The 72,089-nt window shown below is 47.1% G+C and overlaps 1 protein-coding gene across 2 annotated transcripts; it reads left to right on the forward strand.

Moving 5' to 3' along the window:
* Window positions 1–2,283: 2,283 nt before the first annotated feature.
* On the forward strand, window positions 2,284–36,553 carry PI16 (peptidase inhibitor 16). 2 transcript variants are annotated; one of them, XM_030221360.1, is made up of 6 exons: window positions 2,284–2,533; window positions 20,066–20,287; window positions 25,115–25,221; window positions 33,666–33,754; window positions 34,838–35,380; window positions 35,762–36,553. In XM_030221360.1, the coding sequence occupies exons 1-6, from the start codon at window positions 2,384–2,386 to the stop codon at window positions 35,854–35,856; spliced, it is 1,206 nt and encodes a 401-aa protein (XP_030077220.1). In that variant the 5' UTR covers window positions 2,284–2,383; the 3' UTR covers window positions 35,857–36,553. The 2 variants fall into 2 exon arrangements, with proteins under 2 accessions (XP_030077220.1, XP_030077221.1); XM_030221361.1 differs by lacking the exon at window positions 34,838–35,380 and adding an exon at window positions 34,219–34,323 and having other exon boundaries at window positions 2,291–2,533.
* Window positions 36,554–72,089: the final 35,536 nt, after the last annotated feature.

Below are 72,089 nucleotides of genomic sequence, written 5' to 3' on the forward strand. Positions count from 1 at the left end.
ATTTTTTAGTGCAGAGGGGGTATGCCTGGGGCAGAGGGTGGGCATTTGTGCCAACTGATTAGTGCAGGATTAGTGTGTGAGACCTTATCGCTTACAAAATAGCTGTCAGAACGTGCTGGTGCACTAACATTTTTTAATGGCCATGTGCTAACGCCAAAACCACGTGCTAATAAAGGCTATTGCAATAGAATCTATGCGGGATGCAAAGAACAAACCTTAAAGAAACTTCAGACCGCGCAAAACACAGCAGCAAGACTCATCTTCAGAAAAACGCGATTTGAAAGCGCAAAACCCCTCCGCGAACAACTGCACTGGCTTCCAATCAAAGAATGCATTGCCTTCAAAATCTGTACTGTGGTTCACAAAATTATCTACGGCGAAGCACCGGGATACATGACAGACCTGATCGACCTACCAACCAGAAATACATCCGAATCAACACGAACGTACCTAAATCTACACTACCCACGAAGCAAAAGACTCAAATATAAATCAACCTGCAAATAGGTGGGAAAATGTGGGATACAAATGCAATAAATAAAAAACCTACGCATCCAGTTTTTCCTACATCAGCGCACAGCTGTGAAACGCACTTGAAAACCAGGTACGACCACTTACACTTCAGAAAAACACTAAAAACTCACCTGGTTAAAAAGGCATACCCTACCGATCCAACATAAATGACTGATCCCTGCGACACAACATCACTAAAGATCGTAATGGACATTACACAACTCTTCCGCTGAACGAGACTTTTATGTGGTCCTACCACATGAACCTATCCTAACACAACATCACCTTGTATTTGTTTACCCCGGAGCCTGTAACACCTCTCCGGCTCTATGGCACATTGTGCCTGCAAATAGGTGGGAAAATGTGGGATACAAATGTAATAAAATAAAAAAAAAATAAAAAAAGAAAGAAAAACAATAGACAATTGGCCATTTTCTGTCAGTGTGTGCTTTCTAGCAAAAAAAGGTGCCGGTACTCAAATGCCAGGCCACCCTTCTGGGATGGAGTGATCACTGAGGGACCCACCCCACAATAACCAGGCCCCCTGCAACCAGTCACAGAGTCTATGAAAAGGCAGAATTGGTGTGTAGAGCCTGAGCTCTTTCATCAAAACTTGGGGACCATGAGTCAAGTTTAGCAGACAATGAAAAAGGTGCCGGTACTCAGTACCCCCAAGTACCCCCCTCAAAAAATGCCCTGAGTAAAAGTAAGGGTGTGCTGAGGCCACTTTTTACCACAGCTTAGTAGAGGAGTGTGGTAGCCGTGTTAGTCCACTCTTAAGGTTATCAATAGAAATCAAACAAAATAAAACATGGAAAAGAAAATAAGATGATACCTTTTTTATTGGACATAACTTAATACATTTCTTGATTAGCTTTCGAAGGTTGCCCTTCTTCGTCAGATCGGAAATAAGCAAATGTGCTAGCTGACAGTGTATATAAGTGAAAACATTCAAGCATTACTATGACAGGGTGGGAGGATGGGGGTGGGTCGGAGGTATGCATGGGGACATCAAAGCATATCATTGATATTCTAACAGGATGGGTGTGGATAGGTGAGGGGTGGGGTGATCAACAGAGAAATACAGCTTTATGGTTTATAATGGGCTAGGAACCCCAGATCCTTGTTAAGTCCTTTCTGTTGGGTGTTAAAATATTCAATCATTCTGACTTCAAAGGTCTTACGTTCTTGTATGGTTTTAAAGCTACCTTTCAGGATTCTCACTGTGAAATCACTGGTACAGTGTCCTGGTCCTGTAAAATGTTGACCAACAGGCGTGGGAACCCTGCTGGCACCAGTATTGTTCATATGATGTCTATGTAAATTGAATCTTGTCTTAAGCATCTGGCCTGTTTCTCCAATATAGCATCCTTCGTTACATTTTTTACACTGAATGATATATACCACATTGGAAGATGAGCAAGTGAAAGATCCCTTTATGTTGAATATCTTTCCTTTGTGAAAGGATCCCTTTGTGATTTAAATTGATGGCTTGAATATAATTTTGCTAACACGATTTTTATTTCACTTACTGTGTTGCTTTTCTGTCCATGGGGTGATGTGGGGAGGGGAGGAGTCTCTGAGTTACCTATATTAAACAAGGGACAATGAAAACAAACATGGCTAATTCTCCCCCCCCCCCCCCCCCCCCCCCGAAGCTCCGGGCTTTATGATAAACGAATCTAGCACTGTGCTTCACAGATGGGTGTGGTGTCTAAAAAGCAGAACAAGAGAGAATAACCCCCCCACCCCCCCGGGGAGGACATTTCCTGTGTCTCTAGCTGGGTGTTTCTTGCCTGAGCAGGTTTAAAAGGCAGCTGCCTGGTCCCCACAGCCGAGCAACTTCGTTGGCAGAGGAGATCCAGCAAAGATGCAGCTTTCCCAAGTCATCCCTCTGCTGCTCTTCCTGGCCATCGGGTCGAGCCAGGCTCTGAGCGAGGAGGAGAAGAAGACCCTGCTACAGCTGCACAACGACTACCGCTCCAAGGTCACTCCACCCGCCGCCGACATGCTGAAAATGGTGAGTGTGCGTCCCCGGCACGGGGGCACTTGCGCGCGTAAACTGGGAACCTGCCCGGCGAACACGCGGCGGTGGCGGCGGCGACTCACCTCAAAACGCCAAGTTTCCTGGGGTGAAGTGGAAGGTCCTGCTCGCCTGCACCGATCCACCGCAGACCCTGATCTTGAAAACCCCCTTTTTCACGCCGCGGTTTCGGTCTAGTTCTTCCGAGGTGGGTGACAGAGCTCATTAACTCTTCCGTGCCCGTGATTATTAGGAGTTTTGCAACCTGCATTGGCGGTGGCAGCTGTGTAGGTGCTTAAGCCCCCCCCCCCCCCCCATATTGAACAAACTCCTTCACTTTGTCGAAAAAAGACAATTTGTTCTCTCTCTCTCTCTCTCTCTCTCTCTCTCTATATATATATATATATATATAAGGTGCGAATATTCCCACTTCTTAAAAATCTGTTGTTTTCTAAAGTAACACTGAATAGACTCGCTTGGCTATTTCAAGCTTTCAATTTGTTTCAGTAGGAACACTTTAAACCATATTAACTATGTCATAAAGGTAACGGACACACCTGTTACTTTGTAGACGACATTCCTAAGTGACCCCCAATAGTGTGAGTTTAGCTCCAAAGAAGGTGTCAATTTGCTTGTGTATTCGATGAACGAAACATGCATTTATATTGCATTCTGCCCCTGCTTTGCCCAAACTATTACCTCCCGAAGTGCCCCATCTTGTTGCACTTTATTTATTTATTAGGATTTTTTGAAGGAATTCACACAAGGCGGTGTACAGCAAGAATAGATCAAACATGAGCAATAGGCAATTTACAGCAGTAAAAATATTCAAATAATACAAAATATGGCATAGTGTACTACTTCACACAATCTAAATTACGGGAACCACTGGTTTCAATCTAATTCCTTATTCTGTTTCCCAGTTGGTACTTGAGTATTGCTATCCCAACAGATGTCTGAATTACTACTTTTATCTAATTGGACCTCAATGCTTCCAAGCTTGACTGGAAGCATTGTCAACACAATATGTAATAGAACATTTTAGAAACATAGAAACGTGACGGCAGATAAAGGTAGCATGACCCATCCAGTCTGCCCATCCTCTGTAACCCTTAATTCTTCCTGTTCCTAAGCGATCCCACATGCTTATCCCATGCCTTTTTAAATTCTGGAACAGTCCTAGACTCCACCACCTCCACCGGGAGGCCATTCCACGCCTCCACCACCCTTTCTGTGAAATAATACTTCCTTAGGTTACTCCTAAGCCTATTCCCTCTTAACCTTGTCATATGCCCCCTCATTCCAGAGCTCTCCTTCATTTGAAAAAGGCTCTCTTCCTGTACATAAATGCCCTTGAGATATTTAAACGTTTCTATCATGTCTCCTCTCTCCCTCCTCTCTTCCATATATGTTGAGGTTCATAAGCCTGTCCCTATCATTTTTGCATTCAAGACCGCTTACTAATTTTGTAGAATTGATAGTGAAGGGTATAAGCAAAGATGGAACACATAGGTAAGAAAGTAAGGCACCTAATTTAATTTAAAGAAAGTTGAACATGAGGTCAGAGAGATGGTTAAATATTCTCAGCTATCACTTCTACATGTTTACATACTACTACTATTTAGCATTTCTATAGCGCTACAAGGCGTACGCAGTGCTGCACAAACATAGAAGAAAGACAGTCCCTGCTCAAAGAGCTTACAATCTAATAGACAAAAAATAAAGTAAGCAAATCAAATCAATTAATGTGTACAGGAAGGAGGAGAGGAGGGTAGGTGGAGGCGAGTGGTTACAAGTGGTTATGAGTCAAAAGCAATGTTAAAGAGGTGGGCTTTCAGTCTAGATTTAAAGGTGGCCAAGGATGGGGCAAGACGTAGGGGCTCAGGAAGTTTATTCCAGGCGTAGGGTGCAGCGAGACAGAAGGCGCGAAGTCTGGAGTTGGCAGTAGTGGAGAAGGGAACAGATAAGAAGGATTTATCCATGGAGCGGAGTGCACGGGAAGGGGTGTAGGGAAGGACGAGTGTGGAGAGATACTGGGGAGCAGCAGAGTGAGTACATTTATAGGTTAGTAGAAGAAGTTTGAACAGGATGCGAAAACGGATAGGGAGCCAGTGAAGCGACTTGAGGAGAGGGGTAGTATGAGTAACACCTCAGTCATTACATAGTCACCCATTAACACCTGTTAACTGCTTAACACCTCAGTCACTATATTGTCACCTGTTACACCTCAGTCACCACCTATGGCCCCTGTCCATGTTCTCTTCCTTGCCCTGTCCCTTCCTAATCTCCTTTCCCCCCCACTCCCACTGTCTACCATTAGAACTACTCGCTGCCCTCCCACCCTGCCCGCCACCGCAATACCCTATTCACCTCCATCCCTCACCTTACCATCCCTCTTGTCCCCCTCCTTCCTGGCTCTCAACCTTCGGCACTTCCTTCCTGCCATTAACCCATCCCCTTTCCTCCTCAGTACACCCCGTCTTCGTCGCCTTCGTCGCCCAACCTCCCCCACCCTCCTCCGCACTCTCTTGCTCCTCCTCCTGCTATCCGCGGGAGACATTAACCCTAATCCAGGTCCCCCTCACCTGTCCCCGTCCTATCCTTGCGAACGATCCCGGGATGTCTCCAATCTCGTCTCTATTCCCCTCCTTCCCCCCTCCTCCCTCCCCTTCTCATGCGCCTTGTGGAATGCCCACTCAGTCTGCAACAAACTGCCTCTCACCCACGATCTCTTTATCTCTCGCTCCCTTCAACTGCTCGCCCTAACCGAAACCTGGCTCTCCCCGGAAGACTCTGCCTCCGTTGCAGCCCTCTGCCATGGAGGCTATCTCTTCTCCCACACGCCCCGCCCAATTGGCCGCGGCGGAGGCGTTGGGCTACTACTCTCACCCTCCTGTAGTTTCCAACCCCTCCACCTACCGCAGTCTCACTGCTTCTCATCCTTTGAAGCCCATTCCATCCGGCTATTCTACCCGCTACCACTCAGAGTGGCAGTCATTTACCGCCCCCCTGATAAATCCTTCCCTTCCTTCCTTACCGACTTTGATGCTTGGCTCTCTGTCTTTCTTGACCCCTCATCTCCGTCCCTCATTCTCGGAGACTTTAACGTACATGCTGATGACCTATCCGACCCCCATGCTTCTAAGTTCCTCACCCTAACATCCTCCTTCAACCTCCAGCTGTGCTCCACCACCCCTACTCATCGTGACGGCCATTGTCTTGACCTCGTCCTCTCCTCCTCCAGCTCACCCTCCAATTTCCACGTCTCAGCTCTTCCTCTCTCCGACCATCACCTGATCACATTCACACTTCTTCACCCCCCCCCCTCCACCCCGTCCAACTTTAACCACCACCTCCAGGAACCTCCAGGCTATTGACCCCTCCACCTTATCATCTACTATCTCTAATCTCCTCCCCTCCATCATGTCCTCCGAAACTGTCGACAAAGCGGTCTCCGCCTACAATACCGCTCTCTCCTCTGCTTTGAACACCCTTGCGCCATCCATCTCCCGTCCCACAAAGCGCACCAATCCCCAGCCCTGGCTGACTCCTTGCATCCGTTACCTTCGCTCCTGCACCCGATCCGCTGAGCGCCTCTGGAGGAAATCTCGTACCCTTCCAGACTTCCTCCACTACAAATTCATGCTATCCTCCCTCCACTCCTCCCTATTCCGTGCAAAACAGGACTATTACACCCAATTGACCAATTCTCTCAGCTCCAACCCTCGTCGTCTCTTCACCACCCTTAACTCCCTCCTAAAAGTGCCCCCCGCTCCTACTCCCCCTTCTCTCTCTCCTCAATCACTGGCCGACTATTTCCGCGACAAAGTGCAAAAGATCAACCTTGAGTTCACGACCAAGCCACCACCTCCTCTTCACCCTTTAACCCTCTCCATCAACCAACCTACCCAGGTCTCTTTCTCCTCTTTTCCTGAGATCACCGAGGATGAAACTTCCCGCCTTCTTTCCTCCTCGAAATGCACCACCTGTTCCTCTGATCCCATCCCCACCAACCTACTCAACACCATCTCCCATACTGTCACCCCCGCCATCTGTCGCATCCTCAACCTCTTTCTCCACTGCAACTGTCCCTGACACCTTCAAGCACGCCGTTGTCACACCTCTCCTCAAAAAACCTTCACTTGACCCTACCTGCCCCTCCAACTACCGCCCCATCTCTCTTTTACCCTTCCTTTCCAAAATACTTGAGCGCGCTGTTCACAGCCGCTGCCTTGACTTTCTCTCCTCTCATGCCATCCTCGATCCACTTCAATCCGGCTTTCGCCCTCTGCACTCGACAGAAACAGCACTCTCTAAAGTTTGCAACGACCTGCTCCTGGCCAAATCCAGAGGTCACTACTCCATCCTCATCCTCCTCGATCTTTCCGCCGCGTTTGACACTGTCAACCATGATTTACTTCTTGCCATGCTGTCCTCTTTTGGGTTCCAAGGCCCTGTCCTCTCCTGGTTCTCCTCTTATCTCTCCCACCGCACCTTCAGGGTACACTCCCATGGATCTTCCTCCACTCCCATCCCACTATCTGTTGGAGTTCCCCAGGGATCTGTCCTTGGACCCCTTCTCTTCTCAATCTACACCTCTTCCCTGGGCTCGCTGATCTCGTCTCATGGTTTTCAGTATCATCTTTATGCTGATGACACCCAGCTATACCTCTCCACACCTGACATCACCGTGGAGACCCAGGCCAAGGTATCGGCCTGTTTATCCGACATTGCGGCATGGATGTCCAACCGCCACCTGAAGCTGAACATGTCCAAGACCGAGCTCCTCGTCTTTCCTCCTAAACCCACCTCTCCTCTTCCTCCACTCTCTATCTCTGTTGATAACACCCCTATCCTCCCTGTCCCATCTGCCCGCAACCTCGGAGTCATTTTCGACTCCTCCCTCTCCTTCTCTGCGCATATCCAACAGACTGCCAAGACCTGTCGCTTCTTCCTCTTCAACATCAGCAAAATTCGCCCTTTCCTCTCTGAGCACACCACCAGAACTCTCGTCCACGCTCTCATTACCTCTCGCCTTGATTACTGCAACTTACTCCTCACCGGCCTCCCACTCAGCCATCTATCCCCCCTTCATTCAGTTCAGAACGCTGCTGCACGTCTTATATTCCGCCAAAACCGATATACTCATATCACCCCTCTCCTCAAATCACTTCACTGGCTTCCGATCAGTTATCGCATACAATTCAAGCTCCTCCTCCTTACCTACAAATGCACTCAGTCCGCGGCTCCTCACTACCTCTCCACCCTCATCTCCCCCTATGTTCCCGCCCGTAACCTCCGCTCACAGGACAAAGCCCTTCTCTCAGTACCCTTCTCCACCACTGCCAACTCCAGACTCCGCCCATTCTGCCTTGCCTCACCCCATGCCTGGAACAATCTTCCTTCACCCATACGCCATGCCCCTTCCCTACCCATCTTCAAATCTCTGCTTAAAGCTCACCTCTTCAATGCTGCCTTCGGCGCCTAACCACTCGAGATATATAAAATACCCCAATCTATCCACCCTATCAGACTAACTGTTCACTCGTCCTCTAGATTGTTCACTTGTCTTTAGATTGTTTTCTTGTCTTTTAGATTGTAAGCTCTTTGAGCAGGGACTGTCCTATGTTTAAATTGTACAGCGCTGCGTAACCCTAGTAGCGCTTTAGAAATGCTAGTTAGTAGTAGTAGTAGTAGTAAAGCGACCCTGGCGGAAGATGAGACGGGCAGCAGAGTTTTGAACCGACTGGAGAGGGGAGAGGTGACTAAGTGGGAGGCCAGCAAGAAGCAGATTGCAGTAGTCTAAACGAGAGATGACAAGGGTGTGGATGAGGGTTTTGGTAGAGTGCTCGGAAAGAAAGGGGCGGATTTTACGGATGTTGTAAAGAAAGAAACGACAGGTCTTGGCGGTCTGCTGGATGTGAGCAGAGAAGGAGAGAGAAGAGTCAAAGATGACCCCAAGGTCATTGCCTATTTGGCAATGCAGTTTTTATAAAAGCCTTTTCCATGTGTAAAACCCAGGGGCCTGGGCCCCCGTAGATTTGGCCCTGGACCCCCCCCTGCCGATGACCCAATCAAACCCCCCTCCCGCCGCCAACCCGCTGTCGCCGTCTGCTGTCTTTGCTGGTGGGGGACCCCAACCCCCTCCAGCTGAATTCTTCTTCCTTCGTTTTGTTTCTGAGTCTGACGTCCTGCACGTTGTACGTGCAGAACATCAGACTCAGAAACAGAACGAAGGAAGAAGAGGACCTCGGCTGGTGGGGGTTGGGGTCCCCCACCAGCAAAGGTAGGCGACAGCGGGGGGGGGGGGGGGGTCGAGAGGGTCAAAGTTGTTGGCGGTGACGGCAATGGCAGCGGGGGGGGGGGGGGTCGGCGATGCCGGGGGAGCTAAAATGTGCCCCCTCACCTCGGGATCTGGACTCCCCTCCTGCCGAAGTCTGGCTACACCCCTGGTATAACCTGCTTCGCCCTCCACCTCTGAAATAGCATGGGATTTTTAAAATGGAAATAAAGGGGGGGGGGGGGGGTTTACAAAGCTGTGGCAAAAATGTTGCCCGTGGTAGTGTTGGCATGTATTTTTGGTGTGCGCTGGGCCACCTTTTACCGTGGCTGAGAGGCCATTATTTAATGGGCCTGGGTGTGGGTGTGCGCAAAAATTAAAACTAGCTTGCGCCTGTTTACGGCCTGAGCCCTTACCGCCAGCCATGGACTTAGCGGTAAGGGCTCACAACATGGTTGTGCTGCCGATTACCGCCAAGAACGCCCCTCGTGGTAGAAAATAGAAAAAATATTATCTACTGCGGGATTCGGCACGCACCAAACTCGGAATTAATTAGCACCCAGCGGTAGTGCCGCTTTGGCGCACGCTACCCACACGGTAGCCCCCCCCTGCAGCATTGTGAAAGGACCCCTAAATGCGTAGGTCAATAGCGTACCAGAGGGGGCGATACATATTTAGAGAGAGTAAAATATGTATTGTCCCCTCCACCTATGAATATGGGTGATCTGAGAAGCTTTTTGACTCTTTGGCAGTGAAAACTGCAAAGACGTTTCGGTATTTTCTGATGTGGGAAGTGGAGTATTAGCTCCCAAAACTAGTGAAGAAAAGTGTAAATTTAATGCAATAAAAGTGTCTCACCTTATACTTTTGGCTTCTTGTTTTTATTTCTTAACTAGTAAAAGAAGCCCGTTTCAGAGCAAATGAAACGGGCACTAGCAAGGTTTTCGTCGCCAACACCCCCCTCCCTCCCTGGCCAGCACAGTCCTCTGGGGAACCCCACTATCTACCCTTCTCCATTAAGAATACTGGCCATTTAACCCTACTCTCTGTTTTCTATCTTTTAACCAGTTTTTAGTCCGCAATAGGACATTACCTCCCATCCCATGAATTTCTAATTTCCTCAGGAGTCTTTCATGAGGTCCTTTGTCAACTGCTTTTTGAAAATCCAGATACACAGTAAAGGGATAGGAAGTATTGAGATGGGGTGGGACTGGGACCTATCCACCTACACTCCCTCCCTCTCCTCCTCGGAGGCTGGAACTGTGCCTTTAAAAGTCTTGTTTTCTGATTTCTGTTTTTTTATTGGGCACCTTGCTGCAAAATGTGTGACTGAGACAGGAAGTGTTGTACCTCCTCACCAGATCAGCTTAGCGCTTGCAAGTGTTTTCACTACTGTAGCTAAGTCTGTTAGTCATAAACGGAATATCTTGTTAGGCACTTTCTCTATTACGTTGGTTTCTGAACCTTGATAGTGAAATACGCATTATTCCCTTGAGATACAGGGCTTCCCAAAGCACAGGCAATTCATAATAAATATGCCAGTATGTTAAAATTCACCTAAGGATTTTCTAACAAGAGAATATAGCATTAACATGTCTAAACAGCACAGTAACACAGAAAAGGACTGCAGATAAAGACCTGCACAGCCCAACAAGTCAGCCACAACAACACCCATAAAGTAACATAGTAGATGACCAGAAAAAGACCTGCACGGTCCATCCAGTCTGCCCAACAAGATAAACTCATATGTGCTACTTTTTGTGTATACCTTAGCTTTTCAGAGCACAGACCGTATAAGTCTGCCCAGCACCATCCCTGCCTCCCGCCACCGGCTCTGCCACCCAATCTCGGCTAAGCTCCTTAGGATCCATTCCTTCTGAACAGGATTCCTTTGTTTATCCCACGCATGTTTAAATTCCGTTACTGTTTTCGTTTCCACCACCTTCCGCGGGAGGGCATTCCAAGCATCCACCACTCTCTCCATGAAAAAATACTTCCTTACATTTTTGAGTCTGCCCCCCTTCAATCTCATTTCACATCCTCTCGTTCTACCGCCTTCACATCTCTGGAAAAGGTTTGTTTGCAGATTAATACCTTTCAAATATTTGAACGTCTGTATCATATCACCCCTGTTTCTCCTTTCCTCCAGAGTATACATGTTCAGGTCAGCAAGTCTCTCCTCATACGTCTTGTAACGCAAATCCCATACCATTCTCGTAGCTTTTCTTTGCACCGCTTCAATTCTTTTTACATTCTTAACAAGATACAGCCTCCAAAACTGAACACAATACTCCAGGAGGGGCCTCACCAACGACTTATACAGGGGCATCAACACCCCCTTTCTTCTGCTGGTCACACCTCTCTCTATACAGCCTAACAACCTTCTAGCTACGGCCACCGCCTTGTCACACTGTTTCGTCGCCTTCAGATCCTCAGATACTTTTACCCCAAGATCCCTGTCCCCGTCCGTACTTATCAGACTCTCCCCGCCTAACACATACGTCTCCCGTGGATTTCTATTCCCTAAGTGCATCACTTTGCATTTCTTCGCATTGAATTTTAATTGCCAAACCTTAGACCAGTGGCGTTCCTGGGGGGGGTTGGCACCCGGGGCGGATCGCCGATGCGCCCCGCCCCCCCGGGTGCAGCGCCCCCCCCCCCCCGATGCAGCACGGACCCCCCCGCCGGGTGCATGCCGCTGGGGGGGGGGGGTACAGCGCGTGCCTTTCCTCCATTTTTCCATGCTTCTTCTCTGCCCCGGAACAGGCTATTTCCTGTTCCGGGCAGAGAAGAAGCATGGAACAATGGAGGACAGGCGCGCGTGGCACCCGGGGCGGACTGCACCCACCGCCCCCCCCCCCCCCCCCAGGAACGCCACTGCCTTAGATCATTCTTCTAGCTTCCGTAGGTCCTTTTTCATGTTTTCCACTCCCTCCGGGGTGTCCACTTTGTTACAGATCTTAGTATCCACTCTGTGCAGATCATAATCATTCAAGATCAAACGCTGGTTAATAATTTGCCATCATGCCAGCCAGATCTAGGCAGTTAAATATGATGGAACAATATATTCTACTAGTGGAACCCAGCCTGTTTTCTCAACAATGAAACGGGCTCTAGAAAGGATCTCTTGTAAGCGATATTTTTTTTCTCTCCTCTGCCCTCCCTCCCCCCATGTCCAGCGCTTCTCCTCTTCCCTGCCCTCCCATCCGTGTTCCGCGATTCTCTCCTCTACTGTCCTCCCGTCCCATCCATGTCCATCAATTCTCCTCTGCCCTCCCTCCCCTTGATTTGTACCTGAACGTTCTCTGGCTGGCTGGCGCTGGCTTCCGTTCTGTTCGTAACATCCCTCCTGACGTCAGCTCACCTCCAGCGTTCCCTTCCCTCTCACTGTTCTGCCCTCTGATGTCATTATGTTTTGACGCGAGGGCGGGGCAGGGGCAGAGGGGGAATGCAACGCTGGAGGCTGGCTGGCGTCATCAGATGTTACAAACCCAGGCAGCCAGACAGCGATGGAATGTTGGAGGTGCAAATTATTATATAGGATAACAAAAGTACTGCAAACAGTATTTAACTTGCTAATTTCAACATTAAGGGGCCCTTTTACTAAGCCATGGTAAAAAGTGGCCTGCTCTCGTTTAGGTGCATGAAATTGGCATGTGCTGGGCTATTTTTTTTTTTTACTACGGCGGGGGAAAAAGGCCTTTTTTTAAAAATGGGACAGTAAATGGCTGTGCACTAATATTAAAATGAGCACACTGCTATTTACTGCCTGAGTCCTTATGGCGGTAGATCAGGCAGCAAGTGGCAATGTGGCCGTGGGGAATGCCCCCCCCCCCCATGGTAGAAAATAGAAAACTGCATTAAACTGCATTAAACTGGTGTAATCTCCGTCGGTAATTGGCCCCTAAAGCATGCGCAAAGCAGCCAAGCGTTATGCTGGCTGCTCTGCGCATGTCACAAACGTCAAAACAACAACAAAAAACACACACACATTGCAGGAGCATCCTGTATGGACGGCCTTGCGCTTCCCCCTGCATGAAAAATCAAAATTTTAGCAGCCCCGACCCCCCCCCCTCCCTTCTTCTCTTCCTTTCTCTCTACTCATTCTCCCACTGCCCCGCCCCCCCCTGAGGTCATCGCCGCCACTCTCCCCCCCCCCCCCCCCCCGTGTGAAGGTGCTGCATGGGCAAGAAGAACATCTGATCACCGCCGAGTCTTCAGGACGTCTCTCCTTTCCTGACCTGGGCCCGCCCTCGTCTGACGTAAGTAACCTCCATAGCGATTTTAACATGTGCTAACACTGTAGATGCCCATAATATTCCAATGGGTGTCCACATGGTCAGCGCGTGCTAATTTTTAGCGCACTCTAAAAATGCCCACCTTTATAAACGGGCTCTTTAAATTTTATAATTCTCTGGGGAAGGGAACCCCTGTTGTACCCGACTTTGTAACTCACCGGGACCTCAGATTTGGAAAGATGCGTAATTAAATCCAGATTCAAGGAACAGGCAGTCTGGACAGCGAGAGTGTTTCCCTCTAAGTCTGATTGTGTTCAAAATACAATTAGCAAAGCTCCTCTTTTTATAGACAAACCATAAATGGCTTGCAAAAAAATACAAACATTAGGAAAACAAGATTCAGATGTTCTCGTATCAAGATATCCTAACCTTAAAGATATGATTGACATCATAAGGCACAAAAAAAAAGCACAGCAAATTGTTTATATACAGTAAATGTTCAAAAATCTAAGCTAAGCAAAATAACATCTGGTCATTGCTACGTCTCATACCTAGAGCTATAGGGCTTTTGAAATGTTGCCAAATTATAATGATGATTACACTTGAGAAATAATAACTAAGGGACAGGTGGGGATTCCCTGGTTGTTTCTGGAGGAACATCTTTGTCCTTGAAACAAGCCTTGCTTATCTGCAATTATGAGCACTGCAGCTTTGAGAAGCTTCTTTTCAAAGAATATTATTTTCTAACTGAAGACATATGGGACTAGATTCTATATATCACGCCTAAAAAAAAAATTTGCACTGAAAAAGAAACGCCTAAAATTTCTGCATGGATTATAGAATACACAGAGCACCCATCCACGTCACTAAACTTAGTCATGGGCCGTTACGCCAAGTACAGCTTGACAAGGGCATAATCGAAAGGGACGCCCAAGTTTTGCTGAGGACGTCCTCGCAAAAACGTCCCGATGGAGGGGGTGGTATTATCGAAACAAGATCGATAATAAATAAATCTTGAAATTTAGGTCGTCCTTAGAGATGGTCGTCCCTAGACTTGGTCGTTTCTGATTTTCGGCGATAATGGAAACCAAGGACGCCCATCTCAGAAATGACCAAATGCAAGCCCTTTGGTCGTGGGAGGAGCCAACATTCGTAGTGCACTGGTCCCCCTGACATGCCAGGACAGCAACCAGGCACCCTAGGGGGCACTGCAGTGGACTTCATAAATTGTTCCCAGGTACATAGCTCCCTTACCTTGTGTACTGAGCCCCCCCAAAACCCACTACCCCCAACTGTACACCATTACCATAGCCCTTACGGGGAAGGGAGGACACCTAGATGTGGGTACAGTGGGTTCTGGAAGCCTCACATTTACTCAGTGCGTTTTTTCTAGCAAAAAAAGGGCAAGTACTCAAATGCCTGGCCACCCTTCAGAAGTGAGGTGATCACCGAGGAACCCACCCCACAATAGCCAGGTCCCCTGCAACCAGCCACAGAATCTGACAAGGCAGAATTGGTGTGTAGAGTCTCAGCTCTTTCATTAAAACTTGGGGACTATAGGTCAATTTTAGCAGACAATGGAAAAGGTGCCGGTACTCAGTACCCCCTTTAAAAAGCCCTGCATTTACCACCACAAGTGTAATTGGGGGGGGATGGGCCTGGGTCCGCCTGCCTGAAGTGCACTGTACCCACTAAAACTGCTCCAGGGACCTGCATACTTCTGTGATGGACCTGAGTATGATATTTGAGGCTGGCACAAAATATTTTTAAAGATATATTTTAGGGTGGGAGGGGGTTAGTGACCACTGGGGGAGTAAGGGGAGGTCAGCCCCGATTCCCTCTGGTGGTCATTTAGGGCACCTTTTTGTGCCTTGGTCGTAAGAAAAACAGGACCAGGTAAAGTCGTCCAAGTGCTCGTCAGGGACGCCCTTTTTTTTTTTTTTTTCCATTATGGGTCGAGGACGCCCATGAGTTAGGCACACCCAAGTCCCGCCTTCGCTACGCCTCCGACACGCCCCTGTGAACTTTGGTCATCCCCGCGATGGAAAGCAGTTGAGGACGGCCAAAATCAGCTTTCGATTATACCGATTTGGGCGTCCATCTCTTTCGAAAATGAGCCTGTTGGTGTAAATGCTGATGCCTAAATTAGGTGCCGACCAGGTGCATTCTATAACGATGCACATAGCAGTGGGGCCCCCTTAGATTTGGCCCTGGACCCCCCGCCGTCGCCTGCCTTTGCTGGTGGGGTCCCCAATCCCCGCCAGCCAAGGTCCTCTTGCGGGTTGGCGGCGGGGGGGGGGCTAAAATGTGCCCCATCACCTCGGGCTCTGGACCCCCCTCCCGCTGAAGTCTGGCTACGCCCCTGGCAAATAGGGCTCCTTTCCAGCGTGGGCTAACCGTTCGCTATAACGGAAGTACCGCCAGGCTACCTCAGCAGCCCAGTGGTATTTCCCACCCCTACCATGTCGTCATTTCCAGCACTACAAAAATTCATTTATTTTTGCAGCGCCAGACTGTCCCACTGAGTTAGCGTGGGAGCCCTTACCGCCACTTCAGTGGGTGGCAGTAAGGGCTCCTCCCTGAAATGGCTGCACGGCAAGTGCTTTACTTGCCGCCCAGCCATTTCCTGCAGGAAAGTGAGTCCTTCCCTTTTTACCAACTGCAGTAAAAGGGGGCCTCGGCGCACGTGTAAAACACGCACCAATGCCAGTGCCGGCCCCCTTTTTGCTGCAGCTTGGTAAAAGGGCCCCATAGATTTTAGAATGCCCACAAGCCACCCGGTCTATGCCCATGGCCACACCCCCTTTTCCAAGTATGCAACTTAGAATTTATGTACATCACGTTACAGAATACGCTTAGACAAATGTGCACATAAATTCTAATTAATGCCTATTAGCATCAATAATTTGTTTGTAAACTGCCAATTTGCGCTGATTGGCTTGTTGTTTACTAATTAAGTTGTGCACGCATATCCAGAACAAGACCAGATCTGTGCACACAACTTAAAGTCACGCTATACAGAATCTGGGGGCTGATTTTTAACCCTGTCATCTCCACAGATTCCTCCTTTCACGTCCCCAAACCTTCTTTCAGTTCCACATAACGGTTAGAGCAGGGGACTGAGAACCAGCCTTCAAATCCCACTGCTACTTCTTGGGATCTTGGGCATGTCATGTAACCAGTGGCGTTTGGACGCTGGCTGACACCCGGGGCGGATCGCTGATGTGCCCCCCCAGGTGCAGCGCGGCGCCCCCCCCCCCCCGGGTGCATTCCGGGGGGTGCTGCGGCGCGTGCCTGTCACCCTGTCAGTTCTGAGTTCGCATGTGTTCACTGCTCCCTCTGCCCCGGAACAGGAAGTAACCTGTTTCGGGGCAGAGGGAGCAGTGAACACATGCGAACTCGGAGACAGGGTGACAGGCGCGGACCGCCCCCCCCCCCCCCCCCCCCCCCCGCCGGCTTGGTACGCCACTGCATGTAACCCTCAGATGCCTTACTGTAAGCTCTGCAGGGACAGGAAAATACCTACAGTACCTCAATACAATTCGCCTTGCACTACTGAGAAAGACAAGAGCTTAATTCAAATCCTTAATCCACTGTATGCCTTTGGGAAGTAGTACATTGCTCCAGCTGGACCATGAAGATTGGGGGATGGGAGAGCCCTGGTAGCAGAGTGTGAGGCTAGTAATGTATCACTATGGAAGCCACTCTATTTAGGTTTCTACTATTCAGCCTCTGGGATCACAATTCTTCGGAGGGTTTCTTGTCCCCGATTGCACTGTGGGAGGTGCAGTCTCCAAGTGTGTCAGGTGTGTTTTCCTCTTGGCTCTGGTTGGTGCCTGTCTCATTGTCACTGTTCCTGCTGTTTATGGTTTTCAGTATGGCCACCTGCTGTTCCTAAAGCCCCATTTTGAAAGCAACATTTTTCATCCCATTAAAAACGCGAAGTTTTATGGACAATAAATTGGAATGGTGCTTTTTTTTTTTTTCTTGACTGTGTGAGATAGGTCTTCTTTCTTCAAAACAAAAGTGTTTTTCCAATGAAAATATAGTGGATGAGGTCATGGGGGGGGGGGGGGGATTTGGATGGAGGGAGAAGAGACGGGAGGGGTCATCAAGGGCATTAAAGTCTGTGGCTTTTTTTTTTGCCAACATTCACAAGTTTAAGATTCCAAGTATCTAATGAGAGAAACTGAAGATGTTTATGGGAAGGAGGGGCACTAAAATCCTCCCTTTCGCCTCCCCACCCTTGGCAAAGGTTTCCCAGTTCATCCACTTAGAGGGGATTAGAAACAGAAAAAGCATTCTGTTGGTGGTTTTACCCGCACCCATCCCTGAAGTCTTCTCAGAGTATCGTTTTATGAAACACAGGTTTCCAATTACAGAGCAGCTGTCTTAAAACGCGGTGAAACGCACTGATGAGACAGGGTTAATCCCCTCACCTTTCTTACCTTCATCAATATCACCAAGCTGGAAATGAAGCCAGAGCATCGGGCCTGGATAGACCAACACTACTACTATTACGTAACATTTCTAGAGCGCTACTAGGGTTACGCAGCGCTGTAACAAGTAGTACCTGCTGCCTAGAGAGAAAGGGGGGTGGGGGGGGGGGGGGAAAGCAGAGGAGTAGCCCAAGAGCCAGTGTATGCGGCCTACTGCAACTCCTTGCGACTCTGGGTAAATCACTTGACCCTCCATTGCCCCAGGTAGAAAAAAAAAAAAGTACCTGTATATAATACGTAAACTGCTTTGATTGTAACCACAGAAAGGTGGTATATCAAATCCCATCTCCCCTCCCCCCTCACAATCACAGTCTCCTCCACCACACCTCACACACACACACAGCATAGATCAGGGTTTTTCAACCAGTGTGCCACAGCTGCTTCCCAGGTGGGCCCAGGAATCCTCTCCGGGCTATAGGCCTGGCTACAGAGTGGCAAGTGACACCCAAACAGAGTGTGATTTGCCTCGCTATCTTCCTCCTCCCATCCCACAGGTCCCTATTCTCTCTGCTGCAATTCTATAAACTTTGTGGTTGCTGGTAGCTATTAGAACAGGCCTTCTTTTGGCGAGCCCTGCGCGGTCCTTGTTTCTGATGTGACTTCCTTTTGCCGCGCAGGAAGGATGTGGCAGAGGGAAAGATTTGGGATGGCCAGACGAAGGCATGTTCTAATAGCTGCCAGCAACTGCAAAGTTTGTAGAATCAGAAAAGTGAGGAGGGAGAGGCCTGAGGGGTGGGAGGAGGAAGTTAGGGAATGCTATTAGACTTTGGGAGAGAGGAGCCATGCTGAAGGGAAGAGGGTGAGGCAGGCTACAAATGATGGGAAGGGAAGAGGGGAGACAGGTTATACATAAAGGGAAGGGGAGAGGCAGGCTACCCATGAAAGGTGCACATGAAGGGGAGAGGAGAGACAGGCTACACATGAAGGGAAGGGAAGAGGGGAGACAGGCTGAACATGAAGAGAAGGGGAGAGGGGAGGCAGGCTACACATGAAGGGAAGGGGACAGACAGGCTACACATGAAAGGAAGGGGAGACAGGCTGGAAGGGAAGAGGGGAGAGAAACTGAAGAAAGCTGAAGGATCAGTACCAAACAGACAATGAGAGACAAGAACTAAAAAGATATTTGTTCAGCTATGGTTTCTACTGTAAAGAAGGATTTGTATATTAAGGCGACCATGCCTCCTTTCTTTTTAGACCTCAATCATATCCCCCCCTCAGCAGTCTCTTTTTCCAAGCTGAGGAGCCATAACCTCGTTAACCTTTCCTCATATTGGAAGGAGTTTCATCTCCTTTATCATTTTGATCGCTCTTCTTTGAACCTTTTCTAATTCCGCTATATTTTTTTGAGATATAGCGACCAGAATTGAACACAATACTCAAGGTGAGGTTGCACCATGGAGCGATACAGAGGTATTATAATATTCTTGTCCACCGAGATTCAAAAACATTTAACTGGCCAGGATCAGCACCTGGCCGGTTAAATGCCCCATAAATGGCTATCCATAAATTTTCAGTGGGACATGGCCATGACCCACTGAAAATTTGCCATTAGCGGCTAGCAGTTATATCACCCAATATAACTGGTTCTCCACTGATTTTCAGCCAGAGGCGTAGCCAGGCCTTATATTTTGGATGGGCCACTAGGAAAACTGGGTGGACACATGCACTGTAGTCTTCACAACCCCCCTCCCCTGTGCCAAGTCAAAACGTTTACAGTAAATACCTGTATTGGTGGGGATCCCTGAGCCCCACCAGCTGCAGGGGTCCTCCAGCAGCAAGAACAGCTTCCCCTCCTCCTTGCTCCAACTGGCAGCACTGTCCACACACTGCCCTGCCTCTTTGCGCATGCTCAGTTCTCACGCATACGTGAAAACCAAGCATGTGTGGCAGAGGGAGGCCTGCGCAACGACAGTGTTGTCGACTGGAACAAGTAGGGAAAGAAGCTGTTCTTGCCGCTGAAAGACCCCTGCAGCTGGTGGAGCTTGGGGATCCCACCAGCCAATAACAAGTGCGCAAAAAGTTTGAGTGGGCCCAGGCCCACCCATGGCTACGCCACTGTTTTCAGCGTGTCTGGATTATCTTTGGCTGGTTCAAATTTAATTTTTAGCATGCGCATTGTGTGCCTGGCTTAGTAAACAGGGCCCTAAGTTTGAACTGTCCAAAAGTAAACCAGATAGTCAATGCCGGCCACCGGAAATGACCCTGATTGAATATCTGGGCTCAGCACTGACCGCAGTTAGCCGGGCTAACTCCTGTGGTCTGAATATTGGGCCCTTGGTCTTATTTTGCTTCACTTTTTCCTAATAATTCCCAGCACCCTGTATTTTTTTTTTTCCTGCTGTTATCTAATCATTGTCATCCAACATCAACCGGTAACAGCGTTAACTTGAAGCCTCCAACCTCACAGAATTTCTTAGATCACCAGTTCTAATACCTGGAGAAAGATAAGGAGGGGGGATATCCAAGCTCGTGTCTTCTCAAAATGATTGAGGTCTCCTCTTTTGCATTTCAGTACTGGGATACCGATCTGGAGAAGCTGGCGAAGTCCTATGCAGCGGAGTGCAAATGGGATCATAACCCAAAGCGTGGCAGCACGGGAGAGAATTTGTACTTGACCAGCTCAAAGACAGTGAGCATGCAGGGCGCAATGAATATGTGGCATGGAGAACAGAAAGACTACAATTTTTCTACTATGGCTTGCACGGAAAACAAAATGTGCGGTCACTATACCCAGGTATTGGTCCACTAATGATGGCCTATTTCAACAAAGCCATTGTTTTACTGATCTTTTCTAGTTGTGATATTCAGTTTAATGTGACTTCTTCAGACTACTACTATTTAGCATTTCTATAGCACTACAAGGCGTACGCAGCGCTGCACAAACATAGAAGAAAGACAGTCCCTGCTCAAAGAGCTATGTAATAAAAGTGAGCCAAGTATAGGACAATCAAGCCATTGTGACATCACTGATGAGGTTGGCTCTTATTGGTGGCCTGAGGCATTATGACATCACAATATTAGCTCTGGTTACAAGAGACTACTACTACTACTATTTATCACTTCTATAGCACTACAAGGCATACGCAGCGCTGTACACCATACATGAAAAGACAGTCCCTGCTCAAAGAGCTTACAATCTAATAGACAAAAAATAAAGTGATCAATTAATGTGTACAGGAAGGAGGAGAGGGAGGGTAGGTGGAGGCGAGTGGTTACCAGTCAAAAGCAATGTTAAAGAGGTGGGCTTTCAGTCTAGATTTAAAGGTGGCCAAGGATGAGGCAAGACGTAGGGGCTCAGGAAGTCTATTCCAGGCGTAGGGTGCAGCGAGACAGAAGGAGCGAAGTCTGGAGTTGGCAGTAGTGGAGAAGGGAACAGATAAGAAGGAATTATCCAGGGAGCGGAGCGCACGGGAAGGGGTGTAGTGAAGGACGAATGTGGAGAGGTACTGGGGAGCAGCAGAGTGAGTACATTTATAGGTTAGTAGAAGAAGTTTGAACAGGATGCGAAAACGGATAGGGAGCCAGTGATATCGCAAATGTACACAGAGGATCGTCCTTGACCTTTGAAGAAAACTGGTTTAAAAATACCCTAGAAAGCAGGAAATCACAGTCCAGACTCCGAGTTTAGCATCTTAGAATCTCTAGAAAGGACACTGGAGGCCTGGCAAGGGTGGAAGGGGGCCTGAGATGGGAGAAAGTACATAGATTTCAGTATGGGCTGGTGATTACAGCACAGAACCATGAATCAGGCGACCTTCTAGAGCATAAGCCCTAATCCCAATTCTGCCCTTCACTCTTGGGCAAGTCACTTCTGTTTGTTAAGACTGCATGTGTTAGAGCAAAATGGCCAGTTTTGGGGTCAAGGAAAAATTAATACGGAAGGCAAAAAATGTAAGTACACAAAATCCCCCCCCCCCCCCCCCAAAAAAAAAAAATAGTTTTCGCCTTTAAGATTAAGAAAGAGGACACTCACCATTGAATTCATTTAATAATGAGAAGTTTTGGGGCCACCCAAATTACGTTCCAACCTCTCCTCTAAACTGTACTAGATTTCCCAGTGAATAGGGATATAGATGTGTGATAGAGAGCTATGAGTGTCAGATCTCATGCTTGAATGTTTTTAGTATAGTGGACCTGAATATTTGGAATGATTTCAACTTCATTTGATGGATTTTAGAAAGCAAGTGAAATCGTATTTTTTGTACTTATGCATTTGCAGTAGTGAATGGTTCCATGACCTAATATAGTAACATAACATAGTAGATGACGGCAGAAAAAGGCCTGCATGGTCCATCCAATCTGCCCAACAAGATAAACTCATACATGCTACTTTTTGTGTATACCTGACCTTGATTTGTATCTGCCATTTTCAGGGCACAGACCGTAGAAGTCTTGCCCAGCACTAGCCCCGCCTCCAATATGTTATTTAATATTTCTTCCTTACCACCCTGGACACAGAATGGGCATTATCCCCAAAATTCTATAATTGGCACCTGCACACGCTAATTAATTGAATAACGAGTTAATAACGAGCACCGATATTGGAATTTTAAACAAGCAATTATTGGGGTTAAATTGAATTTAATTAAAATGTATGCACCTAAATTTAGTCATGGGACCCACGCATGAATTTTATGCGCAGGTTCATAAAGGGGGTGTGGCAGTGGGAGGGTCGGGGGCAAAACTTTATTTTATGTACATTGTTATAGAATTCAGGGTGTAAATGGCTGTACCTAAAGGTAGTCGCATTTCCCAGTGTTAAGCGTTATTCTATAAACGGTGCCTAACTTTGAGCCATGTGTATAGAATAGGGCTTTAGTGTTTTGTTTTGTTTTTTGTGCTGATTTTTTTAGTTGCCATTTATAGAATTTAGTCCTATATAAATATATTTTTTAAAATAAAATTGGAGTGATGGCCTGAGGGTATGTGAGGGTGGACATTGGCAGCTACAAGGGTGACTTTCCTCTCCTGTGCAGGAACACAAGTCCTTCCTTTTCAGCCTGTGACCACCTGAAATTTATTTTTTTATTATTTATCAGGGATTTATTTTCTGTCTTTCTTAAGACATTCACCCAAGTTGGTGTACAACAGTTTTGCGTGGAATGGGGGAGAGTCAGGGGAGGCCCAAGACAATCTGCCACCTGAGGCATAAAATGAGCTGCTGCCCTGGCTTCTCTGCCACCGCCCTTCCCTCCCCAACCCCCTTCCTCGAAATTACCTCGTCTATTCTTGCCTTGTTTTTGAGAAGAAGGTGGCAGCAGTGACTCAGTTCGTCAATCTGGCTTCTTCTCTCGACTGCGGGCGGTCTGCCTCTCTGATGTAATTTCCTGTTTTCTCAGAGGCAGGCTGCCCACAGTAGACAGAAGGGTCTGGGACCAGCGGCAGGGTAGCCTATGGGAGTCGCTGCTGCCTTCTTTTGAAAATCAAGAAAAGAAAAAGGTAATTTCATGGAAGGGGGTTGGGGAGAGAAAGGTGGAGGGTAATGCCACTACTGTTACTTGTTTCTATAATGCTACTGGACATGCACAGCGCTGTACACGTTATATGCAGATACTTTCTTGGTACCTAGAGGGCTCAGAATCTAAGTTTTCATACCTGAGCAATGGAGGGTTAAGTAAGTTGCCCAAGATCACAAAGAGCTGCAGTGGGAGTTGAACCCAGGTTGCCAGGATTAAAGCTTGCTGCACTAACCATTAGTCTACTCCTCCACATTGCAAGAGTGCTGTGTGCGGCCCCCACCTCAGGTGGCCTAATGGAAGGGCCACTGCTAGAGAGAGTGCAAAAAGGTAGGGCTTAATTTCTAGGCGAACAGCCTGGAACACAATTCTGCCACTTCAGACTCCAGAGCAGCAGCAGCCTGCAGGGAAGAGGAGGGGACCAGGTGAGCCAGGAGCAGAGAACAGTCCTGCTCCACCTTTCCTGCCGCCTCTGTCCCGCCTCCTCTTCTGCTTCCTTTTTATACTACGAACGAAGCCCAGAAAGAGGAGATGAGGAGACAGAGGTGAAAGAAACAAAAAGATTTTTTTTAATGTCTGCAGAAGGAAACAGTTCTCACAGACTTGAGTGCTTGGTTACACACAAAACCCCAACTAGTGTTTTTACCAGCTGCCCATAGTAATCCAGTGGTTCTCAAACATGTCCTGGGGGGGGGGGGGGGGGGGGGGGGGAGACAGATTTGCACATGATGGAGGTGACAGACATGCAAATCTGTCTTCTGCATATTTATTGTGTAGGGTTACCATATTTTGTCCCCCAAAAAGGAGGACACATGCCCTGCCCCTTTCACACCCTCGCTCCGCCCCTGTCACACCCCCTCCCCCTCCCTTACTACTGGCCTGGTGGTCTAGTGACCTCTTCGGGGCAGGAAAGAGCCCCCTCTTTCCTGCCTGGAGCACTGCCCTGCATGCATCCCTCCTGTTGCTGATCTCGGCGCCGATTCAAAATGGCCACCGAGAGTTGAAGTCTCATGAGGTCACTTCAACTCTCGGCGGCCATTTTGAATCGGCGCCGCGATCAGCAACAGAAAGGATGCATGCAGGGCAGCGCTCCGGGCAGGAAAGAGGGGGCTCTTTCCTGCACCGAAGGCGGAAGAGGTCACTAGACCACCAGGGCACTGGTAAGTAAGGGGAGGGGAGGCTAGCAATCTGCCCGTTTGTCCGGATTTCTGGACAAACGGGCAGATTGGCAAAACCCGCCCGGTTGCCCGGACATGTCCTCAAAAAGAGGTAAATCCAGACATATGGTAACCTTATTATTGTGGATATCCTGAAACCCAACTGGCTGGTGGTCCCCCAGGACAGGTTTAAGAGCCACTGGATTATAGCAACTTTTCAGAACGCCCCCTTTTGAGTTGAACGCTAGGGGATTTAGGTGCACGGGCTTAGAGAATAGGGCACGGGGAGATGGGCATGTAAATGTTAATTACAGCCAATTAACTGCACTAATTGGTGGTTCACATTAATTCATTGTAATTAATTGGCTCGTAAGCTAATTTATCTGTTTGTAGATCTGTAACTTTGGCACAGAAATCTTAGTGACGTATATAGACTTTTTGGGGCTTAATGTTAAAGTTATGACAACGAAAGTGTGTCCCGTACACTGATCTGTCAAGGCATCAAAGGGGTCTTTTACTGAGGCGTGCACACATTTTTGGGGCGCGCTAAACGTTAGAGACGCCAATGCATTCTTACGGGCGTCTCTTAACATTTAGCGCAAGCCCAGTTTTAGCGTGTGCCAAAAACATGAGCGCAGCTTAGTAAGAGACTCCCTCAAGTCCCAATTACTGTATGTATGACTTCCACTGATACGACACACTATTTCCCACATGTGCTTTGTTTAATGCCTGTGCACACTTTTTTTTTTTCTTTAAATCTTTATTTATAATTTAAACAAACTGTACAAGCATTAACACTTGGTTAAGAAAAACAGATTGTGCATTCTTGCTAGTGACCCATCCATACCAACCAAAATGCACTTCTCTAGAACTGTAACTAGTGCGTGGATTGGCAGAAAGTTACCGGACGAGAACCCATCACCTCCCATCTTCTTCTTCATCATTTAGGTGGTCTGGGCTGCCAGCAGCAAAGTTGGCTGTGGAGAGCACTTTTGTGAACAAGTGGAAAAAGAGAAACCAAACCAGTCTATAATGGTGTGCAACTATAAACCTCCGTAAGTACACATTTATTTTAGTTTCACCAGCAGCAAAGGTCGAGCCTTCAGTGACATCATAGGAACACAGTAAATGACGGCAGATAAAGACCAGCATGGCCCATCCAGTCTGTTCAGAAATAGTGGCCAGGATTGCACCTGAAGCTCAGTTGACGGGTTACCTGCCATTTATCTTCAGGGTTGCAACTGAGGCCCAATGCAATCTATCCACCTTATGCCTATTTTTTTTTTAATTCTTTAAATATATTTTAAGTTTTATTCCATCTTCTCGCCACATAGTGAACCTCTATGTTTTAACCACACCTTTTTGAATTCCATCGCTGTTTTTGACCCCCCGCCGCTTTCCGTAGAAGAGCATTCCAGGCATCCACCACCCTCTGGGTGAAAAAGTATTTCCTGACGTTGCTTTTAAGGTTCCCTCCTTACAACTTAATTCCATGTCCTATAGCCTCTCGTTACAGCTGCTGTGTACCACAACTGGTCCCCTACACTTCTTGGGTTTGCTCTCACAGAACAGCGAGGGGACGCTCATGCTATCCATAGGATGCTTTCACTGATGACGCATGTATCTTTTTCTTGACTTCCGTTCCTTTCAATAAATGAGATGCTAACACGCCAGAAAATCTGATAAAATATCACCTCTTTTTCGGAAACTTCATTGGCTGCCAGTTTCCTATAGAATCCAATATAAAATATTTCTACTAGCTTTCAAAGCTTTTCGTCTGGGACCTCTGCCTTATCTCTCCTCTTTGAATATCCCTTATTCTCCCATGTAACATAACATAGTAACGTAGTAGATGACGGCAGAAAAAGACCTGCAAGGTCCACCCAGTCTGCCCAACAAGATAAACTCACATGTGCCATTTTTTGGGTATACCTTACCTTGATTTGTACCTGTCTTTTTCAGGGCACAGACCATGTATTTACTTCGCTGTGTTAATGACCACCGCATAGTACTTCTAGGCACTAAAACTGCCAAATATGAATGAACACACCACTGTGCCTCAGTGGCGTACCAAGGGTGGGGGCGGTCTGCCCCGGGTGCACGCCGCTGGGGGGGTGCCACGCGTGCCTGTCCTTCGTTCGTTCCGTGCTCCCTCTGCCCCGGAACAGATTACTTCCTGTTCCGGGGCAGAGGGAGCACGGAACGAACAAAGGACAGGTGCGCGTGGCACCCCCCCCAGCGGCGTGCAGCCGGGGGGGTCTTTTGCGGGGGGTGTCCTTTCGCCAGGGGGGGGTCATGCTGCATCCGTGGGGAGCGCTGCACCCGGGGGCGGGGCGCATCGGCAATCCGCCCCGCCACTGCTGTGCCTTCAACAGTTTGGCCTCGGCAGGGCTTTTTATGAGTGGACACTTGGGGGTACTGAGTACCGGCACCTTTTCCAGTGTCTGCTAAAATTGACCCATGGTCCCCAAGTTTTAATGAAAGAGCTCAGGCTCTGCACACCAATTCTGCCTTGTCAGAGATTCTGTGACTGGTTGCAGGGGACCTGGCTTTTGTAGGGTGGGTCCCCTCAGTGATAACCCCACCCCAGAAGGGTGGCCTGGAATTTGAGTACCGGCACCTTTCTTCGCTAGCAAAAATGCACTGGGCCTTGGTGTCTTGAAACAATCTTCCTTTGGATAGCTGTGGAGAGTTCTCACTCCCTAGATTCAAAACTGCAGTAAAAACTTGGCTATTTGGGCAGGCAATCAGATAGCAACCATGGATTCCTAGCGTCCTCTTTCCCTTTCTCCTTTCCCCTCTTCTCCCCTCTCTTTTTTTTTTTTAAATTATATATAAGTCTTTATTGAACATTGCAAAATCAATACAATAATCACTCTGTGTTCGACAATATACTATGGCACAGCGTCCAGCAAGCTTTACATGAGTGTATAACAGTAATACCATCCATTCAGTAACAATGTTAGAATAAACACCAATTTCTACTTCAAGTTTTTAAATTTTTTATACTTATAACTTCCCCTATTCTACTCCCCCTTCCCCCTCCCCCCACCTTTCCGATTGCTCTGTAATCAAACCAATTAGTCGGAACAATTTTTTAGAAAGGGTGCCCACACCCTTTCCCATGCAGGCAAAGTTTTGGCTCTCTGGGCAGTCAGTCTCTCCATTTCACATATGTATCGCACCTTGGTGTTCCACCTCACCATTGAGGGTACCGATGGTGACTTCCAATGTTGTGCTAAGTTCAAACGAGCTGCATGCAGGGATCCTCTCAACAGAAGCCACTGATCTGACGTGAGGCCTATTGGTCGCTGCCCAAATAAGAAAGTTAGAGGATGCCACCTCACAGATTTGCCAACCCATTTCTGAATACGGGCTTGTATCCCCTTCCAATAAGCCTTTGCTTTAGGGCAAGACCACCAAATGTGCCCCATAGTCCCCTCTCCCCCGCAATTCCTCCAACATTCCTTTGGCACTCTAGCAAACATGTGGTGTAGTCTAACCGGCGTCAAATACCATCTATAAAATACTTTAATAGCATTTTCTTGCATACTCACTGCCCGAGCTGATTTCAAAATGCTTTTCTCCATTGTAACCCAGTCCGCCTCCGGTAATGTGAAATGTAATTCTTGCTCCCACCTCCCCTCTATCTCTTTATTACCCTATTGGTTTTTCCCTTACTCCCTTCTTTGGATGGCATTTGAATGTTGTCTTCTTTTCCCCCTTCTGTCCTGTCTTGTATTGTAGTTCTTTTCTTGTCTCATGGCCTTTGAATATTTTCACGTAAACTGATTAGCTCAGCTCTGTGCATCAGTTTAAGCAGTATAGCAAATGCAATAAAGAATGCGCATCCCATCCGTGCCTGGGCAGGGAGTGGGAGGGACACAGTTATACATGTACTTTATAGAATTAAATGAAAACAAAAAAGTGAGGACAGATGTTGAGGAAATCTGACATGGCCGTGTTTCGGCATCAAAGCCTGCATCAGGGGTCAAACAAATCTTTTTCAGTTGTTGTTCAATTATAGACCAACAGAAAATATGGTAATGGGACTTGCTTCGAACTCAGAAATTGGGCGGTCAACTATGGAGTGCCTCAACGGCGATACACAGAAATGACGTCAATCGTACGATTGACGTCATTTCTGTGTATTGCCGTTGAGGCACTCCATAGTTGACCGCCCAAGATTTGTTTGACCCCTGATGCAGGCTTTGATGCCAAAACACAGCCGTGTCGGGTCGTCATCTGATTATTAATAAAGTTGTCTGGATTTCCTCAACATCTGTCCTCACTTTTTTTGTTTTCATTGACTTTGTTTTGCGTGAGGATTTTCCTCTCCGCTTTTTGTTGCTTTATAGAATTCACCCATATTTCTGCTTTTAGATACCCATGATTACAGCAGTGTAAGTGCAAGTGCTTTAATGCAGGCCTATATTTTTACTATTACACTAGTATCTTGTAGAGGAAAGCAGATACCTATGCTCCTGTATCAGGCAGGGGCCCACCTAGTTTCACTTAAGCCCCCCCCCCCCCCCCAGTGGCGATGCACATCGTTGGTGTAGCTGGCGGGGATCCCTGGACCCTGCCAGCTGAAGAGTCCTTTCTGCCTGGAGTTCCCCAAGCAGTCTCAATCCCACAGCAGTCAGCAGTGTGTTTCCAGGTGCTGCTGCTGGCACTGCCCCTCCTCTCCACCTCTTGGGCATGCTGAATTCAATTGGCACCAATGCGCATGTGTGCACGGGATGCTGGTTGATCTGAGCGTACGCTGGGGGGGGGGGGGGGGAGGACAGTGCCGGTAGCTGGATACGCACCAGCGACTGGCGCGGGGATGTGACTTCTCGGGCCTTCGGGAACTCCAGAAGGTTCTTCAGCTGGCGGGGCCTGGAGATCCCCACCAGCCAAGGTATTTATCTTTACAGGAGGGGGTTGGAGAGAGAGGAAATGCGTGGGTCATGCCCTCCCAGTCCACCCACGGGCCCATCCAAAAATTGAGGTCTGGCTACGCTGCTGTCCTGTATAGAACAGGCTGCTATCAGATGCTGTGTTCTAGAATTGCTCTTCTCATGTCTGCCTGAGGGTCTCTTCCTGAATATGTTACTCACATCTACTAAACAGGGGCATAGCCATGGGGAGACTTGGGGGCCTGGGCCCCTCCAATTTGTATTCAGGCCCCTGGTTGGTGGGGGTCCTCATGCCCCACCTGTAAAAGTGCTCCTCCACTCACGACCACCGCTGCCAAGGCTCTCCTATGCATGCTCAGTTTAGCAAAAACCGAGCACACACTGGGGGGAAGGCCCAGCATGGAGATGGTAATGGCTACAAGTGAGAGGAGCAATTCTGCTGGGGGGGGGGGGGGGGGGGGGGGTTGGGGACCCTCACCAGCTCAGGTATGTGGAGGTCACAGGGGGACAAAGAGCGGTAGCAGAGTGAGTCAAAATTTTGTGCTCTGCCCCCCCCCCCCCCTTAAATTCAAGGTCTGTCTACATGTCTGCTTCTAAAGCCAAGGTATTTTACTTCCGATCATCTGCAGGGATCATTTCTATAGACTCTATCCCTCTGATCTTCTCAGATTCTGTAAGATATCTTTGGGGAAGGGGGTCACTCTGGCCCCTCTGTTTTTCTTAATTAATCTACAAATTTCTGCAATTTATTCTTTGCACTACCAGCTCCTTATTATTATTCATAAATTCTGCTCCATCTGACCTTTGACCCACCTGCTTCCAGGGCTGCTGAGAGAGGGGGACAAAGGGGCCAAAATTCCCTGGGCCTGGCCTTCAAGAGGGTGCCCAGGCTCAGGCCCGGTGCAGGCAAGCATTTTCCTTCCTGCTTCGGGGAAACAGGAAATGAGGGTGGGACGCTGAGAGAGAAGGGGAAGGCTGAAGGCGAGCCTGCTCTACTCTGCTTCTTTTGCAGTCACGACTTCAGTCAGGCAAAAAGAGTTTTAAGTGCTTGCTGGACGGCAGGAAGGCAAGGAGGGCTGTTGAGGGAGAAGAGGACGTGCGGGGGGGGGGGCGGGGGGGGTTTGGGGCATCACTGGACATGGAGGGGAGGGCAGAGGAGCATCACTGGACATGGAGGGGAGGGCATGGGAGAGAGGAGAAATCACTGGACATGGAGGGGAGGAGAAGGCAGAGGAGAATTGCTGGACATGGAGGGGAGAGAGGAAAAATTGCTAGACATGGAGGGCAGGGGAGAGAGGAGAGTTGCTGGACATGGATGGAGGGGAGAGAGGAGAGTTGTTGGATATGGATGGGGGAGGGAAGGGGAGAGAGGACAGTTGCTGGACATGGATGGGGGGAGGGCAGGGCAGGGGAGAGAGGAGATTTGCTGGACATGGATGGGGAGGGCAGGGGAGAGAGGACAGTTGCTGGACATGGATGGGGGGAGGGCAGGGGAGAGTTGCTGGCATGTGATACTCGGAGCTGAAGAGGAAGAATAGGTAGCAGCTGATAAGGAAAGAGCTGAATTGCTTAACACGTATTTTTTTCTCAGAAGGTCTGAGAGTAGAACCGCAGCAAATGTACACAAATAGGAATGGAACTGAGGTAGGGCCTTGAATGATTTTCAGAAAACTGTGTTAGTGAAGGTTAAACTAAATGTAGGCAAAGCAAATGAGCCGAATGAGACACAACTGAAGGTATTGAAAGAATTTAGGGACGGTTAGTGGCTCCATCCTCTGACCTTTTCAATGTTTCTTTACAATCAGGATTGTGCGGCAGTTCTGGCCTGTAAAACGGGCCCAGGACTGATGTCATCTTAAATTTGTCTGCTCATTCAGAAACAGGGCCGGAATCTGTCACCAGCTATCTGGGAACTTTTCTCTCATTTTATCTGCCATCTCAACCCAGCTAATCTCATCATTGCAGTTACAGTCTCTTGATCAAGGTTTCCAAAACCCTGCAAGCATGAGCCTTAAATCCAGGCAGTAGGGGTCGCTGTTGGGCAAAGAGTGTGATTTCTCCCACCACCAGGGCTGTGAGCACTGTCTCTGCATCATCCTCAGCCCCACCTGACCCTTGGAGCAGCAGCCTGTTCTATACAGGACAGCAGCGTAGCCAGACCTCAATTTTTGGATGGGCCCGTGGGTGGACTGGGAGGGCATGACCCACGCATTTCCTCTCTCTCCAACCCCCTCCTGTAAAGATAAATACCTTGGCTGGTGGGGATCTCCAGGCCCCGCCAGCTGAAGAACCTTCTGGAGTTCCCGAAGGCCCGAGAAGTCACATCCCCGCGCCAGTCGCTGGTGCGTATCCAGCTACCGGCACTGTCCTCCCCCCCCCCCCCCCCCCCCAGCGTACGCTCAGATCAACCAGCATCCCGTGCACACATGCGCATTGGTGCCAATTGAATTCAGCATGCCCAAGAGGTGGAGAGGAGGGGCAGTGCCAGCAGCAGCACCTGGAAACACGCTGCTGACTGCTGTGGGATTGAGACTGCTTGGGGAACTCCAGGCAGAAAGGACTCTTCAGCTGGCAGGGTCCAGGGATCCCCGCCAGCTACACCAACGATGTGCATCGCCACTGGGGGGGGGGGGCTTAAGTGAAACTAGGTGGGCCCCTGCCTGATACAGGAGCATAGGTATCTGCTTTCCTCTACAAGATACTAGTGTAATAGTAAAAATATAGGCCTGCATTAAAGCACTTGCACTTACACTGCTGTAATCATGGGTATCTAAAAGCAGAAATATGGGTGAATTCTATAAAGCAACAAAAAGCGGAGAGGAAAATCCTCACGCAAAACAAAGTCAATGAAAACAAAAAAAGTGAGGACAGATGTTGAGGAAATCCAGACAACTTTATTAATAATCAGATGACGACCCGACACGGCTGTGTTTTGGCATCAAAGCCTGCATCAGGGGTCAAACAAATCTTGGGCGGTCAACTATGGAGTGCCTCAACGGCAATACACAGAAATGACGTCAATCGTACGATTGACGTCATTTCTGTGTATCGCCGTTGAGGCAGTCCATAGTTGACCGCCCAATTTCTGAGTTCGAAGCAAGTCCCATTACCATATTTTCTGTTGGTCTATAATTGAACAACAACTGAAAAAGATTTGTTTGACCCCTGATGCAGGCTTTGATGCCGAAACACGGCCATGTCAGATTTCCTCAACATCTGTCCTCACTTTTTTGTTTGACAAAGTGCCGCACGAAAGACTCCTGAAGAAATTGCAGAGTCATGGAATCGGAGGTAGGGTATTATTATGGATTAAGAACTGGTTGAAAGATAGGAAGCAGAGAGTAGGATTGCGTGGCCAGTATTCTCAGTGGAGGAGGGTAGTTAGTGGGGTCCCGCAGGGGTCTATGCTGGGTCCGTTGCTTTTTAATGTATTTATAAATGACCTAGAGATGGGAATAACTAGTGAGGCAATTAAATTCGCCGATGACACAAAATTATTCAGGGTCGTCAAGTCGCAGGAGGAATGTGAACGATTACAGGAGGACCTTGCAAGACTGGGAGAATGGGCGTGCAAGTGGCAGATGAAGTTCAATGTTGACAAGTGCAAAGTGATGCATGTGGGTAAGAGGAACCCGAATTATAGCTACGTCTTGCAAGGTTCCGCGTTAGGAGTTACGGATCAAGAAAGGGATCTGGGTGTCGTCGTCGATGATACGCTGAAACCTTCTGCTCAGTGTGCTGCTGCGGCTAGGAAAGCGAATAGAATGTTGGGTGTTATTAGGAAGGGTATGGAGTCCAGGTGTGCGGATGTTATAATGCCGTTGTATCGCTCCATGGTGCGACCGCACCTGGAGTATTGTGTTCAGTACTGGTCTCCGTATCTCAAAAAAGATATAGTAGAATTGGAAAAGGTACAGCGAAGGGCGACGAAAATGATAGTGGGGATGGGACGACTTTCCTATGAAGAGAGGCTGAGAAGGCTAGGGCTTTTCAGCTTGGAGAAGAGACGGCTGAGGGGAAATATGATAGAAGTGTATAAAATAATGAGTGGAATGGATCGGGTGGATGTGAAGCGACTGTTCACGCTATCCAAAAATACTAGGACTAGAGGGCATGAGTTGAAGCTACAGTGTGGTAAATTTAAAACGAATCGCAGAAAATTTTTATTCACCCAACGTGTAATTAGACTCTGGAATTCGTTGCCGGAGAACGTGGTACGGGCGGTTAGCTTGACGGAGTTTAAAAAGGGGTTAGATAGATTCCTAAAGGACAAGTCCATAGACCGCTATTAAATGGACTTGGAAAAATTCCGCATTTTTAGGTATAACTTGTCTGGAATGTTTTTACGTTTGGGGAGCGTGCCAGGTGCCCTTGACCTGGATTGGCCACTGTCGGTGACAGGATGCTGGGCTAGATGGACCTTTGGTCTTTCCCAGTATGGCACTACTTATGTACTTATCTCAGCTGGTATTTGAATCCGGGACTCTGTATGGCCACTGGGCCATCCCTCTTTTCATTTTGTATAATATACAAAAGTATATGTCATTTTAAAACTACATTAAAGTAAATGTGGATTTTCCTTTCAATTCTTTGTCTAGTGGGAATGTCAATGGGCAAAGGCCATACACAGAAGGCAAACCCTGTTCGAAGTGTCCGGCGGAGTACAAATGCGTCGACAATCTCTGTGGTGAGTCACGGGAACACATATCCATGAGTTCCATTAGCAAACAGTTGCAGCCTGAAGTGCCAGAAATACTTTTTAACAAACTATTTTTTTCCTTCAGTCTCTCTTTAAGAGGAGTTTTCCTCTGGTGAAAAAAAACACAGCCAGGCATCCTCACTCCCCTGCCCATCAGGCAGAAGTGTATCTGCTCCTTAGAGTAGCAGAGCCTTGTACAAACGTACCCAGAGCACTATTGGCATCACTCAAAGATCTCAGATCCTTCTCCAAAGGTTTGTTATGACAGCTACCCGCAGGTAAACTGGACAGATTGGACCACAGCAGGTTCATGTGAGTTGCCAACGGTCCAAAGGTACAGCAAAGCCAATTCACTGAGCTCAGAGGCACCCTGACCCCCCACTTCTAAATAACATTAATTTTAAATATTCTTCTACAACACTGTTTTATCTTCTCTCCCCTACCCACCCCAGCAATAGAACAGACAGCACCAGACCCATCCACCACAGCAATAGAAGAGACAGCACCAGACTCATCTGTAGGCTGGAATGCTGTCCCACACTCAACTACCATAGCGAGTATGCCTTGTACACCTTCTTTCTGTGCTGTTGTCTCTCTCACCCCAGCCTCATTGTTTAGAGCTTCCCCCCACCTCTTCTTGTTCCCTCACTTCTCACCCTTTCTTTTCAACCTTTCTCTCCCTTTCCTCAACCTTCTACTCCCACCCCTGCTTTCAGCCCTCTCCCCTCACCCATTTCTGCTTCCTCTCCTCTCCCCTTCCTTACTCTGACCTCTCATGTCTCCTTGTCCTTTCACTCTTGCCTCTTTCCCACTCCCCGTTGCTCTTGCTTCTCTGAGCATCAGTGGAATAGTCACAGAAGCTGACGAAAGCACCGCGGCCTTGCATCTTGTCCTTCCTCAGGATCACAGCTGCTGTCTTCCTTTCTCCCCCCCCAGATCTCAATCGCAGACTGGCCTGGGGAAGGGAAGCACAGCTGGACCTTGAGAGGGAGCCTTCGATGTTGCCCTCCAGTGCAGTGTGGTGCTAACTGTGCCCCTTTCTGTCTTTGTTTGTTTTTTGTTTTTTATCAGCATACAGTATAGAGTTGGAAGAGACCAGTACAGTCCCCACAACAGCAACCCATGAGCAGCCTTCATCCCCTGAGCTTAGAACTTCTCCTGAAGTAGATCTAGACCTGGAAGATTTTAGTGTAGCCTCTGTAACGACAGAGGGTATTCCTCCCCCCCAGCAAGCATCAACCCACAGCTTAACATCTGCCCCAGGAGTTGATAGAGGTGTTCAGGAGACCACCACTCCATGGTTCACATCAACAGACCCATCTTCGCTCCATAACCACCTCGTTTCTACCCAAGTAGAAGTAGAGGAGGAGAAAGAAGATAGAGATATAGCATTGGAAGATGCTAGTGAAACTAGCAAAACAGCCCAGAGAAACCTGTTCCCCAGGTTTACTCCGTCGGTTAGGAGCATAACGTCCCCAAAAGGAGAGATAGGCTTGGAAGAGAATTACCAGTCTGCCATTTCACCAGAGCCCTCGCTATCCCCTGAGACCTCTTCCCTCCTGCATATAGTCACAAGGGCAGGTGGTCACACTCTGCCCTTCCTCTCAGACCCAGGTAAGAAAGCCTGAACCCTCTTGCCCTCGTTTTTGGTTGCCTGAGGCCTTGGAATGCAGTAACTGCATGGAACACAGTTAATCCTGTCAAATCAGACTGACAAGTTCAGTGCCTGTCCTACAAGTGTGTCCAGTTCTGTCCCTAACTGCTAACAAGATGTTGCTATGGCTTTCATGCCCTGAACGCTAACACAAAAATGTTCTTTTGTCTCTGTGTGTGTGTGTGGCATGTTTGGAAAATGTTTAAGGTGTCAATGTCCTACTGCAGCGTTAACTCAATCAACTGGTATGATGGTGCTTAGGCAAGAAAAGTGTTCCATAACTCTTAACTTGAATTTTGTTTGTTTGTTTGTTTTTGTGTTGTGTTGTGTGTGTGAGACAGTCAGCAAAACAGATTCCTCTGCTGGGAGAAACTTTCCCACATCGATCTACTTCTGTCTTCTCTCTGCAATCTTTGGACTGAAGCTGTTCTTCTAAAGAGTAGCCTTCGGAAGAAATGAAAGCTGTGGGACCAGCTACAGGATCCCTTAACACATGTCTGCAAGCTGAAACCAGAGCCGTGCTGCACTTTGACCCCTACTGTTAGAAGCTGGAACAGCTGTGTGGGTGACATGGGAGCTCCAGCCCACTTTCTGATCCCAGGAAGGGCTCTGGACCAGTCCCTGGTATTACAGGGTGGACAACTTTCCAGATCCCAGCAGCAGAAGGCTCCGATTCACTTTCTCCTGGACTGAAACTTGGGATCAGGTTCCAGTACTGTGATCTTTGTAACCAGCTCACAGCAGCAGAAGGTGGCTGGCCAAGTTATAAGCATACATTATGTAACGGGAGAGATTTATCAAAGCACCAGTCAGAAACCGGCTTTCTGAATTCCATTTCTCACAAAAACAGCAGCTTCCCATTACCCGGTGCTGTTATCTAACTCTTCCTGAATATGCCCCCTGCCCTGCAATGCAGTGCATTTATGTTCCTTGTACAGAATAAATTTATATGCAATAATAAATGTCACATAAAGACCCAACATCAAATCCAGATGGTTGTGCTGCTAAGTTCCTGGTTCAGAATTCAGTGCCAGCCACTTATTTTGCTTTTCAATTCATCTGCACTGTGCTGCACACCTTATGAGGCCAACAAATCAATAAAAGACAGGTTTTACTTATGTTTTTCTCACCCAGAGAGCTGTGTTGGGAATTTTTTTCCCCCCATCGGTGCTGTGTGCCTTCTTTCTCTCTCTTCTCTCACGCCCACCTCTCTGTGATATGACAATGCACTCAGTTTTGATACTGCGACAAACGGAAGATAGCGGATGGTGGCAGCTCAAAGAGAAATAAAAGTTTAAGAGGCAGAGAGGTTAATAGGAATGGTTAGCAGACCCGCAGGCAGGGGGCAATGGCCTGGAACGCAGTTCCACCACTTATTTTCAGACTCCAGAGAAGCAAGGGGCATTCTGGTCTAGTCCCTCCCTTCCAAGCGGCCTGTAGGGAAGAGGAGGGTAGGTTGTGAGCTCGGAGCAAAGCAGAGAACAGTTACTGTAATCAAGTCTGCCAGGTTGAAAAAGTTTTCCCCGCCCCTGACGTCATCAACCCTGCCTCCGACGTCTTTAAACCCGCCCCTGATGTAGCCGCCGACGTCACTAACCCCGCCCCTGATGTAGCCGCAGACGTCACTAACCCCGCCCCTGATGTCGTTAACCCAGCCTCTGCGGGGCTTCTATTGGACCAAGTTGGACCAATAGAAGCCCCAGAAAACCGCCCAATCCGCAACGTGGCTTTTTAAAAGCCGCCCAATTTCCTGCAGCCGGCAAAAAGTGCCCGCAACATGTCGCGGAAAGCCGCCCAATTGGGTGGGAAACCCGCAGACCTGGCAACGCTCTTCCCCTCTTGCTCCTGCTCCAGCCCACCCAAGCCTTTCCCTGGGGCTCCACAGTTCCACAGCCTTTTTAGCTGCAAATTAAGCCCGCCCACATATAATGCAGGCTGGGTTATTTTGAAAGGCTCTGAAGATAGATTTGACTGCCGGTTGATCTGTCTGGGAAACTGGAAGCCCTAAAAGAAATTCAGTCACTCAGTTAGCTGGGTCTGCCTGGCACTTAATTCTGGTGCCATGAAAACCTCTTTGGATAATTGTCCGTTATAACCTACGCCATGTTGACCACCCCACAAATCTTAGTGGATGAGCCTGTTGAAATGATGTGCCCTTGCAGGGGCGGACTGACCATTCAGACAACCGGGCAGTGCCCGAGGGCCCGGAGGCTCTGCCCGGTTGCCCGCAGCTGCACATTACAGCCCTCCCCGACTGTCCTGCCTTGAAAGGCCCTGGTGGTCTAGTGGCCTCTGTGGGGGCAGGAAAGAATCCCACTGTTTCCTGCCTGCTGCCGCTACTCTGCCTGTGCCTGGCGCCGCCGTGTTTTAAAAATGGCTGCCAAGACTTCCTGTGGCAGCCTCTTGACACATATACACTTAGGCACGGAATTCAAAAATGCGTGGGATAAACATAAAGGAATCCTGTTGAGAAGGAATGGATCCTCAGAAGCTTAGCGGAGATTGGGTGGCAGAGCCGATGGTGGGAGGCGGGGCTTGTGGTTGGGAGGCGGGGCTAGTGCTGGGCAGACTTCTACGGTCTGTGCCCTGAAAATGGCAGATACAACTCAAAGTCAGGTACGCACATAAAGTAGCACATATGAGTTTATCTTGTTGGGCAGACTGGATGGACCGTGCAGGTGTTTCTCTGCCGTCATCTACTATGTATTTTTATTTATTTATTTATTTATTTGTATCCCACATTTTCCCACCAATTTGCAGGCTCAATGTGGCTTACATTTGCCGTAATGGCGATCGCCATTTCCGGTTAACAGAATTACAAATGGTATTGCATTAAGGTGCGTACATATATGGTAAAGAATAATACATTATGGTTTTGCATATAGGTTCCTGAGTGATAGATTGGATTGTAACATATGTTAGGTCATCAATTATAGAGAAATCATTTTAGCTATTAGGATTAAAGTGGTAGTGTTACACTAATGCCAGCCATAGAGCATTCTATAGTCAGGCTCTGTCCAGGCACCACCCATGCATACTCCCACCTACAAACTACATGCTATCAAATATGTGTGTAGAATAGGGTTTAGGCACATATCTGGCATGTACATATATCTATGTGCACTAGAGACTGACCAAAAGCAAACCTATGATCGAATGTTATGAAACTAAATGAAACCATGTTGCACCCCTTCCCTCCCTCCCCCAAAACAGGAGCAGCTCATCTCCAAGGCCTGGCTAGCTCACCTCTGTGGCCATGACCCCCCTCCCCCAGAACAAAGGCAAGGCTCTCCCTGGACCCCCACCACCACCTGTAGGGCCAGACCCCACACCCTTGGGTTTACCTTGAAACCATTGGTGGCAGGAGCAATCTGCTCTCGCCCCTGCCATCTCTGTGGTCAACTTGACTGCTGGGACTTCAAGCAGCCTCTAATGCGAACCCATCCCTCATGTAGCTAGAGCATGTTAGAAAATGACTTGTAAGATGGAATTTTTCTGGGAGGCCCCTATGTTGTGGAATGGACTTATTTATTTAGATTTTTTTCCTCACACCTTTTTCAGTAGTAGCCCAAGGTGAGTTACATTCAGGTACTCTGGATATTTCTCTGTCCCAGGAGGGCTCACAATCTAAGTTTGTACCTGAGGCAATTGACTTGCCCAAGATCACAAGGAGCAGCAGTGGGATTTGAACCGGCCACCTCTGGATTGCAAGACTGGTGCTCTAGCCACTAGGCCACTCCTGTCCGCATGCCAAAACTTTACAAACCTATCTGAGTTGAGGCAATTTTTTTTTTTAAATTTCTTTCACCAGGCCTTTGATATCCAGCTAGAGGGACAGGGGAGGATTTATCGAGGAATACTGCATGGTATAATGGAATATATGATACATTACCCAATGTACAGTAACATAGTAGATGACAGCAGATAAAGAGCTGTACAATCCACCCAGTCTGCCCAACAAGATAAACTCATAGCATACTGAGAATATAAACTTTGTGCTTCCGTCTCGGTCTACTGGAGCAGAACAGAAGAATGAGCTTTATCTGTTTGCTTCTGAAGACTGGAAGGGCACAACCCATGTGAACAAAAGCCAGGAAACCTTGGGAGTCCCTGAGTCTGAAAGCTGCTCCCTCCCCTCCCCAGATTATGTTGGGTACAAGGTTACTGCTTTACTGGAATATCTGTTCTGAGTCAATCATCACGTGTAGCACATACAGTTCCAGGTCCAGCCCACACCCCATTCTTTAAGCTTCCACCTGACCGCTTCGGACAGTGCTGACCTCCAGCCCCTCAATGTACCATCCCCTGAGATAGATATTATTAGCTGAGGGACTTAACCTCTCCCAAGCTGCAATTCTTCCACATTTGTTTCCAAAAGCAGAGGATTTTCTTAGGAAAGATTTTAGCTGTTTTCCTAGCCCGTAGGAATTTAAGATAGTGAACAGTCTTAAGATAAATACCAATCCTGAGGGGTTAAAACTTGGATCATACTCTATATAAAATTGATTAAAAAGAGCCACTATCATGGTAGTAGAATAGAATAGATTTTTTTTTTTATTTATACACCGCCTTTGTCCAAAGCAGATATAGGAAAAAAAAAACCCCATAGATAATAAAAAAAAACAGAAACAGGAACAACTTTAAGGGTGGTAAAATCTAAAAAGCCTTACATAGCCTTACAAACTACCTCACACACTCACCCAACCACTACAGTCCACCTATATGTTGCCTAACACCTTCCTTCTCTCTTCCCTCACCTAAGTATTGGTACTTTACTAATTGTATCTGAAAAACATAATTGTATGGGATAAACATAAAGGAATCCTGTTCAGAAGGAAGGGATCCTCAGGAGCTTAGCCTAGAATGGGTGGCAGAGCCGGTGGTTGGGAGGCGGGGCTAGTGCTGGGCAGACTTATACGGTCTCTGCCAGAGCCGGTGGTGGGATGCGGGGCTGGTGGTTGGGGGGCAGGGATAGTGCTGGGCAGACATACGGTCTGTGCCAGAGCCGGTGGTGGGAGGCGGGGCTGGTGGTTGGGAGGCGGGGATAGTGCTGGGCAGACTTATACGATCTGTGCCAGAGCCGGTGGTGGGAGGCAGGACTGGTGGTTGGGAGGCGGGGATAGTGCTGGGCAGACTTATACGGTCTGTGCCAGAGCCGGTGGTGGGAGGCAGGGCTGGTAGTTAGGAGGCGGGGATAGTGCTGGGCAGACTTATACGGTCTCTGCCAGAGCCGGTGGTGGGAGGCGGGGCTGGTGGTTGGGAGGAGGGGATAGTGCTGGGCAGACTTATACGGTTTGTGCCGGGGCTGGTGGTTGGGGGGCGGGGATAGTGCTGGGCAGACTTATACGGTCTCTGCCAGAGCCAGTGTGGAATGCGGGTCTAGTGGTTGGGGGGGCGGGGATAGTGCTGGGCAGACTTATACGGTCTGTGCCCTGAAAAAGACAGGTACAAATCAAGGTAAGGTATACACAAAAACTAGCACATATGAGTTTATCTTGTTGGGCAGACTGGATGGACCGTGCAGGTCTTTTTCTGCTGCCATCTACTATGTTACTATATCCTGGAATGATTATGTCATAACCAAACTCTGTAAGCCACATTGAGCCTGCAAATAGGTGGGAAAATGTGGGATACAAATGCAATAGATAAATAAATAAATAAAATGGTAGGACAAATTTCTCTGCTAAGAGTGCATCCATAAATCCATAACTGCAAAATCAGGACGGCACAAAAAAAAATTCTATACAAAATAAGTAATCTCTCAACATCATCTTAGTCACAAGCTGAGATTCAGTCTTCAAGCACAAAGCATCTTGTTCCACTCTATAGGTGCTATGACGGGAAAAAAAAAACCCTGGCTCTGGTCAGATCCAAACGATCAATGCCGCAAAGCCAGAACTACAGGGTTATGCTGATCTTGTGACAGCAACATACCAAACCACACCACAGACTGCTTTAGAAAAAACAGATGAATCATGGTACAAGGCATGATGCGTTAACAATGACAATCAGTACATAAGCGTTGCCATACTGGGACAGACCAAACGTCCATCAAGCCCAGCATCCTGTTTCCAACAGTGGCCAATCCAGGTCACAAGTACCTGGCAGAAACCCAAACAATAGCAACATTCCATGTAGAACCCCAAAGTGTAGCAAGAGTCTAGAATTCTAAAGAATAACAAGATTCCATGCAGAATTTCAAAGTGTATAGCAACATTCCATTTAGAACCCTAAAGAGTAGCAAGATTCCATTCAGAATCCTAAGTACATAAGTGTTGCCATACTGGGACAGACCAAAAGTCCATCAAGCCCAGCATCCTGTTTCCAACAGTGGCCAATCCAGGTCACAAAAATCAGTACTTGATAGGTAAACATTACAGACGTTTAAGAAACACAGTTACGTGCTCCTTTCTAGACAAACCGAACAGCATCCTAAATGCAGAATTCAGGGCTGCCAGAAGTGACTGCACACAAGCATTTGGCAATCCTAAATAAATGAAGTTACAGTAGTCCAGGCTTCCCAAAATCATCGCCTGGACCACCGTTCGAAAGTCTTCTTGCAATGATAATGAGTTCAGTTTACACAACATTCACATTTTGTAATAAATGCTGTGAATACTTGTGGTCGAAATGAGAACAAATAATCAATCAGAACCCCCAAACCAGACACTAAATATGAGGCAAGAAACTATCTCAGGCTACACCTCCCAAATTGCAAAAAAGTGATCTACAAAACTGTCCACTTTGCAGACTTCACTTACCCAGGAACCAAATGGTGGAACTCCTTAGCACCCAAAATAAGAAATATTCAGGAATATACTAGATTCCGCAAAATCCTCAAATCGTTCCTATTCATACAAACCCTCACAAAGAACGACCATATCTCAAACAATTAATTATTACCTGAATTGGTTATTACTCTATTTATCATTAACCTTCTCTTTGCTTCAAGTACAATTTCTCACTCATAATAAATCAGGGCCGCCGACAGGGGGGGACGGGGGGGGGGGGGGGACAAAATTCCCCGGGCCCGCCCGCCCTCCGTCGCTCCCTGGCATTGAATTTAAGCGCCTCACCTTCGAAAGCACAGCAAGCAGCGGCAGACCACTCCTTCCTTCCGTGTCCTGCCCTCGCCTGACGTAACTTCCGCGAGGGCGGGACACAGAAGGAAGGAGTGGTCTGCCACTGCTTGCTGCACTTTCGAAGGTGAGGCGCTTAAGGTCAGTGCAGAGGGCCCGGGGGTGGAGAGAGGGCCCGGTGGAGGATGGAGGGGGTGCCCGGCGACCTCAGGTGGGGGGGGGGGGGGGCCTGGGGGCGGCCTTGTCCGGGCCTGGCCCAGTCTCTCGGTGGCCCTGTAATAGATATTCTAAGTGTTAAACATCCATAGCTATCCTGGTACGTTTATGATACTGTATTGTAAAATTGGATTCTTACAACAAATTACTTTCTTATGCATTATTCTTGGTTATGTATCCTATACTGTTTATCGTAAGCCACATTGAACTCAAACTTGTTTGGGATAATGTAGGATATAAATGTCACAAATAAATAAATCTTAACAATCACTCCAGGAAGCGACACAGTTGATGGCAAATCTACTGATGAATGATAGACAACATACAAAACTTCTGTCTTCCCAATATTCAATTGTAATCTATTCTGGGTCATCCGTATCAAAACAGAGGTCAAAACTTCTTGCAATTTTACAGTTCCGTCGGGGTCACTCTTAGATAATTGTATATCGTCAGCATATACTCTATAAGACACTCCCAAAGTCTGCAATAATGCACACAATGGATGGAGGTAGATATTGAAGAGTATAGACGATAAGATTGATCTCTGCAGAACTCTTGTGCGAATAGAATGTTCAGTAGACACCTCATCACCTATTCACACCACCACACGCCTATTATCCAAAAAAGATGCAAACCATCTCAGAACACCCCCTACAAGGCCACCGACACGGACACGATAAAGAAGAATACTATGGTCCAGGGTGTCAAAAACCGCAGAAATATCTAAAAATACAAAATAGAAATACACGCGGTTATCCAACCCCAGAGGATCCTCATCAATAAGTAGCTGCCAAAAGCGCCTCCGTGCTGTGGGCCCTGCGAAAGCCGTACTGGAAAGGATCCAGCAATGCATGTTCACACACAAAATCATCTAACTGCTGAAACGCCAACTCTAACACTTTAGCAATCATAGGTAACGATGACATTGGCCGATAGTTAGATAACACTGCTTCCCCCCTCCAGGCCCCCACCCCGGTTGCATTTTTTATCAGTGGTCGAATGTTTGCTAGCTTCAGTTGGTCAGGGCAATAATAGATTGCAAACATAACTTCACAATTTTCTTCAGCTCAGGAACCACATAATTCTGAATACTCCTTTATAAACCCGGACAGCATACATCACCAACTGAGTTATTTATTTATTTATTGGGACTTATTAACCTCCTTTACTACTACTACTTATCACTTCTATAGCGCTGCAAGGCATACGCAGCGCTGTACACCATACATGAAAAGACAGTCCCTGCTCAAAGAGCTCACAATCTAAAGATGGAATGTTGCTAGTGGAATAGCAACATTCCATGCAGAATCTCAAATAGTAGCAACATTCCATTTAGAATCTCAAGTAATAGCAACATTCCAGAATCTCAAATAGTAACAACATCCCATGCACTAACCACTAGGCTGCTCCTCCACTAGCAACATTCCATGTAGAAGCCTGCCCTTGCAGATCACCAATGCGGCTGCGCAGGCATGCAGGACATCAGACTCACAGAAACAGACGCCTGCACGGCTGTGTTGCAGATCTGCAAGAGCAGGCTTCTACGTTACTACTACTACTACTTATCACTTCTATAGCACTACAAGGCATAAGCAGCGCTGTAAACCATACATGAAAAGACAGTCCCTGCTCAAAGAGCTCACAATCTAAATAGGACAGACAAACAGACAGAACAACTAAGAGGTAAGGGAATTAAAGAGGTGGGGATAAAAGGGTACAGGGCAAGTGAGTAGTGGTTAGGAGTCAAAAGCAGCGTTAAAGAGGTGGGCTTTTAGCCTGGATTTGAAAACGGCCAAAGACAGGGCTAGACGTACAAGCTTGGGAAGTCCTTTATGAAGAGATTCACCCAAGGCAGTGTACATAAATACAATAAGGGCCCTGTTTACTAAGCCGTGCTGTAAGCACGCTAACTTTTTAGCACACGCTAATTTTTTAGCTTGTGCTAAAATGTTAGCATGCCTATAGCACGGCTTAGTAAACAAGGCCCTAAGGGGCCCTTTTACAGAGTGGCAGTAAGGCCAACACAGGCTTACTGCTTGCTTTTCGAGGACTACCACCGGCCTAATGCAGCCACCGGCGGTAGTCCCGACCCGAGCATGCGCCATTTCCATTAGAAAAGAAAAACCCCGGAAATGGCTTGCGTGGTGATAACCCAGCAGTAATCAGGCATCGCTGCGAGCTGCCTGGTTACTGCTGGGTTAGCGTGGGAGCCCTTATCACCACTTCATTGGGTTGCAGTAAGGGCTCCCTGCCGCATGGCCATGCAGTAAGAGTTCTCTCACTGTGTGGCCATTTTTTTGTGGGGGAAGAGCTTTTACCGGCTGCAGAATAAAGGGCCTTGGTGCTTGGGAAAAATGTCCCCCGCCACTACCGCAGGGCCCTTTTTTCCGCAGCTGGTAAAAGCCCCCCCCCCCCCAAAAAAAAATGGCCATGCAGTGAAAGAACTCTTACTGCGTGGCCATGCGGCAGGGAGCCCTTACTGCCACCCATTGAGGTGGCAGTAAGGGCTCACAGCTTAGTAAAAGGCCCCCTGAGTTAGTTGACCAACATCCTAATCTCCCCTAGGAGGGGTAGCACAGACCAGGTGGCCAAAGTATCTTTAAGCATATTGGGGCAGTTTCGATAAATGGTGCTCCAAATCAAACACTGGAAAAAAAAATCAGTGCAAAGCGCATAGGCCCTCAGTGTAACCGTGCTTAAGCGTGGATCTCGCACCCTAACTGTGGGTTCCAGACTTATGCCTGCTGAGACTTGGTGTAAATGCTGGTGCCCAAAGTTAGGTGCACTGACCCAGTGTTCTATAACCATGCGCACAAATTTTCAGAACGCCCTGACACACCCATGCCCTTCCCATTGCTACGCCCTCTTTTGAGATACACGCTACAAGAGTTAGGTGCACTGCCTTATAGAATAGCGCACAGACAGATGCTTGTGCAAATCCTAGCTGGTGCCAATTAACACCAATAGATCGTTAGTGCCCAATTATTGCTGTTAGTTGGCTCGTTAACCAATTAAGTGGAGTGGAGGAGTGACCTAGTGGTTAGAGCACCGTCTTTACATCCAGAGGTGGCTGGTTCAAATCCCACTGCTGCTCCTTGTGATCTTGGGCAAGTCACTTAACCCTTCACTGCCTCAGGTACAAACTTAGATTGTGAGCCCTCCTGCCACAGAGAAATATCCAGTGCACCTGAATGTAACACACCTTGAGCTACTAGTGAAAAAGGTGTGAGCAAAATCTTGGAATGTTGCTACTATTGAAGATTCTACATGGAATGTTGCCACTTTTTGACATTCTGGAATGTTGCTACTATTTGAGATTCTAGATGGAATGTTGCTAGTGGAGGAGTGGCCTAGTGGTTAGAGCGCCAGTCTTGCAATCCAGAGGTGGCCAGTTCAAATCCCACTGCTGCTCCTTGTGATCTTGGGCAAGTCACTTAACCCTCCATTGCCTCAGGTACAAACTTAGATTGTGAGCCCTCCTGGGACAGAGAACTATCCAGAGTACCTGAATGTAACTCACCTTGAGCTACTACTGAAAAAGGTGTGAGCAAAATCTAAATAAATAAGTTGCATGTGCATCTCAGGATCTTGCCCAAATTTCAGCACATAAATTAGGATGACCTTTATAGAATCCAGGGGACTGAGTATGACATTATGGGTGAAAGTGAGTGTTATATCACTCAAAAATCAAACCTCTAAATAATTCAAACCACTGGGAACCCAGACAAAGCTGAGAATCCCTAACAAACCTTTATTAGCATGGGTATTCAATGGTAGAGATAACATGCAAATTTATGTCATAGGTATTCATTAATATTGATTAAATATATTTTGATGACTTTCAAAAGTATTGTCAAATCTTTATTCTATTATAATCGATTTCCACAAAAACACTTTTCAAATATATATGGATGCAAAGCATCTCTAAAATACACACAAAATCATAACCCGCTTCTTTCATTCCTTGGTTTTACAATACATTGTGGAGGATGCATCAGTCTCCCACCGATGCACCTTCTGATCTGGTTTGGTGAAGCTTCTAGGTCACTGCTGGTTGATTATCCCACTGAGGCTGAACGGCTGAACACACAGACACGGCACTTTAAAGATAAGTTTCATGAGGAGTGTTTTCATTTAAGTTAATTACATCTTTTTTGCACCCTTTGTGACGTGGTATTAAAAGCAGAGCCTTTTGAGAGCACAGCTTTTCATCCGTTTGGATACAGAAAGTGAAAATGCCTTGTTGCTTTGTAGCTTTTACTATATGAGACGTGGGGACCCCTGACGCAGGTGCTAGTCACCGAACCACGGCCCGTGTCTGGTCTTTTTGTCAAGGCTCATTCATTAAAGAACTGTGTTCCATTTTTAAAGGCCTGTGGTGCTGTTTTTTTGTTTGTTTGGACTGTTAAATTGATGACATTTAAGTTTTTTTGTAAAGGAGGTTTTTTGAGACCCATGATTAATCATTTTTTACTGTGTGCAAATATAACCGCTGAGTCAGGGGTCCTTTTTGAAGATTTGTCACAGTATTATGAAGTCTTTTCCTCCTTTATTTTCGCAAAACATTGTGAGGGTTTGCTTTAAGATTCACTTGTATACTTTGAGTTATTTCATATTTTTCAAGTGAAGAGGATCTGTGTTTGATTTTTACACGAAGCTTCTAGTAAAACATGGGCAATGTTGAGACCATGGGAATATGATATTTGACAAGAGACTGTTGAAGTATAATTGACACTTTGCATGGAATTACCAGTAAAATCAGCTATTTAAAAGAACTTTTTATGGATGGAAGATTTTTATGCTCCAAGATTTCATCAACATTATACCACTGATATGGATTAGTTACTGTCATCACCGAGCCCCTTTATGGATTGACTATTTTAATTACAAGACAACTGGAGAAAGCTTCAAGCTTGTCCTCGTCCAGTGACGGTGAATGGTATACCAATGGATTTAATAGCATGTGGATTTTGTGAGAGACGGAAGGATTCCAGCAAAGCATGTATACGAGATAAGTTTAGGTTTTAAAAATTGTTTGTCTTGGGGGTGTGGGTTGTGATTTTGTGTGTATTTTAGAGACGCTTTGTGTAAATATATATTTGAAAAATGTTTTTTGTAGAAATTGATTATGATAGAATAAAGATAAGTACATAAGTATAAGTAATGCCATACTGGGAAAAGACCAAAGGCCCATCGAGCCCAGCATCCTGTCCCCAACAGCGGCCAATCCAGGTCAAGGGCACCTGACAAGCTTCCCAAACGTACAAACATGTGATTGGGTGGCAGAGCCGGTGGTGGGAGGCGGGGCTGGTGGTTGGGAGGTGGGGATAGTGCTGGCCAGACTTATACGGTCTATGCCAGAGCTGGTGGTAGGAGGCGGGGATAGTGCTGGCCAGACTTATAAGGTCTGTGCCAGAGCCGGTGGTGGGAGGCGGGGCTGGTAGTTGGGAGGCGGGGATAGTGCTGGCCAGACTTATACGGTCTATGCCAGAGCTGGTGGTAGGAGGCGGGGATAGTGCTGGCCAGACTTATAAGGTCTGTGCCAGAGCCGGTGGTGGGAGGCAGGGCTGGTGGTTGGGAGGCGGGGATAGTGCTGGCCAGACTTATACGGTCTGTGCCAGAGCCGGTGGTGGGAGGCGGGGCTGGTGGTTGGGAGGCGGGGATAGTGCTGGCCAGACTTATACGGTCTATGCCAGAGCTGGTGGTAGGAGGCAGGGATAGTGCTGGCCAGACTTATACGGTCTATGCCAGAGCTGGTGGTAGGAGGCGGGGATAGTGCTGGCCAGACTTATAAGGTCTGTGCCAGAGCCGGTGGTGGGAGGTGGGGCTGGTGGTTGGGAGGCGGGGATAGTGCTGGCCAGACTTATACGCTGTGCCAGAGCCGGTGGTGGGAGGCGGGGCTGGTGGTTGGGAGGCGGGGATAGTGCTGGCCAGACTTATAAGGTCTGTGCCAGAGCCGGTGGTGGGAGGCGGGGCTGGTGGTTGGGAGGCGGGGATAGTGCTGGCCAGACTTATACGGTCTGTGCCCTGAAAATGACAGTTACAAATCAAGGTAAGATATACACAAAAAGTAGCACATATGAGTTTGTTTTGTTGGGCAGACTGGATGGACCGTGCAGGTCTTTTTCTGCTGTCATCTACTATGTTACTATGTTATACATGTTATTCCCGAAATTGTGGATTTTTCCTAAGTCCATTTAGTAGGGGTCTATGGACTTGTCCTTTAGGAAACCGTCCAAACCCTTTTTAAACTCTGCAAGCTAATATTTTTGAAAGTCATTAAAATTAATTAATATTTTGGAATATTTGTTGACAATCAAAGAGTTCAGAAGCCCAACAGAAGGAATGTATAGATATTCATTATAGATTTCCTGAGAATCCAGACCATTAACTGTCCTCAAGGAGGATGCTAAGATGATCAGTTCTGCTCAAGCTAACAATGTGAGCAGTAACAAAATTACAACTCTGGATCATGAACAGAAATCCCTCCTATCCTCTGGGTAGTTTGTCCATTGATAGGACTTTAGTAAGTATCTGTATTTAATACGTAAACCACTTTGACTGTAACCACAGAAAGGCGGTATATCAAGTCCCGTCCCCTTTCCCTTTCCCTAGTGAGGGTAGTTCAGTATTATCTAGAAAATAAAAATGTGGGAAAATGGCAATTAAAGAAACAGTCCTAAGAAGAATAGGGAGCCTTCTGCTTTATTGAATGTAAGCACATACCTTGTTTGGGGGGACATTTTAAAGTTCACTGTTCCCCGTTATTTGATTCTAAGTTGCTAATTCTGAGCATCACTTCTATAGATTTCAAGTATCTCAATTTATAGTGGTGGAGAATTCCATTCACAACAGAATCAATTACCATTGTTACCTTCCACCCTACTCCTGTATGAAAATAATCCCTACAATCCTTCCTTCTTAATAGTTTTTGATGGTCTTTTATCTTTAAATATTTTATTGAGTATAATTGTAAATACAAAAATATATAGTAAATTCAGGTATAAACAAGTTACGAATGTATAATAGTAACAAGAACTGTACAAAAAGAACTACAGAGAAAGCGTGAGTACAGTGAATGTATATACTCTCAGATAAATCATGGCCGAGATTCTAAAAACATACAGCCGGCCACAAGATGTCACTGTTACACCAGGAACACAGTTATTAACAGTTGCCCCAAGCCACTTCCAGCCATTTTCAGCCATTTCCACAGAGCAGTTTCGTAATTAGTAGGAGCCGATTTGGGATTTTGAATATACCCAGGTCATCAGAGACAGACTGAGTCAGTCCTGGTTTGGCCCTTGACATGTACAGAATCAATGCAAAACTGTCAAGTTAACCGTTCCAGGAGGGAGACTGTTGCCAGCTCTCCTTTTTGAACTCATATCCCAATGCAGTGTTGAATTTGTAGCTCGTGATTCTGCACATTAAAATCAGTACTTCAGGTCCCATAATACCCTAGAATATGGTTGTCTGAAATCCAGGACTGGCCTAGACTCTTCCTCTTGAAACTGGGTAACTTGGTAGCACTGCTCATGGATTTGGTTAAAAAAAAAACAACAACCCCAAACAAACCAGAAATACTAGGCCATAGATAACTGAGAGCAAAACCAGGAATGGTGCAGCCTGCCCCAAATTTATTTATTTATTTATTACATTTGTAACCCACATTTTCCCGCATAGCAGTAGGCTCAATGTGGCTTACAGGTTCCGGAGAGGAGAGAACCAACGCCGGGAATATATACGGAGTGGAAAATAGAGTACCAGTAGGTGCAAGGAAGCTGATAAGGTTCCGGAAAAGAGAATACAACTCTGGGACGAATATATAGTAGCATATAGAGAAAAGTAATCCCATTGAGGCTGATAAGTCTCCAGGATTGGGACTACAGCTTCTAGTGAGCGATACAGAGTAGGATAAGGGTAGAAGTACACTTACCGTATTTTTCGGACTATAAGACGCATCGGACCATAAGACGCACCTAGGTTTTAGAGGAGGGAAATAGGAAAAAAAAAAATTTCCTTTTTCCCTCCTCTAAAACCTAGGTGCTCCGGTGCGTCTTGTCCGAATCCCTCCCTCCGAGTTCGGGATCGCCCTCCCCCCGGTCCTGTCACCACTTCTCCCTACTCACGTCACGCGATCTTCCCTGGTGGTCTAGTGACGTCGGGGCAGGAAAGAGCCCCCTCTTTCCTGCCCAGCGCGCTGCTCTCGATCCTCCTGTATGCAGCCTGATGGTCTCAGCGAGATTCAAAATGGCCGCCGAGAATTCAATTCTCGGCGGCCATTTTGAATCTCGCCGAGACCGTCAGGCTGCATACAGGAGGATGGAGAGCAGCGCGCTGGGCAGGAAAGAGGGGGCTCTTTCCTGCCCCGACGTCACTAGACCACCAGGGAAGATCGCGTGACGTGAGTAGGGAGAAGTAGTGACAGGATCGGGGGGAGGGCGGTCCCGAACTCTGAGGGCGGGCGGGTGGCCAGCCAGCCAGCCAGCCAAATCTACCTTCGGACTATAAGACGCACCCCCCAGTTTCCTCCCAAATTTTGGGGGAAAAAAGTGCGTCTTATAGTCCGAAAAATACGGTAATTATAAGTGGAGTGGTAAAATTCGTACAGTTTGAAGTAATAGGATTATATGGAAGGGGTATTGTTCATTTCTTAGATCGAAAGATGTGATGCATTGTTCGTGAATTAGTTCGGGTCTGCTGGGTAGGCTTTCCGGAAGAGGTGAGTCTTGAGGTCTTTTCAAAATTTTAGATGGGTGTTCGCAGTTCATTAGGGATTTCCTAATATAATGGGATCATTTTGACCCATCTGGATACTCTACAGAAGATGCATCTTTAGGGGCTAAGAATGTTAACAATGCATGGTTTAAGGGGGGAGGGGAGTAGGGCAACCCGGTAGTTCAGTAGTGATAGTGAGCTTGATTTTTGGGCCAGGCCTTCCATTCTCTGGGACATCTGAGGATGCTGTGGAAGCAGAGTTCAGGGGTGTTTAATGTTGCTCCTCGAGGTCAGCAAACCGGTGGGGTTTTCAGGATTTCCACAATGAATATGCATGAGATCTATTTGCATACAATGGAGAGACAGTACAAGCAAATAGATCTCGTGTGTATTTATTGAGGAAATCCTGAAAACCCCACTGGGTTACAGACCTTGAGGACAAACACTGAGCACCCCTGTCCTAGAGTGTTGACACCTGGGCATTGGATTTTTGCTGCGGTGAATGGGATTCTATATAGAGCACCAAGCATTAGGTGCCAGAATTTGCATGCTGAGCTTGGGTCCACTGGCAACTTAACGAGGTAATAGGCACGGATTGGCCACTTAACTGGTGCTAATCACTGCCTAATTGAATTTCTGAGCAGCTCTCCCCTGCGCACTATTCGATAACTTGGTGCTTAACTTTTCTCACACATAATCAAAAAGGGGGCGTGGCATTCTGAAAAGTTAGGCACCAAGTTAATGAATTTGGCCAGTCCGCACCTAATGTTGGGTGCCAGACTTGCACCTGTTTTTATGAGGTGTAAGTTCAACGCCCACAATTAGGAGCAATCTGCACGCTATGCTTGTATTCTCAAAAGGTTGGGTACCCTTTATAGCAGGGACGTAGCCAGACTTCGGCAGGAGGGGGTCCAGAGCCTGAGGTGAGGGGGCACATTTTAGCCCCCCCCCCAGTGCCGATGACCCCCCTGCCGCTGCCGCCACCGTCACCACCACCACCAACTTTGACCCCCCCCCCCACCGATGACCCTCTCGACCCCTCTCTCGCTGCCAACCCTCCCCCGCCACCGCTGTCGGCTACCTTTGCTGGCGGGGACCCCAACCCCCGCCAGCCGAGATTCTCTTCTTCTGGCGCAAGGCTTCGTTCTGTTTCTGTGAGTCTGACTTCCTGCACGTACAACGTGTAGGACGTCAGACTCACAGAAACAGAACGAAGCCTTGCAGATCAGCCAGCAACGCGGTGGGGGAGGGTTGGCGGCAGGAGGGGGGTCAAGATGGTCATTGGCAGGGGGGTCCAGGGCCAAATCTATGGGGGCCCAGGCCCCCGTGGCCCCACGTAGCTACGCCACTGCTTTATAGAATACTGGCTGAGCGCCAATCTTTTCAGCACCTAACTTTCAGTGCTACTTATAGAATTTCCCCCTAACCCCCAGATTCGAACTAGCGCGTCTAGTATTCCGCACCTAAATCCAAGCATATTCTGTAACAACGTGTATAACTTAATTGACTTAACAAGTCAATCAGCATTGTTGGCAGCACTTAACAAGCAATAATGAGCACTAATTGGCAATAATTAGAATTTACGCGCAAAACTGGCTAAGCACAGTGGCGTAGCTAGGTGGGGCGTCAGGGGAGCGGCCACTCCCCCAAACGGAGTTCTGCCGGTGCCTATTTTTTTCATCGTGTTGCACTGAAAATGTGCGCCGGCACCGGCGGAAGTCCACTCTCGCTCCCCCCGCGCCGTCAACCTGGGCTCCGCTTCCGAGCAAGCATAGTCTGTAACGCACTGCACCTAAATTCTAATGTGCGCAGGCAAAAAGGGGTGTGGTTATGGGCGGGGAAATGCGCGTTCATGGGCATTCTAAAATGTATACACGCTGTTATAGAATATAGCCCAATGTGCCTAAATCTTCATGCAGGGATTTACGCCACATTTTCACTGGCGTAAATGATGTGCGTAGTTTTAGGCGCTGGGATAGCAACTGAGCATTTTTTTTTAAACATACAACAAACATTTTAAAATGAAAAGAAAGAAAACGTACTATAATACAACACAATGAAATAAACAAAGCTGAGTTCAAAAAGAACAATGCTATAAGGCTAAGCAGTAGGAGAGAGAAAATGGTCTAAAGTTTTCCATTTCTGAAGACTTGGCTCTCTACCAGTATCTCAGGGCCTTTTGTTTAAACGTATTTGGGCCAGTTTTGAAATGGACGTATAAATTTACCAGTGGCTGATAAAAAAGTAAAAGTCCAGAAGCAACTTAAATGACTTCTGTATGTATATTTTGGGACTATGCAGCGATTTTTTCCATTTGTTTAAATAACAATTTCCGCATTGTAAACTTCTCTATTCATTTCACCCTCCCCCCCTAACCTAGTGGTCTGAGAAAGCGAAATTTGTTTCCTCGTACATTGTCAATCTTTTTTTTTTTTTACAATATGATTGTTTAACATTTCCTGGCTGTATTTCACTAACACGTTATCCTTGTTAATTATTTTGAAATAAATAATGAGAAAACAAAAAAGTATAAGTCCACTATCCGTACCAATAGCATAGGCTGAAAATCCATGTAGAATCTGACACGCTTGCTGATATCGTAATAACCTTGCCACTATCGGACGTGGCCTCTTTGCCCCTTGTATGAGAAACGACGGTGCTCTGTGGACTCTTTCAAACGCCAGTGGCTGAGCAGATTCTGTATACCGTGCCTAAATCTAGGCTCCGCTTATAGAATACACTTACGGAGAAATGTTCTCCGTCTGGATGTTCTAGACGCCATGTATAGAATTTTCACCTAAGTGTGTGGGATAGTGGATGTAAAAATAGTGAGGAACACCGTGGGACCCTGTGCCAGTGCAGGCCAGCTCCAACTGAGGTTATAGCCTAAAGGAGGAGAAAAACTGCTGATCCCCCCCCCCCCTTTAAAAAAAAAACCAGAGAACAATACAGGGACTTAGCAAGGGAGGTTACTTACTGCATGCTTGCAATATGTACAGATGGACATTAATTACATGCAAGGACTGGACGCAATACAGTCCAAACACCACTATCATAGGATCCGGTTTTGACAAATTTAATGGACCTGAAAAGCCGTAAATAAATGCAGTTGGCAACTCGCTAGATCCACTTTGTGTCTTTTCACTGCCGCACTCTTTGCCCAGTTTGTGAACTTGCAAGAAGGGGACGTGTCTGCCTGGCTGGCTTTTTCTATTCAACCTCATTGTCGTGACAGATGGTGCTTGAAGTTAAAAAGCTCTTTTTTTTTTTTAATTCCCAGCATACACTGTCTTGGCTTGGTCTCCTGAATTATACAGGCTAGCGTCTCCTCAGACACAGCAGGCGTTACTAGGGTAGGTTATTCTGTTGGTGACCTGAACCCTTTCCATTAGTAGGGTACGTCTTTTTGATATATGGATGCCAGGCAATGCCCCTTCAATGGTTTCCAAACTCCACAGGGAAGATTTGGCTCTCTACCAGGGCCTTTTGTTCAAACGTATTTGGGCCAGTTTTGAAATGGACTTATACATTTACCAGTGGCTGATAAAAAAGTATAAGTCCCCTATCCATATTAATAGCATAGGCTGAAAATCCATCTATCGCTCCGCCAGTATCTGCATAGGATAAAGGTGGAATTAGAGCAGAGTGAAGGGGGCAACTTGAAACTATCCATATGACAATAATATTGAGAAACTATGGAAGTAGTTCTATAAGTGGGCACCTCCTTTAGGTGCCCTGATTGCCTGTGGTGAGTGTCCTGGCATCAGATGCCTTTTACATTCCTGCAGTTACAGAAATCATACACCTGACATAACTGCGGTCACCAGGGGCGGTCTGACAGGGGTCTGGGCACCCAGATAATAAGAGAGTGCTGGTCCCCCCCCTGCCCCTGGGTCCCATATCCCTCCCCCTCTGTTCCTGGGTCCCACATCTCTCACTCTGTCCCCAGGACCAGCACTCCTCCTCTCTCTCACCACCACCCCCATCTCCAGGTCCCCCCCCACCCCATTTACCCCAAAAGTCCCTTTCTCTGTACAAGGCCCTGGCCATCTGCTGCTGACTGGAACCTCTCTACCGCAGCCCACCCTTGAAGTTGCATCAGAAAGGGGTGGGCCATGGCAGAAAGAAGGTTCCAGTAGAGGGGAGAGTGATGTCGGACATGTGGGGAGGAGGTACTGGGCCCCCAACTGCACTAGGCCCTCGGGCAGTTCCAGTTGCTCGTATGGTCAGTCCACTCCTGACGGTCACGTAAATGCAGCAAAAGTGTATAGTGTTCTGTAAGTTGTGTGTGTACCCACCCATGCACACACCCCTTCGCATTTACATACATTTACATGCACTCAGTGGCGGACCTAGCATGCTTGCCCCCTGGCGTGTGTAGGGTTACCACATGTCCGGATTTACCTGGACATGTCCTCAAAAAGAGGACATGTCCGGGCAACCGGGCGGGTTTTGCCAATCTGCCCGTTTGTTCAGAAATCCGGACAAATGGGCAGATTGCCAGCCTCCCCTCCCCTTACTTACTACTGCCCTGGTGGTCTAGTGACCTCTTCCGCCTTCGGGGCAGGAAAGAGCCCCCTCTTTCTTGCCCGGAGTGCTGCCCTGCATGCATCCTTCCTGTTCCTCATCCCGGTGCCAATTCAAAATGGCCGCCGAGAGTTGAAGTGACCTTGTGAGACTTCAACTCTCGGCGGCCATTTGAATCGGCGCCGAGATGAGGAACAGGAAGGATGCATGCAGGGCAGCGCTCCGGAAAGGAAAGAGGGGGCTCTTTCCTGCCCCGAAGAGGTCACTAGACCATCAGGACAGTAGTAAGGTAAGGGGAGGGGGGTGATGGGGAGGGGGAGTGACGGGGTGTGTGACAGGGGGGAAGGGATAATGTGACAGGGGGCGGGGTGAGGGTGTGAAAGGGGGTGGGGTGGGGTGTGAAAGGGGACGGGGCGGGGTGTGTGGTGGGCGCGGGGCATGCGTCCTCCTTTTTGGGGGACAAAATATGGTAACCCTAGGCGTGTGTCACCGCTACACCCTCCCCCTAAGGTACATCACCCCCACCACCCTTCCTCCTAGCAAGGGAGTGTACGAAGTAGTCACGCTGCTGTCAGCTCCACAGGTCCCCTGCCCCGGAACAAGAAGTAACATCAGAGGGGGCAGTGGACCAGCGGAGTCGACAGCCGCATGACTGCTCTGTGCACCCCCTCGCTGTCTGCACCTACTGCCCTACTGCCCTGCTCTTGGTACGCTACTGCATGCACTGTTACCAAATAACACTTAGGTGAGAGTAAGAGCTGGAATTCTGTACGTTTACCACCCAAGTGGATTGGAAATGCTGATGTTCAGGGGTTTATAGATAGTTTATGCATTTGCTTTAAGCACATGGATAGGGGTGGTGTGGTCAGAGGTGAATATGGGTGTGTTCAGTGCCACTGACTATATATATATAAAACGGTGCTGAATATACATAAGTACATAGTACATATAAGTACATACAAAAGTACAAAAGTGTTGCCATACTGGGACAGACCGAAGGTCCATCAAGCTCAGTATCCTGTTTCCAACAGTGGCCAATCCAGGTTACAAGTACCTAGAAAGATCTCAAAACAGTACAATACATTTTATACTGCTTATCCCAGAAATAAGCAGTGGATTTTCCGAAGTCCATTTTAATAATGGCTTATGGACTTTTTTCTTTTAGGAAGCCATCCAAACCTTTTTTAAACCCCACTAAGCTAACTGCTCTTACCACATTCTCTGGCAACGAATTCCAGAGTTTAATTTAAACATATTAACTTAAACACCACGCCCAGTGCTTAAATCACTGTAACATGCTGACCACCACTGTTCAAAATCTGGCCCATTAGCAGGACAGAAAAGCTTATCCAAAAATTTCTCGCTAGGTGTCATATTTTATATTTAATGTCTGTAGGACCTTCAGAGTTGACACTTGAAGATCAATAAACCTTCACCGAGGGATATTCTTCATAATTACCATCATTCCAATTCCCTCAGTAGTACATCTTAATTTTTATTCTAATTTAATTTATACTTAATTTTAATTTCTATTTCAACTATCTCATATTAGTTAAGTACTCATCTTTTAAATGTTGGCTCAGGGACTTAACTCCAACATGAAATCGTGTTCTGTTCGAAGCTGTATCAAGGTGTATGAAGATGTACTATTGAGGGAATTGGACTGATGACAATTTTGGTGATTATCCCTCAGTGAAGATTTATTTGTCTCCGAGTGTCAACTCTGAAGGTCCAAAATACATTGGATATAAAATTTGACATAATGTTCTATTACCCTATCAGTTTCCCGTTGTCTCTTTCCACTGTTCCATTGTTCTTTTCCTTTGTCCTATTTCCTAACGATACTTTGACTTTGTCTTCGCATAACTTCTCATAATGTAATCCATAACTGAGTTGTAACAAATTGTATTTCCATCATTCATAATGTATTGTAAGCCACACTGAGCCCACAAATAGGTGGGAAAATGTGGGATACAAATGCAATAAATAAATAAAATAAAGAAAATCTAGCGAGAAATTATTTGGATAAGCTATTTGCCTTGTGTTCTCCTAATGTCTTCTTTCCTGCTTTTACATAAGTACATAAGTAATGCCACACTGGGAAAAGACCAAGGGTCCATCGAGCCAAGCATCCTGTCCATGACAGCGGCCAATCCAGGCCAAGGGCACCTGGCGAGCTTCCCAAATGTACAAACATTCTAAACATGTTATTCCTGGAATTGGATTTTTCCAAGTAGTGATTTATGGACTTGTCCTTTAGGAAACTGTCTAACCCCTTTTTAAACTCTGCTAAGCTAACCGCCTTCACCACGTTCTCCGGCAACGAATTCCAGAGTTTAATTATGCGTTGGGTGAAGAAAAGCTTTCTCTGATTTGTTTTAAATTTACTACACTGTAGTTTCATCGCATGCCCCCTAGTCCTAGTATTTTTGGAAAGCGTGAACAGACGCTTCACATCCACCTGTTCCACTCCACTCATTATTTTATATACCTTTTGACTTTTATTCTTACAGAAAGGCATAAATATTTTCTTTCTCAAGTCCCAGTTAAGTAAAAAGGGGTCAAGTACTGTGTTCTTTCTAAGCTGAGCACAAGTCCCCCAACTGCATTACTGCCAGTAGTGAGTGGGGTGCTTCAATACGATGTTATGTTTTCAATCACTAGAGACAGACAGGTTCCCTGGAGTCCTGCAGAGCCTGCCTGCCCCTCACTACTGAAAAATGTGATAGTGAAACAGCACCACCCACTGGCAGGACTGTAGGTGGAGGACTCCCACTCAGTTTACAGGGAACATGTCTGAATCTGAGTAACTAGCATAAAGGACAGTATATAAAATAGTCTTTCCATGACAGCGAGGACACTTTGAGAGCTACACCATTGATCGACACCTAACACTTGAGAGTCACACGAAAAACACAACCAAGAAGATGTTCCACTCAATGTGGAAATTAAAAAGAGTAAGACCTTTCTTCCCAAGGACCGTCTTCCGCAACCTGGTACAATCAATGGTACTCAGTCATCTAGACTACTGCAACGCACTCTACGCCGGCTGCAAAGAGCAAATAATCAAGAAACTTCAGACAGCCCAGAACACTGCAGCTAGACTCATATTCGGTAAAACAAAATATGAAAGTGCTAAACCCCTACGAGAAAAGATACACTGGCTCCCACTTAGAGAACGCATCACGTTCAAAATATGCTCCCTGGTTCACAAAATCATTCACGGAGACGCCCCAGCCTACATGTCAGACCTGATAGACTTACCACCCAGGAATGCTAAAAAATCATCCCGCACATTCCTTAATCTTCACTTCCCCAACTGTAAAGGTCTAAAATGCAAGCTAACGCATGCGTCAACCTTTTCCTACATGAGCACACAATTCTGGAACGCGCTGCCGCGCAACTTAAAAATGATCTTTGAGCTAACTAATTTCCGCAAACTACTGAAGACCCATCTCTTTAACAAGGCATATCACAAAGATCAACAAATGTGAACTCCTATACATATATCCGGAACTGTCTTACAATATTTGCTTGTCAAACTACTACCATGTTCTATCATTATCATGTTACCCAAGATCCTTCTGTTATACTAAATGTATATTTTCTTATGTATTTCCACTATCCATGATGTATTGTAAGCCACATTGAGCCTGCAAAGAGGTGGGAAAATGTGGGATACAAATGCAATAAATAATAATAATTTACAATCCACTTCTGCATGGAAATACATGGAACATTGTCTCTTTCAGGGGTAATTGTCAGGGCTGATGCAAGGGTTTCTGGCGCCCCCCCTGCAAACCTATAAATTGACGCCCTTAGATCATAGAGAATGACACAGGGGCAAAGTTTGTCCCTGTCCACGTCTCCGCGAGCTCTGTCCCCATCAGCTCTGACCCTAACTGCACAAGCCTCAAACAGTTATGTAGTACAACACCAGAGATTTAAGTAGAGGTGCATTTATTCCTGTATTGTGACAAATATAAAGATGGCACATGCCAGGGATGGAATGCAACTAGGGTAACTGCCCTTACCCCTAAGCCTGCTGGAAGCTGAAGAAAGTGCAGCCGGGTTCTGGGCTTCGGTTCTGCTCCCAAATTTCTGCCCTGGGTGCCAGCCATGTCTAACACTAACTCTGGCAATGGCAAGATGTACATTTCAGATCTACTACTACTACTACTACTACTTAGCATTTCTATAGCGCTGCCAGGGTTACGCAGCGCTGTACAAGTTTAAACATGGGGAAGGACAGTCCCTGCTCAAGAGAGCTTACAATCTAAAGGTGGCATTAATCATAACATAGTAACATAGTAAGTGACAGCAGATAAAGACCTGTATGGTCCATCCAGTCTGCCCAACAAGATAAAAATCATAAAAAAAATAAAAATATAAATATGTTTTTACCTTTTGTTGTCTGGTCACTTTATTTTTTAAATCATGGTCTCAGGCTATGGTTTCTGCCTCCCTGTCATAAGTGCGTAAGTATTGCCATACTGGGACAGATCGAAGGTGTATGAATCCCAGCATCCAGTTTCCAACGGTGGCCAATCCAGGTTACAAGTACCTGGCAAGATCCCAAAACAGTACATTTTATGCTGCTTATCCCAGAAATAAGCAGTAGATTTTCCCAAGTCCATTTTAATAATGGCTTAAGGACTTTTCTTTTAGGAAGCTATCCAAACCTTTTTTAAACCCCGCTATGCTAACAGCTTTTACCACATTCTTTTGGCAACGAATTCCAGAGTTTAATTACATGTTGAGTGAAGAAATATTTTCTCTGATTTGTTTTAAATGTACAACTTTGTAGCTCCATTGTGTTCCCCCTAGTCCTAGTATTTTTGGAAAGAGTAAACAAGCAATTCACATCTACTCGTTCCACTGCACTCATTATTTTATAGACCTCTATCATATTTTTACAGACCTCTATCATATAGGTCTCTTAACTCACTTACCAGGTTCTCCTGTCCATTTGACATCTCTTCTATCTCCATGTCCACCATCTATCTTCCATTTCTGTGCCCCTATTGTCCCCTATGTTCAGCATCTCCCTTCTGTGTCCGTATACTTTCCTGTCCAGTATCTCCCTTGTGTTCATATCCCCACATCCATCATCACCTATCTCTCAATCCTCTCTCCCTATGTCGAACAAAATCTCCCTTCTGTGTCAGCATTGCCCCTCTGTGTCCATATACGATCCCCACACTGCATCTCCCCTTTGTGTCCCTGTTGCCCCCACCCCCATGCATATCATTTTTCCTCTGTTTCTATTACCTCCCTGTGTCCAGCTTCTCTCTTTTCCCCCAACCCCTTCCAGCATCTGGCTTGCCTGCCTGTCCTCTATCCCTTTCTCCTTCCTGCTGTGGGTTCAGTATTTGACTTCCTCTTCCTTCAACCCCTTGGTCTGGCATTTCTTTCCCTTCTCTTTAGGCCCCCCTCCTCCTCCTTCTCCTCTTCCCATGCGTCCAGCCAGCACCTCTCCTTTCCCTCCAGCTGCCTCTTCTCCTCCTCCTCCCATGGGTCCAGCCAGCACCTCTCTCCTTTTCCCTCTCACTCCCCCTCCCATGGGTCCAGCCAGCATCTCTCTCCTCCCCCTCCCCTCCCATGGGTCCAGCCAGCACCTCTCTCCATTCCCTCCTCCTCCTCCCATTGGTCCAGCCAGCGCCTCTCTCCTTTCCAGCCTCCTCCTCCTCTGGGTCCAGCCAGCAGATCTCTCCTTTTCCATCTCCTTCTCCATCCCATGGGTCCAACTAGCACCTCTCTCTTCCCCCTCCAGCAGCTCCTCCTCCCCCCTTCTTTGGATCCAGCCAGCCCTTCCCTCCAGCCCCAGCCCTAACCCTCCTCCCATGTGTTCAGTCCAGCCCCACGCCCTTCCTTTCCCTCCCATGAGTCCTGCCAGCACTTTTCTCTCCTCCCTTCCTCCTCCCACAGGTCTCACGAACAGATTCCTGCATCCAGCAGCGATTCTCAGAGGCCGTCTCCATGCCTTTCCATCTGCAGCGTCCTGTCCTCTCTACTAAACAGGAAGTTGCAGTAGAGAGGGTGGGACGTGGCGGGAGGGAGGCCACAGAGACAGCCTCTTACTGTGACTTGCTGCTGGGCCAGCTGCAGGATCCTGTATGTGAGACTTGCGAGGAGGAAGATGGGAAGGGGGAAGAGGATTTTTTACTTTGAGAGCAAAACTTTTTACCATTCCCAAGGGGTGGTAAAAAGTTTTGTTCCCATATCTGGGGTGACTGTTGGTACGACAGCGCCCTCCAAAGGCCATTGCCCCCTGCCGCGCTTACCGGGTTGCACCAGCCCTGGTAAGTGTGACTTATGCACAAAGCACTATTCTGTAAGGACGCTTGTAAGTGGTAGAGCTCATAAATGCATGGGGGGGGGGGGCCTTCACATGGGTGTAGGAGGGGCAGGGCTGTCACGGACAATTACCTCTCGTCTTGACTATTGCAACCTTCTCCTCGCTGGTCTCCCGCTCAGCCACCTATCCCCCCTTCAATCTGTCCAAAATTCAGCCGCACGTCTTATCTACCGTGTGAACCGATACTCTCATATCACCCCTCTCCTCAAGTCGCTTCACTGGCTCCCGATCCGCTACCGTACACAGTTCAAGCTTCTCCTACTGACCTTCAAGTGCACTCAATCTGCAGCCCCCCATTACCTCTCTACCCTCCTCTCCCCGTATGTTCCCACCCGTAACCTCCGCTCTCAGGACAAATCACTCCTATCCATACCCTTCTCCACCACCGCTAAGACTCCGCCCCTTCTGCCTCACATCACCTTATGCCTGGAACAGACTTCCCGAGCCCATACGCCATGCACCCTCCCTGCCCATTTTCAAGTCCTTACTCAAAGCCCATCTCTTCTCCCTTGCTTTTGGCGCCTAACCACCTTCCCCATTCATGATACCTACACTGACTACATAGTTGTTACCTTTAGATTGTAAGCTCTCTCGAGCAGGGACTGTCCTTCCCCATGTTTAAACTTGTACAGCGCTGCGTAACCCTGGCAGCGCTATAGAAATGCTAAGTAGTAGTAGTAGTAGTAGTAATTTATAGAACCCTGTAAGTATTGCAGTTACATGGCCACAGTTATGCCAGGTGGTAAATGTTAGACACACCAAAGCCAATATTTATTTATTTATTTATTGGAATTTATTAACCGCCTTTATGAAGAGATTCACGGAAGATATAGAATAGGCTGTCAGCTTGCAGTATCAGCATTGTCTACAAGAGGAGACCCAGTTATAAAATTGCCCCAGTCAGGGGCAAAGTTGGGATTAGTACAGGAGGGGGGTGTAGGAGGGTTTTCTGATGCTCTTCAGTTCTGTGCTTTAACAGTCCGTTACATTGATCCAAAATGCTCTGAGATATTTTCACAAATAGCTTCCATATGTAAAATATGAAGATGGGTATGGACCACGATGTCCAGCAGGTGGATGGGTATGGACCACGATGTCCAGCAGGTGGAGGAAGTCATTTATTACAGCAATAGATTCCCAGCCCTCAGAGATATAAGAAAATCGCTGCAAAACACAGAAGGCTCAAAGCACAGCCGACTCTTCTCCTCAAAAGCTCCTACCACAATCAATCTGCTACTATGTAAGACAGTGCTGTGAAAATCTCACAGGAACCCAGGTCTGCCTCTTAACTACTACTACTACTACTTAACATTTCTAGAGCGCTACTAGGGTTATGCAGCGCTGTACAATTTAACAAAGAGAGACAGTCCCTGCTCAAAGAGCTTACAATCTAATAGATAAGAGTGAGACAAATATAGGACAATCAAGCCATTGTGACATCACTGATGAGGTTGGCTCTCAGGCATTGGTGGAATGAGGCATTATGACATCACAATCTCAACTCTGGTTAAATCACTGCTATATGTAATACTACTACTACTACTACTACTACTACTTAACATTTCTAGAGCGCTACTAGGGTTACGCAGTGCTGTACAAGTTAACAAAGAAGGACAGTCCCTGCTCAAAGGAGCTTACAGTCTAAAGGACGAAATGTCAAGTTGGGGCAGTCTAGATTTCCTGGGTAGAGGTGTAGTGGTTAGGTGCCGAAGGCGACATTGAAGAGATGGGCTTTGAGCAATGATTTGAAGATGGGCAGGGAGGGGGGCCTGGCGTATGGCCTCAGGGAGTCCGTTCCACGCATGGGGTGAGGTGAGGCAGAAAGGGCGGAGCCTGGAGTTGGTAGTGGTGGAGAAGGGTACTGAAAGGAGGGATTTGTCCTGAGACCGGAGGTTACGGGTAGGAACGTAAGGGGAGATGAGGGTTGAGCCCTGTTTCTCACTGAGCTGGAAAGCCAAAGAAACTTTAAAAAACTGCTCCCCCACCCCGGAAACACACACACACACACACATTCAGACATTGCAAGAAACAGGCCTTTGTGATAATACTACTACAGAAGATTTAGAATAAGACAATTGGATAATAACATTGTTGCCCTTTACAGGAGAAGTGATGCTCACCACATCCCTTTACTTTCATAGACTTCAGTAACATCGACATCTGGAATGGAGAAGTAGCCTAATGGTTAGAGCAGCAAGCTGAGAACCAGGCAAGGCACATTCAGATCCCACTGTGGCTCCTTGTGATCTGGATAACTCACTTAACCTTCCATTACATCAAGTAGAAACTTAAGAGGCCCTTTTACATGTCCTTAATATTTCTATGGGCATCTTGTCATTTAGCACACCTTAGTAAAAGGACCCCTCTGGCAACAAGAAAATGTCTACTGTGCACACCTTGGGCTACCCCTATAAAAGTGTGAGCAACATCCCTTTCCTTGAAGCTTGAATTCATTGTGTTAATCAGTGGCGTAGCTACGTGGGGCCTGAGGGGGCCTGGGCCCCTTAGATTTCGTCCTGGACCCCCTACCAATGACCCTCTCGACCCCCCCCCCCCCCGCACCCTCCCCCGTCGCTGCCTACCTTCGCTTTTGCTGGCGGGGGGGCTAAAATGTGCCCCCTCACCTTGGGCTCTGGACCCCCCTCCCACCGGTTTGGCTACACTCCTGGTGTTAATGTGACAGGTTGGCTTTTCCCTGTTTAGGTCTCTCACTGTACTCTGCTGCTCTGCCTGGCTAAACCCTTTCCAACCTGCCTCACAGCACTGTCGTCTTCTGCAGAGGAGGAGATGTGAGCCTTGTAGCTATGTCCCAAACAAGGTGTATTTATTTTCATTTTATATTGTTGGATGTAGGGCTTGTGATTGTTTAGTTATTGTGTTATGTTTTCCCCACCTAGCACTGTATTGACATAGTTGGGTTATAAACCTTCAAAGAAGAATTCTTGAGTATCTTTCAATAGCTTACCCGACACAGAGGGGCATAATCGAAAGGGACGCCCAAGTTTTGTTGAGGACGTCCTCGCAAAACATCTCGATGGAGGGGCGGGGAAACCCATATTATTGAAACAAAATGGACGTCCATCTTTCATTTCGATAATACAGTCGGGGACGCCCAAATCTTGAAATTTTGGTCGTCCTTAGAGATGGTCGTCCCTAGACTTGGTTGTTTCTGATTTTCGGTGATAATGGAAACCAAGGACGCCCATCTCAGAAATGACCAAATGCAAGCCCTTTGGTCATGGGAGGAGCCAGCATTTGTAGTGCACTGGTCCCCCTGACATGCCAGGACACCAACCGGGCACCCTAGGGGGCACTGCAGTGGACTTCATAAAATGATCCCTGGAACATAGCTCCCTTACCTAGTCTGCTGAGCCCCCCCAACCCCCCCCCTAAAACCCACTACCCACAACTGTACACCACTATCATAGCCCTTATGGGTGAAGGGGGTACCTAGATGTGGGTACAGTGGGTTTCTGGTGGGTTTTGGAGTGCTCGCTGTTTCCTCCACAAACGTAACAGGTAGGGAGGGGGATGGGCCTGGGTCTGCACCCACTAAAACTGCTCCAGGGACCTGCATACTGCTGTGATGGACCTGAGTATGACACCTGAAGCTGGCATAGAGGCTGGCATGACATATTTTTTAAGATGTTTTTTGAGGGTGGGAGTGGGTTAGTGACCACTGAGGGAGTAAGGGGAGGTCATCCCTGATTCTCTGGTGGTCATCTGGTCATTTCGGCCACTTTTTTGTGCCTTGGTCATAAGAAAAAGAGGACCAGGTAAAGTAGTCCAAGTGCTCATCAGGGACGCCCTTTTTTTTCCATTATGGGTCGAGGACATCCATGTGTTAGGCACCCCCAAGTCCCACCTTCGCTACACCTCCGATACGCCCCCTTGAACTTTGGCCCTCCCTGTGACGGAAAGCAGTTGCCAACGTCCAAAATCGGCTTTCGATTATACCAATTTGGACGACCCTGGGAGGACGCCCATCTTCCGATTTGTGTCAGAAGATGGGCGTCCTTCTCTTTTGAAAATGAGCCCAACAGTATCCCACCAGTGGCCTAGCAGCAACGGTGATAGAGGCCATAATAAGAGTAGATTTTGAGCATACTGGGGGAAACATGGAGTGGTGGGAAAAGGGGCAAAGTCGGATAAAAGATGTGGGGAGTAGATGGTTTGGGCTGCCTGCAGGAACTCATATGGGCAGCTACACAAATCACAACTGAGCAGACCAGATGCTCTCTTTTAGACTTTATCTGCCATCATTCAGTATGGTACTATGTCACTTTGATCAGCTTGCTTGGATTTAAACAGGGCAGGAGTATGGACTGTGACATCAGAAGTGAAACAGGACACAGGCGGTGCCTCGTATGTAAGAAACCCTTCCCTTTTATTATTTATACATTAATTTTGAACAATAAAATGGGACAGATGAAAAGCAGCAGCTTGTAACTCCATTCCTTTCAATCTGGTAGATTGGTTGCTCTTTAAGGAAGGCAATAGAGTGTATAGTTATCACCATCAATGGGATGAAATCCTTCCCATCAAACTATACAACCTACTACCTCACCTCCATAGAACACAAGCATTCTGTCATCTGCACCTCCAGTGTCACATTTACCATACCTCCAAAGTACCATGGCACCACTCACATTGGCCATATTTGCATATTGTCCTGGGCCAGTGCTTATAATAATATCCATGATGGTATCACCTCCCTAGTGGTGCATGGAATACCCAGTACCTATGTTTGCCTCCTTCTGCCACAACATAATATCAAATTCCCATCTACCATGCCATGGGCAATACCCAAGTCTGCAACACCTGCTGTACTACAATGATCGATGCCCTTGTTTTCTACAGATGTATAACGTAATGGCCAACGTTCATATCTGCCTCTCTTCTGTCTTAATGCAGACAAACATATCATTAACTACAACAATTCTACAGTAGATGATGATCCAGATTAGAATATCAGCCGGTCAACTCGGTCTCTCTCTCTTGATCTGAACCCTTGGAATTCTTTTTCCCTTGTGCTGAACGACCGTCTCCGGAGGAAAGACAGTAGATTGTATAGTTAGCTCAAAGGGAGAGAAGAACTCCACAACTATTCAATCTACTACCTCATCCTCAAGTACAGCAGAAATACTACGGCTGATCTCACGCAGCAACGGAGAGGGATATGTGCATGGCTGAAACCGCAGGAATACTGCAACCGCTCTGGAACATCACTGATGAAGGAGAAATGCATGGCTGAAACTACAGGAGTATTACGACTGCTCTGGAGCATCATTGGTGAGGGATAGATGCACGACTGGGATCGTACGAATGCTGGGGCTAGTCTGAGCCAGGACAGCAAGAGATGAATGCAGAGCTAGGACTGCAGGAATACTGGGACCAGTTTGGAGCAGAAGTGAGGCGAAAGGAGAACCTCAGCCCTACTGCAGTACGAGCTTCCTATTCCACCGTGAAGACCAGTTCATGATCTGTCTTCAGGAGCCGTTCTGTCCACCTGAAAAGAAAGTTCAAGAAAAAGAAGGTTCAGCAACTCTGAGGCTTTGAAATGGGAAAAGTAAAAAGTTTTCTTATAGTCATCAGAACTAGCGCAGGACAATTTTACTCTGCATAATAAAAATGTTTAACAGTAATGTAGTAAATGACAGCAGATAAAGACCTGCATGGTCCATCCAGCCTATCCAAGAGGGCAGCCGGAACCATACCCACCACTGTGCAGGTTACACTCCTTCACGACTGAATCTTCAATCTGTTCAAAATTCTGCTGCACGACTAATATTCCGCTAGTGTCGTTATGCTCATATTAGCCCTCTCCTCAAGTCACTTCACTGGCTTCCTATCCGTTTCCGCATACAGTTCAAACTCCTCTTATTGACCTATAAGTGCATTCACTCTGCAGCTCCTCAGTACCTCTCCACTCTCACCTCTCCCTATGTTCCTCCCCGGGAACTCCATTCACTGGGTAAATCTCTCTTATCTGCACCCTTCTCCTCCACCGCTAACTCCAGACTCTTCCTTTTATCTTGCTACACCATACGCCTGGAATAGACTTCCTGAGCCGGTACGTCAAGCTCCATCTCTGGCCGTCTTCAAATCTAAGCTAAAAGACCATCTTTTTGATGCTGCTTTTAACTGCTAACCCTTAGTCACTTGTTGAGAACCCTTATTTTACCATCCTCACTTTAATATTCCCTTATCTCTTGTTTGTCCTGTTTGTCTGTCCTAATTAGATTGTAAGCTATGTCGAGCAGGGACTGTCTCTTCATGTTCAAGTATACAGCGCTACGTACGTCTAGTAGCGCTTTAGAAATGATAAGTAGTAGTAGTAATGCTGGCATCACAAACAGGGTAGTCAGCAATTAGAGCCCATGCTTATCGCATATAGGCAGTTGTATATAATGCTGTAATATCGCACTACCATGTCAATAGACGGAACAGTGGTTTTAATATTGTGGCTTCAGCATAGTCACATTCATTATGAGAACGATTAAACCAACAATCCAACCACACTACTCTCTAATTTCAACCTTAAGCTGTCTTCCTCTCCCCATCGAGATACTTGATCTTGACATGTCTTTCTCATTTTCGGGACACAGACCACACTGGTCTTACTTTCCAACTAACCAAGTACTGCAATTGCCGTCAAAGCCCACTCCAGCCCATCCTGATCTGTCTTTTGCCATTTCCAGGATACAGACCATAGAAGTCTGTCCAACACTGGCCTTACTTCCCAATTACTGGAGTAGCCATCTAAGCAGCATTCCTGCCCATCAGCAGTCGTGAGGTCATTTAAATTTTGTTTTGATTTCATTCTCTTTTAAAACAGGCAGAAAAAGGCCTATATGGCTTATATGATACAGAAGTTCAAATATTTGAAAGGTATTAATTCGCAAACAAACCTTTTCCGGAGACGGGAAGGCGGTAGAACTAGAGGACATAAACTGAGGTTGAAGGGGGGCAGACTCAGGAGTAATGTCAGGAAGTATTTTTTCATGGAAAGGGTGGTGGATACATGGAATGCCCTCCCGCGGGAGGTAGTGGAGATAAAATGGAATTCAAACGTGCGTGGGATAAACACAAAGAAATCCTGTTTAGAAGGAATGGATCCGCAGAATCTTTATGGAGATTGGGTGGCAACACCGGTAATTGGGAAGCAAAGCCAGTGCTGGGCAGACTTCTACAGACTACGCCCTGATTGTAACTGGATATGGATGGGCTGGAGTGTAAATCTTAAGGGCTTCGACATTAGCTTCAGAATTTTTAGTACAAGAACAGTGGGCAGCAGGGGCGTAGCCAGACAACAGATTCTGGGTGGGCCTAGACAAGAAGTGGGTGGGCACCAAGTGTTCTTCACCACCACCACCACCACCACCAAAAAAATATCTCAGCTGGCGAGAAAACGCTTCTTTCCACCTTGACTTACCATCAAAGGGAGGTCTTCAGCTGATAGAGCTTGGGATCTCCACCAGCTACCATTAAATGTATGCTACTGTTGGGTGGGCCTGAATCCTAAGTGGGTGGGCCCTGGCCCACCCAGGCCCACCTGTGGCTACGCCACTGGTGGGCAGACTTCTATGGTCTGTGTCCTGAAAATGGCAAGGACAAATCAAACTCAGGTATAAAGTATCGCATACCATGTAAAATGAGTTTATCTTGTTGGGCAGGCTGGATGGACCGTACAGATCTTTATCTGCCATTATCTGTTACTATCCAGTCTACCCAACAAGACACCCCCTTCTGTGCCCTGTTTAAAGTGTGAAGGTAAGTTTGCTTTGATTCCATCCACTTTCTGTATAGGGATCCTGAGTGTCTATCCCGAGCTTTTTTGAATTCCATCAGTTGTTGTCCCTACCACCTCCAGAGGGTATTCCCAGCATCCACCACCCTCTCCATGCAAAGTATTTCCTGATGTTACTCCTAAGTCAAGTTCCCTGCAACCTCAGTTCATGTCCTCTAATTGTATTGCTTCTCCATCTCTGAAAAAGAGTTCCTTCTATATTAATACCTTTCAAGTATTTAAATGTCTTCTATTCACAGGTTTCTGTAAAACACATTTCTTTTTGTTTCATTTGTACCCTGCGCTTTCCCACTCATAGCAGGCTCAATGCAGCTTACATGGGGCAATGGAGGGTTAAGTGATTTGCCCAGAGTCACAAGGAGCTGCCTGTGCATGAAGTGGGAATCAAACTCAGTTCCTCAGGACCAAAGTCCACCACCCTAACCACTAGGCCACTCCTCCACTGTTGCTACAATTTGAGATTCTACATGGAATGTTGCTATTCCACCAGAAGTCAGCCCTTGCAGATCACCAATGTGGCCGCGCAGGCTTCTACATGGAATGTTGCTAGTGGAATAGCAACATTCCATGTAGAATCTCCAGTAGTAGCAACATTCCATGTAGAATCTCCAATAGTATCTATTTTATTTTTGTTACATTTGTACCCCGCGCTTTCCCACTCATGGCAGGCTCAATGCGGCTTACATGGGGCAATGGAGGGTTAAGTGACTTGCCCAGAGTCACAAGGAGCTGCCTGTGCCTGAAGTGGGAATCGAACTCAGTTCCTCAGTACCAAAGTCCACCACCCTAACCACTAGGCCACTGGACTTTGGGCAGCTTTTGCGTTGTTCCACATTTTGTTTTTCAATCCAGCAGTTTCCTCCTGCTGTTTTGGGCTTCCAGCTCAATCAAACCCAGGGTTGCAGTCCAGGAGCCTTCATCTGCAACTACCCAAGGCTTTTTCTCTTATTCTGATCTGTGCAGTTAACCCTCAGCAGGGATTCCCTCTCTCCTCCTTAAGGGCCCTGAGTGTCGCATCCTCAGCAGTGAGGAGCATAGGGAGTCCATTCAATCCTGGGGCTCGTACTGAAGTCACTTGCCATTGATTCACCGAGCTGGTCCCACTACATCTGGGTTATGCAACATTATTCTGGAGATTAAGAAAACTTGTACTTCCCTCGGTGAAGCTCAGGAGGGTCCTGCTGTCTACAGCTATCGGTAGAGTTCTAACTCCTATCGAATAACACGGAGTCCTAGCGGAAGAGCTGGTCCTGGAGAAAAGTCAGCTCTTTGCAAACTATGAAAGACACAAGGATTATCCATAGAGAATGCTCTAGGTGAGATCCTCAAGGAGGAGGTGATCCTAACATAAACCAGGGTCCCATGTGTTGTAGGAACCTCATCTTTGGATCATACTTAGACTGGTCCAATACGAGGCATAACAACCTGCAAATCCTCAGTCTAAAAACCTGATGTGGTGACTTCCAAAATGGACAGTGCTTGCAATAAACATTCTGCTTGTCTTTAATAGGCACTACTAAAATATGAAACTCAGAAATTACCTATCAGTTACAGACTCTTTATAATTTATAGATGTTGAAATCATCGGCACAGAAGCCACTATTGCAAGACAGATCTTACCTACATCCATGTTGGCTTTTCATTCTGCTGTGGCCAAGATACACCTAACATAACATAACATAACATCTAGTCATATTATTCTGCTTACACCTTGCAGTTCAAAGTGGACAACAGTAACGTCAAGAACCAGAACAATCCTCTGGGAGGACAGTTAAAATAGAACGACAACATTAAATTTATGGATTAAAAATCTTTTTGTAGTACAAATTTCTGAAAAATAAAACCAAACCCAAGGTCTTAATATTCTTCCTGAATGATAAATAGGAATGAGATAACCAAAATGCCCCAGCAAACTCTTTCCAATGACAGTAGGCCAGGTAGGGAAACCACATTTACTG

Source organism: Microcaecilia unicolor, chromosome 12 (assembly GCF_901765095.1).
Source record: "Microcaecilia unicolor chromosome 12, aMicUni1.1, whole genome shotgun sequence".
NCBI classification, from domain to species: Eukaryota; Metazoa; Chordata; class Amphibia; order Gymnophiona; family Siphonopidae; genus Microcaecilia; species Microcaecilia unicolor.

Coding starts and splice junctions, on each gene's coding strand:
- PI16 (XM_030221360.1), top strand. CDS start 2,384: ATGCAGCTTTCCCAAGTCATCCCTCTGCTGCTCTTCCTGGCCATCGGG. Junction 2,534..20,065: donor CCGCCGACATGCTGAAAATG/GTGAGTGTGCGT, acceptor TTTGCATTTCAG/TACTGGGATACCGATCTGGA. Junction 20,288..25,114: donor TGTGCGGTCACTATACCCAG/GTATTGGTCCAC, acceptor TTCATCATTTAG/GTGGTCTGGGCTGCCAGCAG.